We start from the raw sequence: 60598 nt of genomic DNA, 5'->3' as shown, positions 1-60598 counted from the left end.
ATTTACAGCAGGCAATACTCAAGGATATTTCATTAGATTTCTTTATTTTGAAAATGTAAAATAACAGGAGACAGATGAACAACGAGAAAAAAAAATATATGCAAAAACATAAATAGTTCAATTATAATGTGCTAGAAGGAGGAAATAATAAATCAATCAACCTTTATTTCTATAGCACCAAATCTCAACAAATGTTCTCCTCAGACTCTTTCCAAACAGAGCAGGTCTAGACCTGCAGACAGGACTCAGTCTGATCTCATCTTAATCCACCATTAACAGAGCACTTTGCAGCATTTAGCAAGTTACAGTGGCAAGGACGAACTTCCTTTAACAGGCAGAAACCTCCAGCAGGACCAGACTCATGTTAAACACAACATCTGCTGAGACCTACCTACTGTGTTGGAGAGAGGGATAGAGGGAGATGAAGAGAGAGAGAGAGATGATAGTGGTGAGATGGATAGTAGTAGTTGTAGCAGCTGGAGTCTGGCACGTCCACAGCAGCAGAGATCCAGAGGAACCTACGAGACAAGGGAGCTCAGGGACTCCACAAAGGTCTATGGTTAGTAACTTTAATGGGACAGGAAGAGTTAAAGGAAGAGACAGACAGAGAGAGGAGAGAGAGAGGGAAAGACAGGATCCCAGTGTGTCAGTCTAAGCCTATAGCAGCATAACTAAGAGTTGGTCCAAGCCTGATCCAGCTCTAACTATAAGCTTTATCAAACTTGACTAACTTCCTTTAACAGGCAGAAACCTCCAGCAGGACCAGACTCATGTTAGACACACGTCTGCTGAGACCTACCGTGTTGGAGAGAGGGATAGAGGGAGATGAAGAGAGAGAGAGAGAGATAGAGAGAGAGAGAGAGAGAGATGGTAGTGGTGAGACAGATAGTAGTAGTTGTAGCAGCTGGAGTCTGGCACGTCCACAGCAGCAGAGATCCAGAGGAACCTACGAGACAAGGGAGCTCAGGGACTCCACAGAGGTCTATGGTTAGTAACTTTAATGGGACAGGAAGAGTTAAAGTAAGAGATAGGCAGAGAGAGGAGAGGAAAGAAAGGATCCCACTGTGTCAGTCTAAGCCTATAGCAGCATAACTAAGAGCTGGTCCAAGCTTGATCCAGTTCTAACTATAAGCTTTATCACAAAGGAAAGTTTGAAGTCTACTCCTAAAAAAGAGAGAGAGGGTGTCTGCCTCCCGGACCCTGACTGGTAGATGATTCCAAAGGAGAGGGGCCTGATAATTAAAGGCTCTACCTCCCATATACGAAGGTGTCTGACCATTAAGATTTCTGACCATTTGTAGGTCAGAAGAAGCTTTAAAAATTATATTTTTGATAGAATAATAATATACCAAAGCACAAGGCATAAACCAGTTGGCCTTAAAACTGAATGGCATGGTTGGATGTACAGTGCGTAGCTGTGCCCATGACTGACTGAGAACACGGTATGTGTTCCCTGCCAATCTGACAACCTGATGAGAACAAGTGAACAGGCTGATGCAGTCAGTATAGGTGAAAGGTGAGGAGCACTGGGGAGACCGATCAGGAAGAAACAAGGATACAGAGGAAACGAGGGAGCGGTGAGCGAGGATACACGAGAGCAGCCTTTACAGAAGTCTTTCACTGACAGACTCGCCCCCCTTATTGGATATCAGTCATTGATTGGACACTGCAGGAGATCCGACTTCAATGAAAGCACGCAACATCACCAGAGAGAATAAAGAGACCTTCAAACAAACGCAAAGGGGAGCCTTGAAACAGATACTACACATGAAGACGGTTTCTTAAGAGCAGGTTTGTGATGAGCTGAGATTCTAAGAAAGTATTCTGTATAAAACCTAATAAATCATTTCAAGAGTTCTGAGACATCATAGTAGTGTTTAGAAAATGTACATTTCATGATCAGATTATTAGTAAATGTGAATGATTGGTACATAATTTAATAATAAAGCAGGCTGCAAGGGGGAAAGGGGAAAAGGTTGGTACGCAGTTTGTTGTCCGGCTACAGATGTTGCACGGCTAATTTCAGTTTTTACATACGAAAGCTGTGAAGCTGCTGCAGTGCTGCATGTTAAACAACATGTTTATCACCTTCTGGTGTCACTTGAGTTCAGCCGCATGCGGAGAGCAGGTTGTCTGACCCCCGGCTTGTTAACCAGCACTCGGTATGTTCCCTCTGACCCCTGTGTCCCTGCCCGAGCTGTCAATCAAACACAGACATGCCCTTCACGCCAGCTGAGTAGATATCAAGCGTTACAGATATTTCCCAGAGGACCTTTCTTATAAAAAAGATATTGATTACGACCATGCACCCTGCCGTCTGATAGTAACAACCATGAGGTGGGAATTGATAAGATTTTATCAATGTCAATGCCATTGTAGATTCTGCTTATCAATCCAATTCCTTATCAAATCTCCTAACGATTCCTTAAGTAGTCTTAATCAGTCTTCCACACAAAAAGGAACTATTATATTTTTTCCAAAATTATGTCTGAACATGATCATATTCAACTTATGAATAGCCACACAGTTTGACTTGGGTGGCCAAACTGGTGCACTGACTGTTGAAGGGTTGGCCAGGCGTGGAAAACATTAGGGGCTTACCTCAAACCTAGGAGGGTTACTTCCAATTAGGGGTGAGCCCGACTAAGGATTTGCTTAGTCGAATCTGATTCATCAGATTTTGCCCATAGACGACGAATAGTGGAATGTTTGTTGTTTTTCCTTATTGACCCAAAGTCTGCATGATGGTGACCGCATGACAATATTACACATAACCCTTTACAATTAAGAGACTCATAGCTTAAAGTAAAAGGGACAACAGAATATTCTAAATATAAAACTTAGATTTTTTAAATCTATATTGCAAAAACAACGAGGTGATGAAGGAGAGAAAACTCAAATAAGGCCGCCATCAGTTAAACATGGAACAACGCTCCACTTTAGAGTAAGGAATCAGGAGATATTTGAACTGTTCGCACAGCGGAGAGCAGCACTGCAGAGGGTAGTTTGTCCAACTTAAGGCTAAACATTTGTTTAATGTTCAAAATCAAACCTGAACCAGCTAAAGGGTTTTTAAATCTCTTAACAGAACCTTTTAAAGGTGACATATCATGCAAAATTGACTTTTTAATGGTTCTTTACCTGAAATATGTGTCCCTGGCATGTCTACAAACCCCCCAAGAATGAAAAAAATCCATTCTGCCCCTGTTCTGATTTCTACACCTTTCTGTAAATGTGTGTGAAACGAGCCGTTTCAGACTTCCGTGTTTTTGTTACGTAACAACAATATCCGGTCTGTCACGGAGTCAGAGCTCGGAGCTTGTTCAGCCCATAGACTGTATAAAATAATACTGAATCCCTCCTCTGTTTTTCATTACCTGCACAAATGTGTGCTAACAAGGAGCTTAGGAGGGAGGCATGCTAGTTGTAGGCTGTCTTAATAAACACAAAGGTCGGTTTTACTCCCCACGTCTGCAGATTTGAAGATATAGTGGATGATTTTTATTTGTCATGGATAAGTGCTAGCGCTAATTAGCATAGCCACATAGCTACATGTTCATAGCTGTAGCTGTAGCTGTGTACCAAGACACACGTCTACATACTGACAAATAAAACAACAAGAAACACTAAATCTGTGACCAATCCTTCATAAAAGGTCCTGCTGCCTTTCTGGCAGAGGTCGGTTTTACTCCCCACGTCTGCAGATTTGAAGATCTAGTGGATGATTTTTATTTATCATGGATAAGTGCTAGCGCTAGTTAGCATAGCCACATAGCTACATGTTCGTAGCTGTGTACCAAGACACACGTCGACATACTGATAAATAAAACAACAAGAAACACTAAATCTATGACCAATCCTTCAGAAAGGTCCTGCTACAGGCGCCTCTCCGTCAGGATCAGATTCAGAGGGTTGAAGTAACGTGATCTCTGAGCAGCCGTGTATATTCAGCCAACATGTAAACATTAGATCAACGTGCTGGAGAGCCGAGGCACATCCACTTCCGGAGGGGGCGTGGTCAGAGGGAAAACAGAGTGTTTTGATGAGGAATGAAGAAGAGGGTTTTTCAGGCATGCCAAAATCTGATTTCAAAGTGTTTTTTTGAGCATAAACTTTAAATACATGTTTTTGGGACCTCTTAGACCAATATATATTGATGAAAAAAGCGTGATATGTCCCCTTTAAAACAGTCTTTCATCGCGTCTTTGTCCGCGTGAGTCTTTTCAAATTGTACGTGAGGAAAACCATCGTGTGTACGGGCAGAAGTGCGCTCCTTGCTTTGTTGACTGTAAATCCTGTCTTTGAGAATATCCTCTCTGATGATGTGGAGGTGGATGGGATGCTGTGGATTGTTTTTGAGGCTTTGCGCAGCTTTGGGTATTCCTGCTTTTTTTGAGTGTCGGCAACCAGCGCCCTGATCGTTTTTCTTTTACATAAACACACTTCATGAGAGACTATGAAAGAATAATATTTACATTAATGTGTACCTGTAGAGGTATATATGTATCATTATATCATATGTTTTATTCAAAGGTTTTGGAACACAATAATTAATGTAATAATCTGTTTTGTTGAAAAGGGACAATAATGATAGTTTTTAACGATCGTTCGCCTGCATGAATCAGTCATTTTGAACCGGCAATGGATCAAGCTGCCTTTCTTTTCTTTTAAAAGAATACAATTTGTTTTCACTGTAAAAATGACCCAGTGACTCAGGACTTAGGACTCAGGAAACCTAACCTGAGGTGTGCTCTTTGTAAGGGGACATCATTTCCTGAAAACTGTATTCTTCAGGAATAGGATACAAACCATCCTCTGATTGATGGAAAAACAACTCAAAGCAATGTTACTAAAGGTGTAGAAAGAGAAGACAGAAGAGTGATGGAGGTGCAGTTTGCTCCTTTCTGACAGCAGTGAAGAGAATTCAGGGGAAGTGAAAGCAGGATTAAACATTTATAAAAAAGAGAAAAGCTGGAGGAGAAGAAGAAGGCAGAGAGAGAGCGAGGTGAAAGTTTAAGTGAGAGAGGTTAAGACTGAGCGCTGGAGCGAGGACGAGAGAGTGAGTTAGAGCGAGGTGGGTGTCAAAGGTAGAGGAAGAGGAAAGGAGAAAGTGAGAAGAAAGACAGGAGAAGAGAGAGAAAGAGGAGAGCGGTGAGAACATGACACACAAGAAGAGAGAGGGGGAGAGATCCCAAGCTGTTGTCAGTGTCATGCTCCTGATGGCCTCCTCCTGCCTCTCCTCCTCTGTTATAACTTGTCAGATCGATGGCTCCCCAGACAGCCGGGCTTTTTACTGCCACACAAATTAAGTGTGTGACATTTCTGCCACTTTCTCAGGTCACAGGCACACACACTCCTACACGTGCACGTTTGTAAAGCCAACAACACGAGGGTGGAGACGTGCATCTCGTCTGATGGTGCGTGAGGTCCTGAAGGAGACACCGGGGAGCTGTAGGGGCAGAGGCACGGCTTCAGAAGATGCATAATGAAGAAGACCTGTGTTTTTATGAACTCAGGTCTTTCTACTGAGAGCTGTCCTCAACTCAGACACACATTTATCAGTCTTCTGTAAATGTCTGCTGAATCTATCACCATCATTTTCAGAATCATGACTTTAGCAGATCAATTAACAGATTTAAAAACATTTAAAAACTGCTTTTTGGAATGTTTCATCTCCTGGCCCTTATGGTTTAGAGGAGGAGGAAGTTCAAAATCCAGAGGGGCAAAATTTTAATCCAAATTTGAATTTGGGAATCTACTGATTTGAAGTCAGGATAAGAGAATCTAGCGCATTTATTTTATTTTTTTTAAAAGAAAAATGCTATGGATCATCTCAGGATATTCCAAAATAAGTGATTTCTCAGAAATTGAAATTCTGGCTGACTGACTTGTCTCAAGTTAAAAAAAAAAAAAAACATGAACCAGTCAAATAACAGTAAAAAGCATCATTTATCGATAAACAAATTGGATTTAATTTATTTAAATTTTTCTTAATTCATGCAAAGCATATTTTAGTACCCTGAAACTCTCTATATAACTCATATTTATCATTATTTGCATTATTACTTTGTTTTTTATTTTTATTTTCATTTATTATTATTATTAAACCAGTATCACTGAGTCTTCTTTTTTTTTAAATTATTATTATTTTAGCCACAGGTGTACAAAAAAAAACAAGAAAACAAAAAAACAAAACAAACAAAACAACATATACACACATACATACATACATACATACATACATACATACATACATACATACATACATACATACATACATACATACATACATACATACATACACATGTATGCACACAAGCATATACATGATAATAACAAAGAAAATAAGTAAATTAAAAATAAAATAATAATAATACTTAAGTGCCGAGTGTCAAATATGTTGGGTGATGTTGACATACATTTAACGTTTTATAGTACAGTGAGGGAGTTTGAGTGCGGGTGGGGGACATAAAGGGAGAGGGGTGTGTGCATGTGTGTGTGCCTGTGTGTGCGTGTGCGCATGTGGTGTGTCTAAATAAAAGAAGTTGGTCTATGTGTTTGGGTTAATACTGTGGATTGGGAATCAGGCAGTTATAGACTGACTGACTTGTCTCAAGTTAAAAAAAAAAAAAAAAAAAAAAAACATGAACCAGTCAAATAACAGTAAAAAGCATCATATATCGATTAACAAATTAGATTTAATTTATTTAAATTTTTCTTAATTCATGCAAAGCATAATTGAGTACCCTGAAACTCTCTATATAACTCATATTTATCATTATTTGTATTATTACTTTGTTTTTTATTTTTATTTTCATTTATTATTATTATTAAACCAGTATCACTGAGTCTTCAAGTGAACAGTGTAACTTTGGTTTGCAGAGTGTGGCTAACAATAGCAGAGCTAGCACCACCTCCTTGCAGGTTAACGTCCTCATGACTGTGCTGGTACCTCATTGCTCTGGTGAAGTGGTGATATGTCAGTTTAACACAGCCTACATACAACTTTATCTCCATTTTCTGGATCAAAACACTGCCAAACGTGCTTGTTTAAATCTGGGTAGGAGCTACAGGCCCAGCTAGCTAGCCACAAGTCAGACACAATATATGACCTGCAATTTAGGCATACAATAATAAAATATTCATGATCCGTGAAACTGATTGGTAATTCTGTAGGTTAGAGGTGAGGGCGTCAATGTTTAATTGTATAGTCAACTAAATGCACATCCTTTATATCAACCTGATCCAGGTACAGACTTTTAAGGCAATCCAAGTCTACAAGACTACATGCTACATACTTTGTCCAAGAGGGGGCGCCAAAAACCACACAAACTGAAATATTTTATGCTTGACATGAACTAATAATTTCTAATATATACAAGTGGTTAGAAACAGTAGGGAAGTTTTACTCGATGGAAAAAGTAACTTATAGAATAAATGAAAATGAAAAGCTGTTTGAAAAAAGATGGGTTTCTTTCAAAGCAAGGACAGGATATGTATAAACGTAATGTTATGTACCTGCATAAGTTAATGAAAATATAGAAGCCTATGTTTTTTTTTCTTTGGTTATTTATATTTATTTAAATATTTTTTAATCTTAGTTTTGATTAATATTATATACCCTTTTTTTTTCTTTTTTTTTTCAATTTCTTTCTGTCATTTTATATATAATTTCCTTTCTGATTTTTATGGGTGGAGGGTCAAAAAATTCAAACAAAATGTTTTAAAAAGGTTTGAACCTGTAAGAACTGTATCTCATGTATGCATAATATTGACACACAAAATATTAAAAAATATATATAATTTCAGAACTGTTTAATCTGCCTGCAAGCTTTTATCATTGTCCCACCTCTAATGTTTCTCTGATATTTTATGTGACTGAAGCAACACAGCAAGGAAATAGTGAAACATATGAAGTATACACTTTTCAAGCGTATCTAAATACTTCCATTAGTAGCTATAGACTTTTTTTTTTAATGTAAATTTTAATACAAAAAAATCGTTTTTAAAGCATGCATATAGTTTTGATCATGACATAATAAATTATTGTGAAAACTGACACTTTACCTCTTAAGATGGGCTTTATGTGTCACCAGCTCTTTAAAACAAACACTGAAATGTCCAAAGAGGACTTTCATTACCATTAGTCTGTAAACCTGATGGTCATGAATTAACAGATCACTTCAGGAGCCACATTTGAAGGGGACCTTCCCCCCTCTGTCCCCTCTCCAGCATGCCCACCGTGTACCAGCGATGGGGCTGCTGGCTCTGAAGATGGTGCTTGTGTTAAAGAGCTGAAGGGAGAGGGAGGGTAAGCAGGTTAAGGTGGTGAGTGAAGCCGTACAGTGGGTACAAGAGGAACAAGGTTGGGGGAAAGCACGGCTGCAGGGGCGTTTTGCAGCATCTCTGTGCAGCAACTGTCAAAGACGATTTTCCTGGCCTCCCACTTTACTACTGAGATGGAGGAAGCAGCAGTGTGATCCATGGACCTGCATGAAAATCAATGTGGGCAGCCCAAACATGAAATCGATGCGGCCGGCTGGCTGGGAGTGGAAGCTGGGGAGGGAGGGAGGGAGGGAAGGAGGGAGAGTTGGAGGGAAGGAGGTGGGGCGGAAGAGTTCACTGGAATCCACTGGATTGGGTTGGTTTCCTCCTGAGCAGGGCCACATCGGGGGGGGTCGGGTCGGGGCATTGTGGGAGGGGAAACAGAGGGGTGAACCAAGTTGATGCGGTCACGGCAAGAAGCTGCAAAAGTTGGAGCAACAGGGGGTCTGGAGACTTTTTCAGACAGAGTTCTGGATCGTCTCTGCAGATCTCAAACTTAAAACTGCAAAAGTTCAGCAGCTTCCACTCAGACAGTCCTTTTTTTAGTTAGAACTCTGAAACATCCGAGACTAAAGGGCCATAACCTTCAACAAATTACCAAAACAAATTAGAATAAATGTAAGGAGGCTCATGTATGCAAAGGTTTAACCAGATCAAGGCTACAAATACATCAAATCTAACTTGTGTCTGTTATTCATTGGATTATCTTAATTCTGCCATTCATACTCTATAGTATTATTATTATTATTATTATTATTATTATTATTATTATTATTATTATTATTATTATTATTATCATCAACCTTTGTGAAGGACTATTGTGATTTAATCCCTTACTTTTTTCTTGTTAATATTCTCTACCCTTTCAGTTTTCACTATCTTCTGTAAGACTTACCAATAAAGAATCATCAGCAGTTGTTTATATGATTCTTTGGTAACACTTTATATTAAGGTACACATATTAACCATTAACTAGGTGCTTACTAATATGCATATAAGTAGCATACTAGCCCTTTATTAGTAGTAATTAAGCACATATTAACCCCTTATTCTACATAGCCTTATTCTACCTCTATTACGCCATGAATTAAGATTTTTCCTGTTATTAACTCCTTATTAATACTTATTGACTGTAAATTAATGCATTGTTGTTTCTGAATAAAGATGTGAATAACCAGTGGGTTATTGAGGCCTTGTAAAGGGGTAGTTCCACAAGAACAGTAATTCTTCCTTTATTACTCTGAATTAGTATAGTCTATTCTTGTGGAATGCAATGCAAAACTACAAGTGGTAATATTACCCTAATAACTATAAATTAATTATTTATTAACTCAAAACATGTTCCCTATTCTAAAGTGGAGTCTTGTTCATTTTTAATTCACAAGTAGTTTGATCCTTATTAACACTAATGTGTTCCCTATTCTAAAGTGGAGTCTTGTTCATTTTTAATTCACAAGTAGTTTGATCCTTATTAACACTAATTTGTTCCCTATTCTAAAGTTGCAGACTCTTCACATTTAGTTACATTATTATAGCATACAACTAGCAGTTAGAAGACAGACAGTTAGTACAAGTACAAGAACATTTATTGTAAACTGTAAACAGTCAAGCCATACATTCAGCTCAACAAAAATAAATACAAAGACTCAGGTCAATGCAAATGACTCTTTCATGTTCAAGGACAACATAATTATGTCCGCATGAGCACATGAGTCCAAATTGAAGCCAGTGGCCAGCCCAGTCAAACAACCAAACAACTGACAGGTCTAGTTTGACATTTCAAAACAATATTCAAAATGGCATTTACAATAGCTCAGTGTTTACTATATTTGTACAACCACAACTACTAAATGCAAAGACTCAGGTCAATGCAAAACATACAGTAATCAGCAGACAACAGTTCAAAAAGACAGTAAGGCTACTGTAAATGTAATCACATGTAAACAGATGCCTGAGTCCAAATTGAAGACCAGTTAAACAACAAACAACTGGCAGAATTAACTTTACATTTCCTAAACGTTTTTAAACCAAACCTTTTCTTTAACTGCTTTTAAACAACTCGTTTTAAAAGTGTTAAAACTGGTAAACTGGTAAAGCATGTCCAATCCTTTTAATACTTGATTAGCAAAGGGAGGAGTGTTCCCTTGGATTTCATATCCTCGATTATGATTTGCTTTTCTGGGGTGATGTTACGTGCGCATTTCCTGGCAAAGGCCAGGAGTGTCTCCGTAGTAGGGTCAAATTTCAAGGATGCAAATTTTTCTGGGTGCACATATTTTAATTCTGCAATCGGCGCTGTCATCTTGATGGTGCCTCTATCCACACCATTGATGCGGAAAGCTTCAGTCATCGTTCGGACCCGTGAAAAAGTTTTCAGAACTTTATTGTACCGCTGGAGGACCTCTGCTGGCCCCTTGACTGATCCAAAAGAAAATAAAACAAAAAACAGCATGAGGGATTAAGACAGTCCATGGCTAATGCAGCTAAAGTTGCATTGATGACATTAGTCTATCTATCAAGCATACTGTTTTTTTTTTTCATGGCAGCTAATCGGTCACTGGGCAGGAGATTCAAGTTAACACAATCTCACCTCTATGAGATCGCCCAGGGTGAGCCCGAGTTGCAGATGTGGGTGTGAGTGACCTAGTGCGATGACGCTTGGAATGTTTTGGCTGTCTTGAAGTGACATCACTGTCGGACGACATACTAATATTTGGGGAAGATGGGGGGTGGTCATCTTCCATGTCACTGGGGTTCATGTCATCTTCCAAAGTAAAGGCTTTTTGTTGAGCTTTCATAAAGAATAGGACAGAAGAAACATTATTCAGCTTATGTTGAGACATGAGGTGACAATATTCCTCATATAACTCAATTGTGTAACAAAATTGTAAAGTTCTCCAAAATTACTCACTTGTTTTCTTCTCCCCCCCCTGGATTTGGGCACGCAAAAAATCTCGCTCTTCTTCAAGGTCCTTGATCATCCTTTCCTGCCAGAGAATCTTTTCTTCCAGAAACTCCACTTTGGAGACTGATCCTTGATAAACATTAGAAGTACAATACAGGCATCACTTCAGTGAAATGTTTTTTCTGAATATAACCAATAAAACACCAGAAAATATGACGCCATTACCTGATCCGAGGCTGCTACAGCTGGGTGCCTGACTTTCATTACCTTCAGAACCTACAGTAGAAGCACAACATATTATTGTAGGTTCACAATGTTTATATTACATTAAGATAGCTTGTCAAGTAGGTTCTACACAGAACAAACAGAGCATGACCTACCTGACTTATGCAGCTCATCGCTAGTCCTCTCTTTTGAGTTAGTCATCAACTCATCTTTGGGGAGAGCTGTCTTCTTCTTTGCCTTGGGCTACATTAAAAAGACAGTTTGAGAAATTTAGGCTAACGTACAAAGTTTAAATTAGATTCATTTACCTAAATACTAATAATTAAGATACCAAATGTATTTCCTTTAGCTCAGGGTAGTTTCAATGTCCTGTTTGATGTAAATGATTATAAACTTCATTTATTCATATGTGGCAGATTTCATTGATTTTACAGTATGCCTCACATAAGGGCTTTGCTAACATCAATAATATAACGTACTGTGTAAGACATTTTAATGTCACTAGAGTTCTATTTGCAAGATAATACTGTCCACACTGGATAGCCAGTGTGGACTACCAGTCCCCCCCCCCCTACTCTAGCATATTTGTAATAATGTGTCTAGTATAACATTTATTGAAAGAAGCATCAATATAAGAACAAACATTTCACTTTTCTTTCAATAATTTGCTGTGCAAATAACATTTTTTCTTTAGCAACACAACCTCAGTATGGCTTCCTGGGAAAGCACTTTTCAAATAAAAATAGTAAATGTGAAATTATCTTGTTAATCTTTATACAAATAGCTTTGAGATATTCAACATTCATATCTTTATCCATTTTCAGTTCCTGTATATTAATTCAGTCAGATTTCCTTAACTGGCTGAATATATTATGACTGTCTCAATAGTCTATATTTAATCAGTTTTTTAAATTACAACTATGATGGCTAATTACACTTTGAAAATAACATGAACTAAAGTTGGAGATGACCTAATCTTACTTTCACGTCCCTAAATCCACGTTTGTAATCTGTCAGTCAACCTGTCCTCCTGCTGACTGGTCTCTGTCTCTGTCTCTGTCTCTGTCTCTCTCACACACACACGCGCGCGCGCACACACACACACACACACACACACACATACATACATACAAACATACACGCACGCACATGTAACCCCCTGTCCCCTAGTTGTCGCGCTGAATCGGGGATTGTACTGTGGTCATATTTATCCGTGGCCGTGACAACGACCCCCCCCCCCCGGGGTCCCGCCACAACCTGCTAAAGTATGCTGGAAACACTGAACTTTATCTCCGACTACTTCAGCAAATAAAATACCTTAGCAGGGATTGGTACAGCATTTTTTGCTAGCTAACACATTTGTAGAGGATTTTGAACATAACGCAGAAAGCTTAACAGATAACTTACCATTTTCAAAGCACAAGAAATATCCAAACTTGATCCAAACGTGATCCAAACTCTTCTTCAACCGCGAAAAACAGGGGAAGGGAATATACGTATCAGCTCCGTAGTTTGTAATGATTGGAAGCCTTAAGAGGAAGTAGGCGGATGATAAACACTGACTGGTGGATATTCATGTCAATCACTGAAGTGCCGTTGGAATTCTGCGTCTGCTTATTCTGCATCCTCCTACCGAGAAAGAGAAATATGGCGGTGTTGCAGCGCGAGATCTTAGGACGAATTTATTTTAGACAGTGCCCCAAAGAAGTCGACAAGTTTATCAGGTGGTTGATGAAACAAGGCCTTCTCCGAAAATCGATGAGATGCCCTTCTTGCACTGATGTCATGAAATGGAAGAAGTCCTACAGCAGAAAGGAGCCAGCATGGTGAGTAGTCGCTTCATGTTTAGATGTTACCTATGCGCAGTGTTGGGCAATTTAATGTGGAGTAATTTAAATAATCAAATACCTGATTATTCATTTAAAAAGTAATGACGTTACGACTCAAATTACGTTTTGTCAAAAGTAATTTGTTACTTAACTGAAAGAAAAGAAAAAAAGTTTAGCAGTACAGTCTGGGAAGGACCGCGGAGGTCAGGTGGGCCTCGTGACATGTGTCTCCCCAGAAGGGAGCTTAAAGTGTGGGGGAGAGGCACCAGAAAGAGTGGGCCAGAGCATAATGTTACATTGTTGCACCAGGACTGTTACTAAATGATGCGTTACTGACCAACACTGTCTTTGCTTGACATTTTACCATGAAATAAACAAGACTACAGTTTATGGTGTAAGGTCCATTAACCTTCATTTTGATCACAGGGTATGCCGTGATTCATGCCATAAGGGATCGGTCTCCAGGACAGTCCGAAGTGGCTCCGTGTTCGAGAATTCTCATGTACCCTTGCAAACATGGATGCATTTCATCTACAGGTAAGTTGGCTTAAACTATAAATTAATGCAGCCATCAATATTAAAACAAATGGCTACTTTTAAATTATCCTACAGTACATTGACTGTGGCTTTGTTTGACCAGCCCTTATCTATTATTGGTTTAACTTAAATCAAGGAGAAGTGAGGTCTGAAGTCTATTGGTTGGTTTTTCTAAATGTATTCTACATGTATGTCCATTCTTCAGTGAGGAGTCTGAAGATACAATATAGTTAAATCATTTTTTGACTTTTATGTATTACATAACAGTTCCTGCTAGTTGCATTGAGATCAAGTTACATTGAGATCACATTTTGTAGCCAAGGCTATTGACCCAAATGCCATATTGGCATGTATGCAAATAAGAAATTGTAGTTACAAATCAAGAAACTTAGACAATATCAGAAACTGACTTCAGTACACAATGGTAAGTTAAAGACTGTAGTGACTGTCCTTAGCCTTTCCTCTTCAGTCACTTTGGAAGGTGATGTGGTGTTCCTGACACACAGTTGAATATATAGTGTGATTAAATTGATGTCCAAAACCAAATTTTCCTTTGGGTGATGTTCCCATTTATTGCGGTAAAAAGAATATGACTAACATTGTCCAGTTTGTTCATTTCAGCTGTCTTGCATGCATTTATGGTAAGAACCATGCGCTCTCTTCACCTCCCAACTAAAAACTAGGCTACCTGCCCTAATTTATATCACCTGGTGACAATCCGCAGACATTCAACATATATCACTTTCAGGGAAAACACCACCATCTAGTGGTCAACAAAAATCCCTAAACAAATGGCTCCAACAAAGACATTTCTGTGGTTTATCTATTACAGATTTGCTCAGGGTCTTCGCCTACGACAAGTGGACATGATGCAAGAGGGGATTACTCAGAGCTCTGCAACGCTGACAAAACTTGCTGATAAGCTGCGGAGGGTTTGCAAAGCTGCAATGAACAGAATGAGAAGAAGAGGCAAACAGACCATTGGAAGAAGAGGGGAACTTGTTCTCATAGATGAGAGCAAATTTGGTCATAAAAGGAAGGTAGGCTATGCAGACCACACAGACCACTCAGATATTGCTACACTCTGTCTAACAAGTATCGACCTGTATGATGTCATTACATGGCAACAATGATGATCCATTATGCATTTGAATTTCAGTACAACAGAGGAAGGGCAAGCAACAGGAGTTCCTGGGTTTTTGGAATGCTCGGCATTAAGGAGGCCAGGAGAAGACCCGTGCTCAAGATAGTCCCTTACCGTTCAGCCGATCATCTCCTCCCCCTAATAAAAAGGCACGTTCGACAGGGAAGCGCCATCATTTCAGATGGATGGAGATCATATCACCGTCTTCAGGATGAAGGTTACAATCATCTGACTGTTAACCACCAAGAATGTTTTGTTGACCCTATGACAGGTGCACATACACAAAATCTCGAGCGACTTTGGGGCATTTGCAAATCAACTATATGGAGATTAAGAGGAAACCGAACACAAAATTTATTGAAAGATCACTTGGATGTAATTGAGTGGACTTACTGGCGTGGAAACCAACACAGACATGGACCACTGGGCATGCTTTTACATGACATCCGAAAAAAATATCCTGTATGAAATAAAGTTGCAAATTTGGGTCTGATGATCCAGTGTTTGAAATCAAACCAGACACGGTGAAGCAGCATCAAGTTTTTATGCTGCACACAACTTGAACAAACTACCAGCAGCACTGATATCAGAAAGTCCTCTTAATTGTTTTAATGCAAATCAATCTTTCATGCTGCAAACTCGTATTATATGCTTTATTTTAGTCTAGTTTTTATTGTGTTGTGTATATGTATATATATGTATATATATTTTTTTGGTACTACTTTAATGTAGTACAAGAAAAAACATTGTAAAAAACATTGTATGTTTTTATGCTGTTCTTTTTCTGATTTCATTTCTTACTGATAAGGTTTTGTCTTTATGTAAAGCACATTCAGTTGCTCCTTGGTGTTAAATTGTGCTGTATAGATAAAGATGCCTTACCTAGTATTGTTCAGTAATGAATGTGTAATGGAGTCCTACGTATCTTATGTGTATGTGTGACACTGCCTCTCTAAAATGCCCTTGCATTATTTTACTAGTTGGCTAATCAGCTGTGGAATGTACTTCTGTTGTCTTTAGCATAACTCAAATTTACAGCTGTTTATTGATTTGTCCATACTCAGTACCAAGATATATATATATATTTTCGTAGTTGTGGTTGTACAAATATAGTAAACACTGTTCTATTGTAAATGCCATTTTGAATATTGTTTTGAAATGTCAAACTAGACCTGTCAGTTGTTTGGTTGTTTGACTGGGCTGGCCACTGGCTTCAATTTGGACTCATGCGGACATAATTATGTTGTCCTTGAACATGAAAGAGTCATTTGCATTGACCTGAGTCTTTGTATTTATTTTTGTTGAGCTGAATGTATGGCTTGACTGTTTACAGTTTAAAATAAATGTTCTTGTACTTGTACTAACTGTCTGTCTTATAACTGCTAGTTGTATGCTATAATAATGTAACTAAATGTGAAGAGTCTGCAACTTTAGAATAGGGAACAAATTAGTGTTAATAAGGATCAAACTACTTGTGAATTAAAAATGAACAAGACTCCACTTTAGAATAGGGAACACATTAGTGTTAATAAGGATCAAACTACTTGTGAATTAAAAATGAACAAGACTCCACTTTAGAATAGGGAAAATGTTTTGAGTTAATAAATAATTAATTTATAGTTATTAGGGTAATATTACCACTTGTAGTTTTGCATTGCATTCCACAAGAATAGACTATACTAATTCAGAGTAATAAAGGAAGAATTACTGTTCTTGTGGAACTGCTCCTTTACAAGGCCTCAATAACCCACTGGTTATTCACATCTTTATTCAGAAACAACAATGCATTAATTTACAGTCAATAAGTATTAATAAGGAGCTAATAACAGGAAAAATCTTAATTCATGGCGTAATAGAGGTAGAATAAGGCTATGTAGAATAAGGGGTTAATATGTGCTTAATTACTACTAATAAAGGGCTAGTATGCTACTTATATGCATATTAGTAAGCACCTAGTTAATGGTTAATATGTGTACCTTAATATAAAGTGTTACCAAAATTTGTCATATTTTCCCCCATCCTCTTTAGGAGGGGCCTCTCTGAACTGAGCAATGGGAGGCCATGTAGAAGAAGAATCAGATCCACAGTCAATAAGCAAATATTAACAGTAAGATTTATACTTGTCCTTTTGAAAGATTAATTATGTCAATTAAAGATGATGATGCTAAGATTTCAATTTACAAGAGTATATCCCAACAACTAGCATCCTAAATTATCCACACTGAAGGTGTTTCAGGCACTCCTATATCAGAGCCAGTTTCCACTGAACACAATGTTGTCGTGGAAGGAACAGATGTGTAGTATTCTTTTCTGATTATTTGAAAACTGTTTTAAATTTGATGGGAAAATATTTTTGTGTGGATTACCTGCTTTGATTAATTGTAGTGGGCTTTATTTAAGAATGACTGTGAGAGAGCCTTTCAAGCAGTTCAATGTTTGCAGTTTGTTAAAAGTTGTGTTTATTACTGGACCTTCCCAAGTTAATGTTGACACATTTGAGATGGCACACGTGCAAAAGTCGCTGAATCATCATCTTTAGTGTGTTTCATTGATGTCTGTATGAGGCCTGTACTGTATTGCTGTTGCATAGTTGCCATTAATCAAACAGAGGAGTGTAAATAACTTGCTGATGCATTCATCAGCTGACATGTGAGCAATCAGTATTTGTGTCTGTAAGGGTGTGCTTTAACAGTCACACTGTATAAAATTAAATAAAAAGTTTTAGGAACACTGAGGCTCCTCTAAATATCACTCCGGCTGTTACAGCTGGTCTGAACCAAAACATGTGAATGAAATGGTTAAACAATGCTTTCTGTGAGACAGGCTTTATCAGCTGATCAGACTTAAACCATAACAACCTCGGGGATGAAATGTTTATTTTACAATTGACAGAGCCTCTGATTTTACATATTAATTATTTTGTTACAGCAGTCACCCTCTACAATAATTTGGACACCTATCTAAGTGTTTTGAAATCCCTATAGCAAAACAAGAAAAGTTAAAAAGATAAAAAATCTATGATTTGTGACATTTGGTTCGCCTCATATTGTGAAATTCAAGCTAATGCTAAACCAAAAAAGGTAATGATAATATTGCATATAATAATATATGATTAAGAAATTCTGATCCATATAAAACCTATTATCAGAGTTGAAGGGGTTATTCACTCCCTCTTTAAGCAAAGTGTGTTGGTCCAAACTTCTAGACTGTATATCACCTTTATTTAGCCTTCTGTAAAGAACGGGTTACTAATGGTTATAACCCCCCCACAAACTATATAATAGTGTAGATAATGTTATTGTACTTTGGTCTTTGATTGTGCCTGATGTAAATTCCATCTTGGCTTCACTGCCCAATATTACCAGTACTACACAGTCATTGAGGCATGTTTAGTTTTTCCTATTTCCTTGGCATCCAGATAGCCAGTGTCTGTTTGCTGTCATATTCAAAGGCCGTCTGCTGACCTGGACACGTTAGTCAAGGCTTGTCAATAAAACTCATCAGTTGGACTGGATTTACAAGACGTACACTTGACGGGTGTGAACTCTCTGTTGCAGTATGCTCTGGATTTATTTGTGCTTTGCCTTCTAAGGAAGTCTTGCTCATGATACGTGGACGAGTGTGGTCACAGAGCCTCTTTGGTTAAGGTACTGTGAGCCTGAGGCTACCAACCTGGGTCATGTGCTGTGCTTTGAGAGACTGACACTTCTGGTGAACATGACCCCCCTGAAAAGTAAGAACTTTCTGATTTTGGAATGTGTGTACGGTTGGCACTGGATTTTGAATACCCTGAAGTGGACTGTGTTGTATGGAGGGCTTCTACGGAGTAGGCTGTATCACCTGTCTTGTTCTGGACTAAAGGCCTCCTACAGCTTTGAAGGACTCAGTGACTGCCCGCATTTCACATTGCATGACGTCGACACGCAGCTGTCCCGGCTCCCTGTATTCACATGTTTTTAAAGGAACAGTTTTTCTTCTGAAGAAAAAAAGGATCCTTGATATGTCTGGTTTTCCGAGGTCAGTGGCCATGGTTGTTATGCTACGTAAGAAATCAGCCTTGTTGTACTGGCCAATGACTGTGTTGTACTAGTCTCACATTTTGTTAAATATTTTGAAAATATTTGAATAATAGAACACAGAGTAGGGTCTAGACCTGCTCTGTTTTAAAATGTCTGGAGAACATTTGTTGTGATTTGGCACTATATAAATAAATATTGAGTGATTGAAAGCATTAGTCACCTAACAAACAACATAGCAGCGGGAAGATCAGGATATGACGTGACCATTTTGTCTAGCCTACATGTAACATTAAAATGCTCACTTCTGCCTTTTAATTCTACAGCACTCCTCCACATAGAGTTTATCAACGATCATGATTTTAATTTGTATTTGAAACCAGCACATCCCCCAGGCCAGAGCTCATACAGACACATTCTCCAAATTCTGATTTCATCTTTATACTGATGGCTCATCCTCATGACCATCTGAGAAAATACATCTGGCTGGCAATGATACAGTGAATGACCGAGGAAGTGATTGAGACCTGAGCTCTGCCTACTGGCACCTCAGATCAAGCAGCAGAGTTGTAGGATCTTATCAGGCCTGTACTCAAGCCAAGGACAAAGCAACCACAATATTTACAGACTCATGTTATGCCTTTGGTGCTGCTCATGATTTCATGTTGAACTTTGGGGACAGAGAGGATTTCTCTCATCCTCAGATTAACCAATTAAAAATGATTGTATAATCACAATTTGCTTGATGCTATATATGTTACAAGCACAGCTTGCTATTTAAATGTGGGGTTCAAACCTCTGGATCTGATACTGTTTCACATGGAAATGCAAAACAACTGATATGCAGGTAGACAAGCCACAACTTCCTCCAGCTCCATGATACATTAATGTAGGTGCATGTAACTTAAAGAGGCCATACCTGTGCCTTCTGTTAGTGATATTCCAGTACAGGAAACCAAGATGTTACAGTTAGAGCATAATTTATGAGTGTGTTAGGGTTGTCCTAGAGGTCTAGCTTGTAGACCTCCCTAATGGTATTTTATCTGTCCTCATCCCTCCTCCATGTTCTGGTCATTTTGTACACTGCCCTTCACATGCAGGACAGGGGGAATGAATGAATGAATTATAAATAAGATTGGCATCTGGCACTGGCATCTATTCAGGGATTATTCATAATCGAGGTGCTGCTAGTAGCTAGCATTGGCAGCTTCCGTCTCAACGTTTATTTCCAGCGACTGTTGCCAATGTTTTCTTCTTCTTTTGCTATTTCATGCAGTTCGGATTCTTCCCCTCCTGTTACTTAATGCGGTTAGCTAACAGCTTCAAGACGCTCTATAGCCACCATCTGGCAGAGTTCTGTATTACAATCAGGCACCGGTTAAGATGATGACATTTTTTTAAATGAGAATATTCGCATTAAGTCTTACATTTTTGACAAGTAAACGATTATTCGAGCATTCGAAAATCAGATTCAATCCTTAGTATCACAAATATTTCAACATTTACATATTAATATAACATTATTGTCATTATGGCCTAGAAAAATATTTTTTGGGGGGAGGTAGGGTAGTGTACTATAGGCCCCTGTGGCGCAGCCTAAGCTTTTTTCCTTAATGGCATTTTTCCCCCTTACATTACTTTTACTTTTATACTTTAAGTAGTTTTGAAACCAGTACTTTTACACTTTTACTTGAGTAAAAAGCTTGAGTTGATACTTCAACTTCTACAGAATTCTTTTTAAACCCTAGTATCTATAGTTCTACTGGAGTAATGAATGTGAATACTTTTGACACTACTGGTATTGACACACCTCTTCTTAACTAAAACACACTTTTAACTTAGTGGTAAGGCAGCAAAGGTCCCTGAGGTGGGTACAGTCCACAGCAGATCAGACTCTTGTGTGGGTTTGAAGCTGACACTCACGGTTATAGAAGGTTCAACGACTCTTGTGTTTGTGTTTGTTACGCTTCATCCCACTTACCCTCCTTCACTCTGCTAATTGGGTTTAGAATGCTGCAGGAGCCTCATTTGTCAACAGATCTGACGTCACAATCTGCTTTGAAACATAGTTAAAACTAAACTTCACAGCAGTCGCTGATTCGATTCTTTGCTGTATGTCAACCCCTCTCTCTACTTCCCACATGTCCTGTCTCTCTTCAGCTGCCCCATTCAATAAAAGGGAAATGTCCCAAAAAAAGAATAACTTTAAAAATCTGTCTGTGTGGAAACTGAAATAACAGAAAACATGGTCAAAGCTTCTTCTTGAAGACTCAAATATCACGCAGCAGACCAAAGTTGTCCCAAAACCAACTCTGTTTCTGTGTCGTCTAAACTCTGCTGAGACTTCTGTCACTTTGCAGAAAGAGAGGAAACTAAATGCATTGAATAAATGTTCTGAAATAATACTTAAAATGTCAACGAAATGATTTATTTAAACACTCCCAGTACACGCCAGTACAAATCCTTCGTTTTTCTGTGATCAAAGCAGCAGCATTGGTGTATAAGCCTGCATTAATCCATAAGTTAAGGTTGAGTTATTTTAAGATTCTGTTTGAAAAGTTTCCTCCTCAGTTCGTTAGATTTCTGCACCCGTCAACGGACATGTTGACACATCTGCAGCCTCTGACGTCCAGCATGTTTATCTTGATTAAATCACAGTCTAATGACACCAGGCCGCCATAATAAAACCACAGCAGACTGTCCATTGTTGGTGTTTGTTTATGTTGGAGGCATCAGATTACTGGAGCTCATTAAACCCAGTGCCACAGTCGCATTCAAAGCTTTAGAAGTAAAAAAGCTGTAATTTATTTTTTAGTTATGCAATCCACTTAGAGAAAACATAACTAAAGAAGTGTCTGAGTAATATCTTATGAAACCAACACTTTAGAAATATCTTATTTGTAATAATTATCTGCAAATAAAACCAGCATTCTCAGAAGATTTGTGTGATAATCATGCCGCTCTGGCCTCCAGACATCAACATGATTTCCTGCAGGAGTTTTATCAGTTTGATGAAACATTGTTGTCATGATCCGCTCTGATTGGCTCAGCACCTTCAGGAATATGAGAACATTTTATTTATTAATCTCTACATCTTTCAATGTATGTCATTCTTCATCTAGGTCTCAGTATTGTGTGCTGTTGCACAAAAACAGCCAATACAGTCAATAAAAAAAGGACCTGTGTGTCATTTCAGCTCACATTATAGAGAAAAACTCAACTTGCAAACATAAAATAAATCAAATAGGTTACAAAAGAAGAAAGCTGATAAGAGAACTCATGATTCATCTTCAAGTGCAGCAGCATTTTGTAAGAGAGTTGACTCTTCGACTCTGAGAGGAGGCAAAACAGTTTCTTTCATAATGTTGGCTCCATAACTATCAGATTCTACCTCTTTATAAAGCTAGCTGTGACAGCCAATCAGGAGCCTGCTTTAGGCCAAGAAGATAGTACACCTGTTGGATCAAAGACTTTTGATATAATCGCCTCATTATGTGGCAGATACTTCTTATTTTAGTCCACCTGTGAAGTGCAGGCCAGATGATGTTCAAAGCTGAAGTAGAATGAGACAGAAAGTGTGTGTGTGTGTGTGTGTGTGTGTGTGTGTGTGTGTGTGTGTGTGTGTGTGTGTGTCTCTTACGTCTGTAGTTGATTCTGGTGATGGTGTCTCTATTGAGCATGCGGTTGAGGAAGGAGTTGGAGTTTTCAGAGAGCTGAGGATCAAGAAAAAAGAAAGAGAGAGAGAGGGAGGTTTAAAATCTAAAATATTCATCACAAACCACGGTTCAACACACACACAAACACGCATGGTAGTATATGAAGTAACACACAAAAGTGAAAGTAACTATCTCAGCAAATACAGCACCAGAGAAATGAATACACAGAAACCCTAAATCCAAAGAGAGAAATATATACATCCAGAAATTCAACTCAACAGTGATAACTAACAGGGAGAGAGATCAACAAACACTTTGTTTTTCCTGGACTATTTTTTATATAGCCTGTATTACTGAAAGTTATTCACTATGCTTTGTAGATATCATCCTACAACAAAGATTCAAAAGTCACTAAAGCTGTATTTTTGTACTTATACAATGTAAAATTAAGCACATGTACTTAAAGGTGACATATCACGCTTTTTTTCATCAATATATATTGGTCTAAGAGGTCCCCAAAACATGTCTTTAAAGTTTATGCTCAAAAAAACACTTTGAAATCAGATTTTGGTATGCCTGAAAAGTCCTCTTCTTCAGTCCTCATCAGAACACTCTGTTTTCCCTCTGACCACGCCCCCTCCGGAAGTGGATGTGCCTCGGCTCTCCGGTATGTTGATCTAATGTTTACATGTTGGCTGAATATACACGGCTGCTCAGAGATCGCGTTACTTCAACCTTCTGAATCTGATCCAGAACCTGATCCTGACGGAGAGGCGCCTGCAGCAGGACCTTTCTGAACGATTGGTCATAGATTTAGTGTTTCTTGTTGTTTTATTTATCAGTATGTAGACGTGTGTCTTGGTACACAGCTACGAACATGTAGCTATGTGGCTATGCTAACTAGCGCTAGCACTTATCCATGATAAATAAAAATCATCCACTAGATCTTCAAATCTGCAGACGTGGGGAGTAAAACCGACCTCTGCCAGAAAGGCAGCAGGACCTTTTATGAAGGATTGGTCACAGATTTAGTGTTTCTTGTTGTTTTATTTGTCAGTATGTCGACGTGTGTGTTGGTACACAGCTACAGCTACAGCTACAGCTATGAACATGTAGCTATGTGGCTATGCTAATTAGCGCTAGCACTTATCCATGACAAATAAAAATCATCCACTAGATCTTCAAATCTGCAGACGTGGGGAGTAAAACCGACCTTTGTGTTTATTAAGACAGCCTACAACTAGCATGCCTCCCTCCTAAGCTCCTTGTTACCACACATTTGTGCAGGTAATGAAAAACGGGGGAGGGATTCAGTATTATATTATACAGTCTATGGGCTGAACAAGCTCCGAGCTCTGACTCCGTGACAGACCGGATATTGTTGTTACATAACAAAAACACGGAAGTCTGAAACGGCTCGTTTCACACACATTTACAGAAAGGTGTAGAAATCAAAACAGGGGCAGAATGGATTTTTTTCATTCTTGGGGGGTTTGTAGACATGCCAGGGACACATATTTCAGGTAAAGAACCATTAAAAAGTCAATTTTGCATGATATGTCACCTTTAACAGTCAAGGCAGATGGCTGTCTAACATGAGTCTGGTTCTGCTTGTGGTTTCTGCCTGTCCTACCATGTAGTGCCATCATGTGTGCTGACATGATGTGCTGCACTTGGACATACACAATAAATAAATAAATGTTAGCCCCAATTCTTTTGTTGACTGCTCAAGAATGAACAACGGAGAATTCGTTCAGGTCTCATAAAGCATTTATCCTGGCCACATGTAAAGAGTACAGCACTGGTTTCAAATTGACAGAGCTCCCAAAGGAATTCGGGCAAAATGAGCCCAGAGTCCAGGATATGATAATCTTTTATAGATATATCTTGAAAGGCGTAAAGGAAGTACGCAGCCAACTACTATTGGCCTGGAAGTTGGGTGTCGTACGCAGCCATCTCCGTATTGGCTCTAGTCTCCAACATGCGTACCTCAATCGATACATGTGTCTTCAGACAGTCTTACTATTGTGCATTGTAACCAAGAAATGTATGTGTATGTTGCTTCTCGGCCTGCAGCTATCCTTGAAGCAGAACTGATAGCCAAAAGTTTGTTTCCTGCGTTATCAGCTGACGGTAACACAGTGCTCTCAGCTGACCTACTTACAGTACATCTTGAGTTGACATAATACAATGAGACCTTTACTGGCCAAAGTATCTCTATAAAGTATATAACTATTTCTATAGGCTATAAGATATTAACATATTGGTCAAATTAAGTCAAATTATCACATCTGTTCAATGTGCGAGAGCATGTTTGTTTTTATTTCACTCTGTAAGACACAGGAGTTTCTGATCTCTCTTTTCATCTCCTCTATCCCTCTTCCTAACCCCAACTCGGTCAATGCAGATGTCTGTCTAACATGAGTCTGGTTCTGCTCAAGGTTTCTACTTGTTAAAAGGAAGTTTGTCCTTGCCGCTGTAAATTTCTAAATGCTGAAAAGTGCTTTACTCGTGGTGGATTAAGATGGGATAAGTGTTATCCTGTCTTGATGTTGGGTCTTTGTTAATAATTTAACATAGAGTACGGTCTAGACCTGCTATGTTTGTAAAACATCTTCAGATTACATTGGTTTTGATTTGGTGCTATGTAAATAAAGATTGATAAATTGATTAATTCATGTTGTTACCTGGATTTTTACCCTATAATGTTAATATTGAAATTGTTTTTGAAATCACATTTCTTAGAGGTGTGACTGATTTTAAGTTAACATGGAAACAACAAATTGACTAAAGAACCAAGGACCAAAGGAAAGCCTGTATACATCTAGACATATATTAAATTATAAGGCCTTACATATGATATAATGCTCACTGATTGTTCCTTACACGTCTTACTGTGTAGAGGTGAAGGGATTTACTAATACAACAATTATGAATTCAACAGTGGTGCTGCAAAAATTAGCCATATACGTATCATCAACAAGATTGTTTATGACGCTCACTCTGACCAACTATTTCTAAACTCCCATATGATGGAATTCAATGACTCATTATATTACAAAATTATGCAAACAATGTTAAGTGCAGAGTCAAAATCACTTCAAAACTGTGTACAAAAGTTATTTTCAATTTGGGAGAGTTAATATGATTTGAGAGGTGTTTGGGAATTTACTGTTCAAAGAGATAAAAAAAAAAGGTATTTAAAGAAGATGTGTATCATGTTTGGTCTGTTCTAAATTTAGTGATTTTTGGTTATTCTTGTTTTCAGTTTAGGTTAGTTATTTCCTGAGCGTGTTTTTATATCTGCCTTCCTTTTTTGTACACCCTCATGTCTGTGTAAAATCTAGTGTTTCTTGTTTTTATTTTGTAGAGAAATCACCAAGCGTGTTAAGTTTAGTTTTACTTTCTGTGTTTACCCTCCTTCTTGATTGTCTACACCTGTGCCTCGTTACTCATTACCCAGTGTGTGTATAAAGTCTCTGGCTGTTTTCAAAACTGTCTACTCTACTAGCAGTACGTACTGATTTGGCCAAAATTCAGTATGTAGTAAGCAGAAAGTGAACAAGAGCAAAATCTGCAGTATGCCAAAAGTCCCCGGATGTCTACTGATTCAGGAAAATTTCACAGTATGCATCGGACCAGTCTGCCTAGCGTACCGTTTCCCACAATACACAGCGTTAAAGTTACGCTTTTTATTTTTTCTTCTTTTTTGACTGGGTGAACTCAGTTTTTAGGTGCTTTGAAAATTATTAAATCACATATAATCCACTTCTAAACTTTTTAAATCATAAGTGGATGCTAGAGAAACAGTTTCTCCATCAGCTTGGCCATTGTTTAGCATACTGTAACACAGATCGAACAGAACAGTCATACTACATACTAAATTCAAACGCAGTATGTAGAAGGCATACCCTACTGCCTACAACAGTTGTAGGTACTAGGTAGTATGTAGCAGGCCGTTTCGAAAACAGCCATTGTCCTCCCTTCTGTGTCATTGTTATGTCAAGTTGTACCATGTCATCTCATGGTCCTGTGTATGTGTTTCCACTAGCTTTGTTTAAGTACGTTTTTGTTTATTAAAACCTTTTATTTTAATCTGCACACGTTTCCTCCCTCCTCGTTTTTCTAGTCGTGACAACGTGTTTCTGTTGTTGGGGTTAAATTGTGGAATGATGCCAGTATAAATTCAAAAACTTGTGATTCACGTTTTTTTCTTCACACTTTGCAAGCTGGTGGCTTAATTAGATACAAAAATGTAGGCTTGGCTTGCCTTTCAGTCATCACTTAATACATGACTTTGTTGAAAGTGTCTGTACTGTGAAAATGATTGTATTATGTGTGACGACTGAATAAATACTTCTACAGTCAATATTATAAACTCCACACCACTCTGTTATCATCTAAAGACTATCACACACGCCACAAGAATCCATCTCTGCATTGAATCACTCTAAAAGAATAAACTGGTGTTCAGTCAGACAACTCACGTCTTATTGGTTTGATATGTTTGTTGCAGCAGAGCATTGTTTGTGTTTGGAGTCTAGGGTCCAACTTCATCACTCCTCGCTGTTTGATTTTTGCACGAGAGAGATTGAGGAGTGATGAGATAATATCTTAAACCCTACAGCTGGATGCTGGGGACTGAAAGTTTGAGTGCAGCACTGGTGCAGGGTAGAACAGAGGCAGATAGCAGAAATCTTGCTGCTTAAATACACAACCAAAATCATAAGGATATGTATGTTGTGATTGTGAGAATGACGCATGTTAAGTGTGACATAAGTGCAGCTCCAGTTTCCTGCCTGCACCAACACGAAGGACCAATTATTCTAGTCAGATCTAAATTGTGGTAATGATGCTGAAGAAACATTGTGAGCCTTTATTTGCATATTCACAACTAGGTAATGTCCTTTTCTGCCAGTTCTTCCTTTGTTTTGAAAATGCAGCAAAGTCAAATTCAATCTGGAGCCTGTTTAATGTCATATATTTCTTTTATCATAGTTTGCTCTGAGTCTGTTTGAAATGACAAAAGCTGACGGTAGACTTGTTCATGTTTGGGATTCGTTATGTGTTGCTAACTTTGCCCCTGTAGTCAACATGCTCATAGAAACCCTGGTTTGATTTTCCATGCTGACAACCAGCGTCGAGACCACTTAAAGCGCTGTCCCCTGCCAGGTTGAGTCAAGCCAGATCACCGAATGACACCCTGAGTACCTTGAACTGGCTTCACAGCACAAACCCCCGTGCTCTTACAGGTGTTTTTATCCCCTTTGTTGTGTTGCTGGCCTGACATGCTGACCTTTATGAAGATGGAGACCACAGCGATGCCGTGAGGACTCTTGGCTGCCTCAGTGTAGTTGGCGTACAGGTCATGGTTGTAATGGATCAACTGGACCTGGAAGCGAGACACAGTTAGAAAGATGAGAGCACTTACGGTTAGATGAAGTAGCTCTAACTTTCCACTGAACTGACAGTATGTTTTACAGTCAGTAAAGTGTTTCAATTATTTCCCATGCGGCACTAATTCAAACACATTTAACAGGGATCATCTCAAGTGCATTAATCTCCTGTGATGGCTCAATCAATGCCAGACGTATTGATAACAGTAGATCAATCAGTTTATAAATAATAAACATGTTGGTGCGTCTGCGTCCTGATAACTGTCTCGTTAAAGACAACATCTTCAGGATTCTTCACATGCACTCAAACGCCACCAGATTAGACAACAAAGAAAAAAACGTCCTATTCTAAAATCCAGGATTAAAACAATCTTTGAGAAAACCCCCCGCTCAGATATGACACATTTTTGCATTAACAAGAGGCGACTGTTTCCAGAATAACTCACTCTGTGTGGGTGGTGTGTGTACATTTTTCTGTGTGTGTGTGTTGTGTGTCTGTTTATCAGAGAAAGCATAATCCTGCAGTCATTAATCATAATAAGCCCGCTAATGTCAGCAATTATCTTATCAGCCTGTTAGTATTCTCTGCTGTCTACAAAGACATGTGTGTCTTTCTGTTTGTGCGTGTGTGTGTCCTGCAAATATTGTGTTTTAAATCCACAGCATGCTATTTCCGTCTCGTCTCTCACCTCTCCAGGAAAGCCCTGTCCGTTGAGGAGGTGCTCTGAGCCCGAGGCGTCCTCGCTACCAAAATGGAGGCGGACCTCCTCGAGCCTGTAGCTGTAACCCAGCGGCCCCCCTGAGATGTTCACCAGGTGGGCTTTGTCTGGCCGCAGGGACACGTGCTTCCCTGTGTTGTACATGGTGCCTCCCATCTAAACAGAAACAAACAGAGAGGACGACAATGATAAATTGATGTTTACTCCAACTGTAACAAGAAAGATCTGTCTTATATTCCGTTTTTTTCTCGACTGTGAATCAGGATTTTCATCGAGTTTCTTATCTTGCAAACTGTTGAAAAATGCTTTGTTTGAGGCATGAACTGTATGAAATGATGGAAAACATGACAGGTCATCAATAGTATAGCCAAAACATCTAGAGCCCCCCCTACAACTTAATGCAGCATAGGTTATGATGCCTGGCATCTCCATGTCAACAGATGGGACATGGTCAAACTTTACAATCAACATTCTCAATCCAATTACATTTTCTCTAACGTGTTTTTTGTCATTTTAGTTAGAATTCATCATGCTGATTAATGTCCAAGTGTTAATTTTTCTAATGAGTTAAGTTTGAATTTTTTATTTGATCCTAAAAAGACAGGAAGTGACTTCATGATTGACGGATCTGCTGACAAATGAGGCTCCTGTAGCGTTGTGTGCACCAGATTATAAGAGTAGAGAAGAAACAGTAAGGAAACACAAGAGTCATTGAACATAGCACTGACACAAGACTGTTCCGCTTTGGTCTGTACCCACCTAAAGGCTGGTTTATACTTCTGCGTCGCCCCTACGCAGCAGGGGCTTACACGGACATGAGTCCCACATACTTGTGCGTCGATGTGTCTGTGTCGTGCAGCAATTCTCTGCCGAAATGCTTGAGGGCAGGGTGGTCTCTCTGATAGCTGGTCGCCTGTTTCTGGCCCCGCTGCGATCTCTGTTTACTTTCCTCACAGCGATTCAGAGCGTGTTATGTTAATCTACAGCTGATACATGTTGCTGTTTATCATACAGACATGATTACATGAAGAATAGAGAGGAGGAGATGAAATACACAGCCGATGTGCGGCCGATGAGCACTTCCGGGATCCCAAGCGGACCATTCACAGAGCTTGCGGTCCGCGTTGATTCTACGCGTAGTTATATTTTGGAGGAGGTGCACGTCAGCTACGTGCGTAGGCCTCTGCATAGGTACAGGAGCTATGCAGACCCCCGGCGTAGGCTCTGGTGTTGATTTGACGCAGAAGCATAAATCAGCCTTAGTAGATCTCTGACATTTTAGCTAACGTTAAAAGTGTGTTTTAGTTAGCATAAGCGAGATGTCAGTACCACAACTTCACCAGATAATTTATTGCCCTGACTCTGACTCCAAATGCTCAAGATGTCCGTGCCACACCCTGGAGTTATTTTGGCTTCACTTATGTACAACAGGAGGAGGTGGAGACAAGTCATCCATCTTTGTGAAAGCCAGTGGTTTGGAAGCCCGTGTGTTCTTGCACTTTTGACGTGTCCTAAGTTTAAATGTACTTTCATTTATGAACAACAACAGAGATAAGACAGAGAATGTTGTGGAGAAGAGAGTGGGGGATGACGTGCAGTGAGGGGCAAAAGCCGGGACTCGAGCCAGCGGGCGCTGAATCAAGGACTGGAGCCTCTGGAGGGGAGGGGTGCAAGTTTTCCACTGAGATAAATCAGCACCCTCCTAAGAAAACCTTAATACAGGAATGAAGCTAACATATCAAAAACCATCTTAATCAACATTAACATACTAGTATGTTAACATGCTAATTCTAGAACAGCTCCAATCAAGTAATCAGACATTTTTTTCTACAGGCTTGCAGTTTTATGCAGCTGCATGTTACTCGCAATGCTTCAACAAATACCACCCCTCATCTCTCACGGCCCGGAGCAAAGCGATAAATGGCTTTGTGATTAAATAGAAATGTAATTAAAGAGCATTTAGAAACAATGAAAGAAAGGAACAGTGGAACCGCTTTCTTAAATTTACAGCAAGGCAACACCAGACACAAATCGCTTCATCATAAAAAAGTTTAATGCCTGCAGATAAATCAACAGGAAAACGCAGAAATAAGGAGAAAGACGAATAAATCAAGCTCAGTTACAGTTTGGGCGTAAAAGAAGGCTGGGCTTGTATTTGCTGTGGTATAATCTCATAAAACTGCTCACTTGACTGAAGACTCTCAGCCTTGTTTTCTTATTTATGTGCCTTGATGCAGTCTTTAAAATAATAATTTAAAATTAATATTAAAGTATGACTACTGTAAAACACCAAAATGAAGCAAGCCACCATGCAGTGAAAGTGTGATAAAGATGAGTTGTTGTCGTGACTTAAAGAGGAGCTCTTGTTTTTCTCGTAACAGCTGGAGATAAACTGTACCAAGCTTTTGGTCTATTGCTATGTGGGGGTTGCTTTAATCATTATCATCATTTATTCCTGAGTGTAACATATGCTACATGACACTTGTACCCACAGTGCTGTAATGAGCCTTGTTTTATTTTTAACACAGGCATCCCCCGTTGCCTCCAGCAGCAGTAGCAGCAGCAGCAGCAGCAGCAGCGGCAGAGTGGCCCACTTCTAAAAACTCCAGCAGCTTTGTCTTCTGACAGGATGGAGAAAGTGTAAAGTGCTGCCATGTGTGACCGAGCTGCTGCAGCCTCTGTTTTAATATCCTGTATGGAGGCTGTAATGAGATGACTGAGTCGGTCCAATTACAGAACACGTAGACAGTTCTGCTTCACTTCTTCACTGTGATATTAATGGTCTGTTATGTTAAGTTGTATAATGTTAACCAGAGCAAGGGAAGCAGCTAAAGGGTGCTTCTTGGGCGGATGGCGGTACTTCTGTATGTTGTAATCTGTGAGAGAGGTTTCAATAGAACATCCAATGAATATGTATGGGCCTATTAACCTGATTTAGATTATTCTTATTAGATTAATATTTTCTGGCACACTATCCTGCTTCACACTATGTTCTATACCTCTTTCTAACCCCAACATGGTCAAGGCAGATTGCTGCCTTTTATGAGTCTGGTTCTGCAATAAACCATAAAATCAATAAAAAGCAGGTCTAAAATAGTGAGTTGACAGTGTGTTAGCTTCCCTGATATCCTCTGGCAGGTGATTCCACAGCTTAGGGGCCCTGACAGAAAATGCCCGATCACCTTTTGTTTTTCTGTTTGAGCGTGGAATAGTTAGTAAAGATCTACTGGAGGATCTGAGGTTACATGATGGCTCATAGGTAGTCAAGAGGTCAGAAATGTAGTCTGGAGCTGACCCCCTACGGGCTTTAAAAGTCAACATCATCATTTTAAAATCAATTCTAAAATGGACTGGGAGCCAGTGAAGCGATTTTAAAATGGGTGTGATGTGTTCTCTCCATCCGGAGAAAAATTGGTTGCCATCCAGTTATTAATATCTGCAGTGCACATGTGAAGGTTGCTCAATTAAATTGTATCTTTACTGTTAAATGAGAAATACAACTGTGTTATAGATGGGATAAGACTGGGTTTAACCTGGATGTTGGGTCTTTGTTAATAATTGAACATAGAGTACAGTCTAGACCTGCTATGGTTCTAAAGGTGTCTTGAGATAACATTTGTTGTGATTTGGCTTTATATAAATAAAGATTGATTGATTGATTGATTGATTGATTGATTGATTGATTGATTGATTGATTGATCGTTCGTTTGATTGATCGATCGTTTGATTGATCGATCGTTTGATTGATGAGTTACATTGTATTTCCTGTTGAAATTAATTAACTTATTTATTTTATATCAAGAGAAATCTAGTTGGGAAAATTAGAAAGTTGAAAAATATGTCTTCACCACAGCTGCCATCATCTAAGGAGTGGTAGGAAACACCAGAAAAGGAGGGGATGAATTAGAAAACAGTGCTAAAAAGAATCACTTTGTCCACAGGGGGCGCCGAAATCAACACAGAGTTCCTTACTGGAGCTTCAACCTGAGCATATCCACTGATGGTGAAGTAAAACAAGGTGACCATGACTCAGCGCTTCACCTAACTGAGTTTTTCTGCCTTGTCACTGTCAATCTGTGTTCACATATCCTTTACTGTGTTCTTTTTATTGTTTTCTTAGAGTGACATTTTTAATTCCCTAACATGAACATACTTTCACGTTCCAACTTTTACCGGTAATCCTGGGTGACCGGTCTAAGCGAATTGGGCTTCAAAAACCCACTTAGTTACAGGTCTGAATCCAGGTCAGAGTCACTGAGCCATTTCTCGGTGAGGGCAAGGAGGCAGGTGACTTTTATTTCCCAATTATATTTGGGGTAAGCCTCCAATTCTTCTACTTTCTGTTTGACAGCAGGACTGTTGGTAGAGGCGGAAGGCTGCGGCGACTGTCAAGCCGAGGATTCCTCAGTCTCCGGTGAAGGCAACCTCTCCTTGTTCTTTTCTGGGTTCTAGACATCTTAACCGGCCTACGCAGCTCAGGCGGGATGTTTGCTAGAATATAGCTGGTTGATGTAGTTTGTAGGGACAGAAGCAGCTCACGGCTGTGAGTGACTCTGCCGGTAGCGCTGTGATTTTCCATAGCATGACAAGGAAAGTCCAGAAGAAACGCTGTCATGCAGAAAACTGCGAGAAACTGGACAAGTATCCCCATGATTTCCATTCCTCACGCACTGACAAGCTCTTTCACACACAAACGAAAGAGAAGACCAAAAAATTACGGACTTTAAAGTGTAAAAAAACAACGTAAACTAAACAAGCCTGCTCTACTCTGGGAATCTGTGTTCAGCTCTGGAGTGAACCAGCACTTGGTACTTTGGTCATGGAAGGTCTTGGTTTGGTAGCTTCATTATAGATGTTCCTTATTTTATTATTAAAAAAAAACAAAAAAACAAAAAAACCTTACTTACTTTTGTGCATTGCCTTATTGCCTTTACACTGCTTGGCAGTACCTACACCCAAATGGACTTGAAGCACTTTGTTACTCTCACTGATCTTGTTTCCTCTTGTCTAGATATTTGCTTGTGTTGTTCTTGTTCTCCTATGTACGTCGCTTTGGATAAAAGCGTCTGCTCAATGACATTGTAACATTGTAACATTGTAACAAGCCGGTAGACTGCTTAGTCGCACACTGTGAAGCGCCCCTTTCATCAGAGTGATGTGATAACAGTATGTCATTTAGAGTTGCGCAATGAATAACAGACTGTTGCCATGCATTATTGACCAATGATAATCAAGTATTTCACACTGCTGTGTAAAAAACATAGACTGTATAATGCATAGATGTAGCCTTAATAATGTACTGTGGTTTTAGAAGCAGAGTTTGGGAGTCTATCGTTGCTGTCAACCTAACTACAGACACAGAGGTGGAGCTGAGGCGGGCCTTTAGCCTCCTTGCTAACGGCTGGCCTGCTTGTCAATTAAGTTAGCAGTGACTTTCAGAGAAATAACCCCTGTACAGTGTGTGCGGTTAGAGAAATTAGCTAGTTAGACCAAAATCAATTTTTGTACCAGGCTGTAAACCAGTTTGTTTACTTTGGTGTGAAGTTGGGCTTTTTTGAATGGGTATGTGTGTGGTTTCCAGTGGTTCTGCAGCCGGCCCCCAGTGGACATTCGAGGAACTGCAGTTTTTAGTACTTCTGCATCGGCTTCATTTCTCGCGGCCGGAGGTTCCTGCTTGTCAATAGACGATGTTTAATGCATTCATCCTAATTTTTTTCTCGTTTTGAAGTTGAACAGAAGTGAATAATAATAATTCTGAACTGCTTTGATTATTGTCCTGTCTCTGTTAACCCTCCTGTATGTTCAGGGTCAGATTGACCCTTTTCAAAGTAAAAAAAATGTTAAAAGTGTTTTGTCGGTATGAAGCTTCTTCTATTTGCCTTAATTAGCGTAATCAACATATAGAATAACAATGGTTCCTTTCACATATTTAGAACCCCCCCCTGCATGTTTCTATTGCATAGATACTGTTCGTGGGTCAATTTGACCGGGCAGTTAAGGTGGAGGCTAAAAGGAGTCAGAAGTGTCAAATACTAATTGTTTCTTTGCAACTGTGTGACATATTTCACCACAATCACACACACGCACACACACACATGCACACACATACACACGCACACACGTACACCCTCTCCCTATCTCTTGACCTCATCTGTAAAGTGCGAGAATGCAGGTGTTGGCATGACTTTTGACGGGAACCTTCTCTGTTCCCACGGGCAAACTCCACCCACATTGAGGGAAATCTCAGCGGGGTAGTGATGTGTCATGATCAAAAGCTGCGGCTCTGAGAGTCGATGCTTTATAGTGAATCAGAAGAGCCGGCTTGTATAGAGAGAGAGCCGGCTCCCAGTTTTTTCCTTTTGCTGCTTATCACTCAGCCAGCCCTAGCTCTGCTCAAAGCAGAACTATGTTTTGATTGGTCAGCATGGCGGCCATGCGGCCAATCACATGTGAGGACATAGGATATAGATGATGGAGGGGAAGCTTTGTATCGTGGCTACATCTGTTCCTTCCAAGAGAGACTTATCGAAGACAGGGCAAATACTCACTGAGAGGAGAAATCGGATCAGCCCACCCAAGCTGAGGCATCTGATATTTCTCGATGCCAACCTGAGGACATTAATAATGTTTGCTCGAGTTTGGTTCTGGTTCTGTTTGCTCGAATTTGGTTCTGGTTCTGTTTGCTTGAGTTTAGTTCTTGTTTCTGTTTACTTGAGTTGGTTCTGGTTCTGTTTACTTGAGTTTGGTTCTGGTTCTGTTTGCTTGAGTTTGGTTCTGTTTCTGTTTGCTTGAATTGGTTCTGGTTCTGGTTCTGTTTACTTGAGTTTGGTTCAGGTTCTGTTTGCTCCAGTTTGGTTCTGGTTCTGTTTGCTTGAGTTTGGTTCTGTTTCTGTTTGCTTAAATTGGTTCTGGTTCTGTTTGCTTGAGTTTGGTTCTGGTTCTGTTTGCTTGAGTTTGGTTCTGGTTCTGTTTGCTTGAGTTTGGTTCTGGTTCTGTTTGCTTGAGTTTGGTTCTGGTTCTGTTCTGTGGATATGTTTGCAGTTTTTTGTTAATTTGCACAATACAAAAGTTTGTTAAAAAAACTAAACAAAAGTAAGAATGGTTTTGTAATAGAATAAATGCACAAAAATTGGCAATTATAAGGCTTCTCATAAAAACAGTGTACATAAAAGGGTTTTCAACAAACAAACCATTAGTTTTTGCAAAGTTAAGGTAAAACATACGTCTTCAAAAGATCCTAAATGTAATAATAAAAAAGCCATTAGGCAAATGGACTTGTACTCATATATCTCTTTTCCAGTCTTCTGACCACTCAAAGCTCTTTTACATTACTCGCTCACCCAATGATGGTAGAGGCTGCTATAGTAAGGGACCATCAGTATTAGCGAATCTTATTCTAGATATTCATACACAGCTGAACAACTGAGGGAGCAGTTTGGGGTTCAGTGTCTTGCCCAAGGACACTTCGCCATTTGACTGCAGGAGCTGAGATCGAATGGAGACAAGCTGTCAGCCATTAGAACTGTGAGGGACAAGTGGGTAGAGCAACTTCCACTACTCTATAACCCAGGCCCTAATGTCACAGGGGATGAAAGGCTCGAGGCATTCAGAGGTTCCTTCCATTTTAGGCAATATATGCCTATCAAGCCAGCTAAATACAGCATCAAAATCTGGGCAGCATGTGACAGAAGAGGTGTCTCCTGTTAATTTAACAACATCACTTCATAAAAAAATAAATAAATAAATAAAATAAATGAAATAATCAAAAATCTATGTCATGTAAAACTATTGTATTTATATTTAGGTCTTTCATATGTATATTAAAAAAAAGCTTTAATGTGAATTTTCATAAAAAAACAAGTGAGTTATCCTCATTGAACCATGATCTTTGAGGATTAAAGAACACCATTGCACTAAATATTGATTTAAATGGTTAGTAATGGAGTTAATGAGTATAATTTTTTTGAGTTCTGACACTTCTGGACGAATTAAACAAGTTGACCCACGAACATTATTGCTGTCCCTAAGGAACAAACATAACAGGAGGGTTAATAATGTTCTCTGACATTACTGCAACTCAGTTTCCAGATTCATGAGCTTAGTTCTTCAAAAACCCACCAAGGATCTGACGAAAAGCAGAGACAGATCATCAGGGACAAACTAAGAAACATAAGTAACATTAAAAATGAAACATTACCTTCGCCTTCTACAAGATAAACACCTTACTTATCCTGTTAAGTTAAACACAGGTTATATGTTTTGTTCCTGTTGACTCCTGTTTAATGCTCCAGGTGTTGAACCAAATCCGGCCTTCAGAACAGTCCTTCAGGAAACTGAGGATGAAACAACTGATGTAAAGCCCATAATTGTGTGAGCAGGATGAATATATCTGCAGACTGTTGCTGTTTGCTGAGTCTTCTCCGGTTGCCCTTTCCATTCAGCACAGAGCTGTTGTCCTTGTGCCTCTCTCTCAGATCTCTCTGTATTTTCAGTGCGTGACAAACAAAGTGATTCTGTTTGTGTGGATTAAAACAGCTTTTCCTGTTGCTCATGTGGCCTCGTGTTGTCAGCTCCTCAAAACGCCACAGGCAGCACATAAACCATTAATGCTCTGTACCCGCACGCCAACCATATTCATCATACATATTAAATAACACTGCCGTATTCACATATTCATTACTGCTGTTTGTATATAATAAATGAAGAGAAAGCACTCAGCCTGAGTTTAATTGTGGCATATCACTGCCGGGGTAGTATGAAATTAAACCATTACTCAAGAGCCAGAAATCTATTCATAACATAATCCTTAAAGAAAAGCAACACAGCATTTTAAAAGAGGCCGAGGATTTAAGGTCTAAAAATGACTGAATGATTGTCAATTCTTCTGCGTCACTCAACTACAACATACTCTCTACTTTTATACTTTCTATACACAGAGATTACAAGATATATCCACTATGGATGCATCAAACTCCTTGAACTACACATTCTGAGTCTACATAAAAATGTAGAATCTGTACTCAGGGGTCTGGAGTTTAGCATGGGAAGTGCTCTGGTGTCTCTTTGTACTCTCTTTGTAGTCTGAGTTGTATTGACCAATCTCGTAACAGCAGGTTGTAGCGTCTGAAGCATAGACTGTATGAAATATGGATGTAGTATCCGTGAAGACACCCATCTGTTTCTGAAGCGCTGTTTTGAGGCCAGTCTTCGCCGGAAGCCATAGTGCTGCTGTACAGCGATTGTGACGTGAAGAGGCGGGCTTTGAGCCTCCTAGCCAACAGCTACAGTGTTCCCGCCTGTCAATCAAGTCAGCTGTACCTCTCATTGGAAGACTCGAAATCTCAATATCTTCAAAATTGCTGCGTTACAAAAAAAATCCCCCCCCCCGTACAGTTTGTGCCGATCAAGAAATGAGCTATCCAGACTACACTCGTTTTATGTACCAGGCTGTAAACGTGTTTATTTCTGATGTAAAGATTGTCTTTTTTGAATCGGTGTGTATGTGGTTTCCGGTATTTCCGGAGACCACCTTAAGGGGATCCTCGATGAACTGCAGTTTTTAACACTTCTGCATTGGACACATATTTTTTAGACCGGAGATATCCGCTTGGTCTGAAGGAAAAACAAGTCAATGTGGAGAGCAAAAGCAGGCAGGATGCAGTCGACTGTGATAACATCCCAGGACTCATCAGCAGTAATCTATAAATTTGTTTAACTCTATAGACAGATATCTGAATGCAAGAGTGGATGGCAATCTGCTCTAGATCCAAAATGACTCCAGACCATAGACTGTATGAGAAAATGGACGTAGTATCTGTGACGTCACCCATCTGTCCCTCAACCTGTTTTGAAGCCAATCGTCGGCGGGTGCCATATTGGAAATGCTGAACATAACCAACTTAGTCGGAGCTAGTATGAGGTAAAGAGGCGGGCCTTTAGCCTTTTGGCCTACCTGTCATCAAATCAGCCATGTCCTTGTTTGGACAAAACTCGTAAGCTTAATTTCTTCGAAAATACCGAGTTATAAAAAAATTCACCCCTGTACAGTGTGTTCCAAAATGAGCCATTCAGACCTAAATCATTTTTTAAACCAGGCTGTAAACATGTTTATTATTGCTGCAAAGATTTTATTTTTTGAATGGGTGTGTATGTGGTTCTCTATGTTTCTGTAGCCAGCCTCAAGCAGACGCTCTATGAATTGCAGTATTTAGCACTTCTGCATGGGCTTCGTATTTTACGACCAGAGGCTGCCGCTTGGTCTAGACACAAACCTATTTGATGCTGTGTCACTAAAGAAAATCAGTGTTTAGATTTCCTGACTCCCTGGAATACACCAGAAAAGATTAAACCGACCTCCATTCAACGATAAACATATACAATTTGCTTTCTTCTCCTCTTGGGGACAGATCTGACTAGGTTTATAGTTTTACTTTTACAAATCTGCATCATGATGTTATTTCTGCAAACTTCAGACCCTTATATTGTGAATAAATCACAAGAAGACTGGTTTCTTTTCCACTATACATACCGGGGAAATTGTTTCAGCCCTGTGAGAAAATAAAAGTCGAGCAAACTGAGGATAAAATAAGTTATTTCAGTGCAAAATACTTGCTAGAGTGTGTGGTGTGAGCGTAAATGCATTAGTTTGCAGAGTTATTGGATTAAAAACAGGGCAACATATGAATAATTCAATAATATTAATAGAGAGCAGGCTTAGCAGTAAAGGAAAGGCTAATCAAATCTGTGTTTGAAGCATTGTTAGCACTGGGAAGCTAAATAAAGACACCGCTGTGTTTTGATTTACATTAATAGCTGAAGTATAATACGATCTGAAGTATCAGCGTACAAAGCGGCTGTTCCTGCAGCTGAGCAGCAGAATCGTATAGCTCTCCGAGGATTTCAGCGTCTTTTAGTGAAACTGTGTTAGGTGACGAGGTCGGTGCACAGCGGGGGGGGTTTGGCAGCTACATGTTGGAGCTCCCTGCTCTGGATTGAAGGAAACAAATCAAACACTCTCCAAGTACAAACAGGTTAAATCTGTTTGATGTGTGGTCTAAGAAAACCAACACAGCTGGAGACAAATCTTCAAAGTCTGAGGCTGTTTTCTGCCAAGAATGTGGTGGAATTGAATGTATGGAGAGAGGAAAGAAATGGAGAAATCTGAGGGGGTCAAAAGAGAGGAATATGAAGAGCTAATGAACAAAATTAGATAAATCGATGGGAAAAATGGGACTGCAGGGATGGATAGAATAAAGGGTATAACAGAGGACGGAGCTGGCGTTAATAACAGCAGAGATGAAACTGAGGAGAATGCGAGCTGTGATGGCTGAGTGGTTCAGGCTCTGGACATGAATCTAATGAGGACCTCTGAGCACGCTCAGACCCTGCTGACAAGAGAGCCGAACATTAAATGTTTGTCTTTCTTTATCTGAAAACGCTCCGACTGAAGTGTTATTCATGTGAACACGTTCAGGCGTTTTTTCCTGAGCTGCTCACTGAGCTGTCACAGCATTCACTGGATTAAATTATCCACCCAAAATGTTCTTGTTTCTTCAATTTATCTCTGAGTGGGAACATGAGAACAATGGAAGTATTAAAAGCTGTTCCAGTGCTTTAGTTTCACTTTCACAAAGTAGAGGGAAATGAGAGAGATATCTGAAATAGAATAATCCGAATCAAAGCACTTCATTTAAAAAAAGGAAAAAAAAAAAACGTTGATAAGTCCATCTTAAGAGAAATCAACATGTTAACAACCTGCTACTAAAAGCAGCTTTGGTCTCTTTAGCTTCTTTCTCTATTCAACTGTATGATGCAGAATATTTATATAACTCATCTTAAATTATAGTTATTTATAAATGAGGGTGTGGCCTCTTTGAGTGCCAGGTGGGAGCTGCTAGCTGTTTGAGGTGTAACCTCAGCTAATTCAGTCGCTGGACTCAGACTCTGGGCCGTGTTTGTGGTGTTGGAACCTTTGGCAGGTCTGCCATGTAAATATTAGACAAATCTGAGCAGTTTATTGGACAAACAGATAGAAACAAACTTTTTGTGTTGTGTTGATTCTGGTGCCCTCTTTGGATAAATTGGTAATGTTTTCCCAGGATGAGGACTGCATTTCCCATGAGCACCATCCCCACTACTGTGGTAAAGAAGTGGCTCTTACCAAAACGTGCATTTGTTGTGGAAGCAACACAGAGTTCCTATTTAATACTACTTGTCTTTGTTCTGAACAACTTTAGCAGGATACAGAGCGATGAGGTCATGTATTCAATGAACGACTAAACTTAAAATAAAAAGGGTGACGTAACAATTTAAACTATCATGTGTGCTCCGGTGTCCCAATAACTGCTTTGCTATCATAAACACGCCCACAGTTTCACTCTTACATCCTCAATCTTTACCAAGCAAACCTCTGGTTGCAGTTTCTCCATCTAAAACAATACCTCAACAGTAAAAATGTACTTTTTTTTTTGCTAATCCTGCTCCAGTATCAGCCAAGAGGATAAAACATGATGTTGAAATAAAAATATCTAAAGGAAAAAAAAACCCTTCCTGCTTCCTAACTTAACTTCTCACTGCCAGACTTTCCAGCCCAGAACACTGACACTAAAACTCACTATGAAGAATTTACCATTTATCTGATTATCTTATTTTACCATGAGAAATCATGAAAAAATACAAAATTTTGCTTTCAACACAAAATTATATTTGATGTGGTAATCATAAAAAACGGAGAAAAGGTACTTAATGTGAACATTTATTTTTAAGTAAAAAAATGTGTGTTTGGCCAATAAACTTGAAAAAATTCAAATGTTTGCTTCCGACGAGAAAATTGTATTTGATGTGAAAATCATGAAAAAAAAGGCAAAATTTCATATTTACCTGGTAAATGTATTTAAAAAGTCAAACATATGCATTTGTCACAGAAATCACGAAAAAAGTACAAATTTTGCTTCTGATGCGAAAATTATTGGTGTCGAAATTTTGCATTTGACCTGAAAATTGTTTTGCTTTCGATGTTAAAATCACGAAAAATTTAAAAAATGTTGAGTTTGACGTGAAAATCCTGAAAAAGGTAAGAGGTATTATGAAGATGTATCAGTATCAGTGACACTATTTCAAAATCAAGTAAAAACTCCTTACAGTGCCTTTAATTAGCAGGTATATGTGTCTGTGGTCACAGGAATCTGGTATCTTAGATTCAGCGTTGGTCATACAGTGATGTATTTCTCAATTTGAAAATTAAATCACTGTTACATTGCAATTGATGGAAGTGTAAAGGCAGATTAACACTTAGCTGTAAGATATGGCTAATATTATATATAAAATAAGGACACTATATAACAAATAAACAGAATTCTACTAGAGCCCAACACAAGCTAACTGTTGCAAAAGATTGGACCACAGTGGCCTATGCTCAACTCTTCTCATTTTGGTCCAGGCATCCAAAAAGAGGCATGAAAAAAAGGAACTAAAATCAAGGTAATCCTGAATGCCACTGGGTCTCATTTGTTCAAAGCTGGTGTGTTTGGTCCGAAACAGGAGTGAAGACTGGCTCTCTCTCTCTCTCTCTGAGCCACCTGTTGCCTCTGAGCCGGGTTGCATCATTATGAATGAAACATGATGAAAAATCTCTTTCACTCCCCTCGGACTTCAGGATGAAAGGCCGACTCGCTCATCCCAGTCTTTCAATTGTTCCTGTGGTGATTTAAAGGACCTGTGCACTTTCTGTTTGTCATACTAAGACTCGGTCTACTGCTGTCCGGGCTGAAATGTGAGACTTCTGGGCTGAGCTTTCGGAAACACCAAAACCACTGATTCATAAAAATGATTCCTGTGTTTTTTTCCTGCTGTCATGTCAGCTCCACATCTTTAACAAGCACCAATGAGACACACTGTTCAGCCTTCTTCATTGATTTTCCACCAGATGGCTTCATGGCTGTCAAAACACTGATGCTTTATTTGATATGAAGTCTTAAATCCACAAGCGTCATTCCTCTTCTCTGCAGCTTGAGAGACTCTTTCATGACAGCCAATTCTTTCACAGTTGGTAAGCTGCTCGTGAAGCTTTTGTGTTTTTGTCTCTCAACATCAGTGTGCGATGTGTTGTTACTGGATGTTTCAAACTGAAGAGAATGAGTCGAAAGAGCTCTTCAAGTATTACAGATACTAGAAACCTGTCCAATGGTGAGAACTGTCTCGCAGACAGAACTGGCAGAGCATGAATTCAGACTTGTACAAATTGATGCATTTATGTCGTCATCCTTTGTACCTGTTTCTACATCATGTCAAAATCAGCTACTGAGGTTCATGGTGCTGCAGTAAACCAGATTAAAGCTGATGTGTGACTAGCTAGATACAGTGAAACTGAGACTCAGCAGGGACAGGTGGACAGGTGCCCCACAGGTGTCCATTGTAGAAATATTAGTACTGACTTTTAAATGTAAACTAACAATGTATTAATTCATTCAGGCTTTTATATAGGGTTTCATAATTCTCTTATTTTAATGTTTTATATTGATTATAATGTTCTTTCTTTCTTTCTTTCTTTCTTTCTTTCTTTCTTTCTTTCTTTCTTTCTTTCTTTCTTTCTTTGGTCTCATTATTTTCAGAGCCTTTTTATTTATTTATTTATTTACTCTCATTATTTTAGGTGCCTTTATTTATCTTAAACTTTTATACTTACCCTTTTATTTATTGATTAATTAATTTAGTCTCACTATTTTCTGTGTCTTTATTTATCCTCAACTTTCATCCTTATTCTTCTAATTTAATTATTAAATTATTTAGTCTCATTATTTTCAGTCTTTATTTATCCTCAACTTTTATCCTTACCATTTTTATTTTATTATTTATTTATTTGTTAATTTAGTCTCATTATTTTCTGTGTCTTTATTTATATGAAACTTTGATTCTCATCATTTTTTATTTATTTATTTATTTTTATATTCATTCATTTTGTCTCATTATTTTCAGTGATTTTATTTATCTTCAACTTTTATCCCTACCCTTTTTATTTATTTATTTCAAAAATCATAGTCTCATTTTTATTTTTATGCTTTAACTTATTTTTAATCACATATATTTTATTTATTGTTGCTCCATTATTGTACTTATGCTTTTTTCTTGTTTTCAGTTAGTGTAAAGCACTTTGAATCTCATTTTACTTAAAAGGTGCTATATAAATAAAGCTTGATTGACTGATTTATTGAAAATGGGCATTGGTCAGCCTCAAGTGGCTCATAGCAGCAGAAAAGTTCACCAAGACCACAGACTGTGTAAAACATCAAGGTCAAAGTAAACTTCATCACCCAGGAGTTTGTTTTACAACCCGCAATGAATAAAACAAGAAAAACAGTCACTCTCATACACGTAATGATCTCTGCCATACACACACAACACTGCAATACACACGTCAAGGGAACCAAGAGTCACATGATGCTGTCCAGGCGGCCATCGGTACCAGGAACAAATGAGTTCTTCAATCTGTTTGTCCTCCACCTTGGCAGAGTATATCTGCGCCCAGATGGCAGCAGCTTGTTCTCTGCATATAGAGGGTGAGAGCAGTCGGCCAGAATAGCCTGCGCTTTCTTTTGCAGCTCTGACCCTGTGTAAAAAAAAAAGCAAGCTCCTCAAGCATGGAAGTAGTCTCTGTGACGTCCCTCCAGGTTTCTGAAGAGACTGTTTTAAAGCCTGACGTTGGCGGTCACCATATTGGAAAGGCTGACTCTATGCTACTTTCAGTCCACCTATACAAACATGTAGAGAGGTGGAGCTGTGGATGGTTTTTAGCATCCAGCGTCAAAGCAACCTTCCTGTCTGTCAACTCAGCCGTATTTGTTATTATGCAAATGTATGTGTAACCTTTATTTTACTGTATGTGTTATAAAAAGATAGGACCAAACTAATGTTTTAAACCAGGCTGTAAACATGTTTATTTCTGCTGTAAAAACCTTAATGTGACACCTAATAATTTCATTGGCCTTTGCAGGCAGCCTCAAATGAAGACCCGATGAACTGCAGAATTTATCCAGCCTCCTTTTTTAACACCAGAGGTTGTTGCTTGATCCAGACACACATCCTGTGTCTAATTTAATCCCAATTTATTTACCTTTTAATTACCCCTTTAATCTACTTTGCATTTGATCCTCTTATTTTAGCTCAGTAATATCTCTTTTTCCTTTTTTTCTTCGTCTTATTTTTCATGATTGACACATTTCAATTGTAACTGGTGGAGTGTTGAGGTGTAGAGACTGTGGGCGGATTTTGCCAATATTGCTCCCCTGTGTGAGGTTTTTGTCAAGCTGTGCCTGACACAGACGGAGCAAACTGTGAGCCTTAATCCTGGGGAAGATGTTCTGGGGTTGGATTGTTATACAGAATCCATTTTGATTAAGGCAAGACCAATCTGTGAGTCTGTGTCTGTCTGGAAGGTAAGACTGTGTAGTCGGTGACTTCAGAGAGCTGTAACAGGAGGGGCAGAGCGGATTACTTATGAGTCATTTCTGAAATTGAATCTACTTTGTATTTTAATGTCTAATTTTGCTTAATGACATATTTTTTATGCTCTATTAATGTTCTGTTTTTACTTGCCTGCAGAGGAAGAGGAAATGAACCCAGCTGTGTGTCTACAGATGATCCCCTGCAAGCTAGAAACAATCGTGTTTAGTTTTCTGACTTAACTGGAAGGAGAATAGTTGCGGGTCGTGTTTAACCAACTGGAGAAAAGCACTAATGATCCCTCGGTGGAACTCTTGCAAGAAAAGCGAGGTAAAAATTCACCTTGCTTTTGGTCTTCTTCATCAGACGTCAGCACTGAAGGGGGGAGGGGATCAAGGTTGACTTGTGCTCCCCAGAAAAGTCATTATTCAAAAGGAAAAACACAATTTTCTTGGTTCACACCTCTCTGCCTCTTTAAGGGCCTGAATTTGCAATTAGTGAAGATGTATGACTCTGGAAGTTGGCGTGAAATGAGCCAGCAACAAGAATAGAAAAATAGTCCTCCTCCCCAGAGCTACACATTCTATTCAGTTATTATTGTGGCGTTACGTAATAATGCATACAGCAATCATCTTATTACATTAAGTACAGTACAGAGAAGTTACAGGACAGAGTGGGACTGCTATCTTAACTTCTCTGAATGTCATGGATTATTATTTTAATTAGAAATCCCAAAGATAAGGAGCACACTGCACACAATTAGCCCAACGCAGCAGAACATCTCACCAGGAATTAATTGAAAGAGAGACTAATACTGACAGAGTAAGAGAATCAGGAATCACTCAGTCAAACAATTATACATCCTGCAGAATAGAGAGACAGGGAAACAGAATTAGAAGAACTGGCAGAGAGAAAGGCAGAATAATGATGAGGGGAAAGAATGAAGCAGTTGGACCAGATTGGGCCCAAATTAGACAAAGTTGCATGATTGTCAGAGAATGGGTAGGAGGGAGAGTTTATGGTACTTTTGAACAGATGTAGAAATGGGTTACTGCTTCAGCTCTTCAGAGAAACAGAGAGGGGAATGAAATGCTAATATTTAAAAGAGGGGAAGTGATCGGTCCCACCTGGCCTGGGCTCTAATAGGCCAATGCATAATGCATGTAACCCAATGAGCTCACAGATTTTAATTTAAGTCCTCCGCTCTGTCACTATCTATTAGAGCCGAGCTCTGTGGCTGTCCCTCTGTCCACACTGGAGGGTTTCATTATCACGCTGGGGGAAGGAGAGCAGAAAACTCTGCCTTGCTCATTGCTTGCAGCTTTACTCTGCTGGAGGACAAAGATTTTCCAGCACTCTGCTCCTCAGGGGTGTCGGCTATACATGATAAAGAGAGAGAAATCAGCAGGACTGGACACCTCTAACAGGGCTAATCGCCACTTAAAAAAAAGATGGCGATTTCTTCTTTTACAGCAGTATGGTGTGTTATGTCTGTGATGTGAGGTTCCAAAATCTGATCCGGACCAATTAACCTTTTAACCCTCCATTTACACACCATGATCCCAGCTTTGGAAGTTCAAGGAAGAATCATTTGAACCTATAAAAGTGGGCCTCCAGTGGGTGGTTGGGTAAGATCTTTGTGACAGTAAACCTATTTCAACTGACCGAAAAATTTAAGTTTAACAGCCAGAAGATGTTTCTTTTAGCAACAGAACTCAAACCCTTTAACATTGTGTCATTATGTTGCATGTTCATGACATCATCATTTAGTTAGGGTTGAACTTTGCATGTGAAATGGTTCATGTTTTATAATGACATGATTGTGCCAATTATAGCCTGATTTATACTTCTGCATTGAATCTATGACACTGCGTATGCCTGAAGTTTGTGTCGCCCTCTACCTACGTAGCCTGATGTGCATCATCGCAATAATAGAACTGACGCATTAACAACATTTCTGATATCAGCATTCATCGGCTGTACATTCCATCCCCTATGCCTTCTCTCTTTTCTTCTTTTTTTTCTTCAGTCGCCATGGTTTTCTGTCATGAGTTCATGCTTAGTTTAGTTGTTTCCAGGTGTTTCATGCCTTGGTTCCTCCCTGTGTTTGTTCTGTATTAGTTATCCTGCTGACTGCTTTCCTGGACCCACTGCAGTTCGCATGTCGGCCGCACATTTGTGTGGAGGATGCCATCATCTTCCTGACCCACAAGTCTCTCTCCCACCTAGAGAAGCAGGGAAGCACTGTGAGAGTCATGTTTTTTGACTTTTCCAGTACTTTCAACACCATCCAGCCCTGCCTTCTGAGAGACAAACTGCTGGCCATGCAGCTTCACCCGGACACCACAGACTGGATCGTGAACTACCTCACTGGACGGCAGCAGTACGTGAGAGTGGATGGCTGTACCTCTGAGGTGGTCACGTGCAGCACCGGCGCCCCCCAGGGGATTGTTCTGGCGCCATTCCTCTTCACCCTCTACACCTCCGACTGCCGCTTCGACTCCTGTTCCTGCCACCTCCAGAAGTTTTCCGACGACTCCTCCATCGTTGGACGCATTAGTGAAGATGACAAGGAGGAGTACAGAGGACTGATAGAGACCTTCATCACGTGGTGCGACAGCAATCACCTGAAGCTCAACATCAGCAAGACTAAGGAGCTGGTGGTGAACTACCGGGGGAACAGGAGGCCCCCAGCCCCAGTCCTCATCCAGGGGGAGGAAGTGGAGAGGTTGGACTCATACAAGTACCTTGGGGTCCAAATAAACAATAAACTCGACTGGTCCACCAACACTGATGCCATCTACAGGAAGGGAAAGAGCAGACTGTTCTTCCTGAGGAGACTCAAGTCCTTCAGTGTCTGCAGCAGGCTTCTGAAGACCTTCTACCCCCCCATGAACCGATCTATACCATCCCTGCTCTGTCTGTCACACTCCATCATCTCATCCCAAACTCTCTCTCTCTTGACTGCTGCTGGCATTATAATGTATAATATACTGTATTATATAGTTATCTTGCTATATTATATTATGTTATGTAACATTATTATTCTAACTACAACTCATGGTCATATTACATACCCACATTATTTTTTATTTATTGCTTAATTTGTCATTACCAACCATAATCACACCATGTCAACCTGTCTACTGAAATTTTTTGAATACTGCCTGTAATTACTTCTATTTAATTTAAAATCCATTTGTAACATTGTATATATATCTAAATTGTATTCTAGCTTTATTTATCTATCTTATTTTTTTTAACTTAATTTAATTTAATTTAATTTTTACTTATTTTTACTTTTTGAAACTTCTTTCTTGATTGTACTTATGTCTGGGTTGCTGTAACAACTGAATTTCCACCCCCCGGGGGTAATATAAAGTAATATCTTATCTTATCTCTTATCTCTTATCTTATCTTTGTCTCCCTTGTGTTTAGTGATACATCTCTCTACTTTCTTGTGTTTTCTCAAACTATAAAGCCCATGGAGAAGTGTTATGAACTGCAATTCATCGAGAATCCGCTTGAGGCTGGCTGCAGAAACACCGGAAATTCACATTGACACCAATTCAAAAAAGACGATCTTTGCAGCATTAATAAACATGTTTACAGCCTGGTTCAAAAAACAGCTTGGCTCTACGTAGCTAATTTCTCTATCGGCACAGGGGGTGACATTTTTTCTAACGCAACAGAACAGATTTTGCTTTAGACGTGAAAATCATGGTTATAAAAATTTGCGTTTTACTTAAAAATCCTGAAAAAATACAAAATGTTGTGTTGGACGACAAAATCATTAAAAGAGGTAAGAGGGATTATGAAGATGTATCAGTATAAGAGTGACACTATTTCAAAATCAAGTAAAAACTCCTTACAGGGCCTTTAATTAGCAGGTATATGTGTCTGTGTTCACAGGAATCTGATGTCTTATACTCAGCGTTGGTCATACAGTGATGTATTTCTCAATTTGAAAATTAAATCACTGTTACATTGCAATTGATGGAAGTGTAAAGGCAGATTAACACTTAACTGTAAGATATGGGTAATATTACATACAAAAGGACACAATACAATGAATAAACAGAATTCTACTAGAGCCCGACACAAGCTAACTGTTGCAAAAGTTATATAAGGACATGACTGACTTGACTCCCGGAAGGGAACACATAGTTGTTGGCCAGGAGGCTCAAACCCAGCTTCTTTACGTCACACTATGCCTGGTTGAGTTCCGCATTTCCAATATGGCTGCCACCGTCGATTGGCTTCAAAACAGTGCTCAGGAACAGATGGGTGACGTCACGGATACTACGTCCATTATTTATACAGACTATGGTCTAGTCTTGTGTTTCCTGTTTTATTTTGTAGTTATTTCACCTGTGTTTCCAGTTTAGTTTTACTCCCTGCCCTTGTATGTTTCCCTCCTTTTTTGATTAACCTAATTAGTGTCACCTGTGTCCTGTGTTCCATACCTGTGTTGATTACTCTGTGTACTTAGTCCATCTGTTTCCCCTGTCTGGTGAATGAAAAAACTGTAGAATTTGGTGTTGCCGTTAAGAAATGTAATCTGGCCAAGGATTAACACTTTGAATAATCCCATTTAAAGGTGACATATCACGCTTTTTTCATCAATATATATTGGTCTAAGAGGTCCCCAAAACATGTCTTTAAAGTTTATGCTCAAAAAAACACTTTGAAATCAGATTTTGGCATGCCTGAAAAGCCCTCTTCTTCAGTCCTCCTCAGAACACTCTGTTTTCTCTCTGACCACGCCCCCTCAGGAAGTGGATGTGCCTCGGCTGTCCAGGACGTTGATCTAATGTTTGGCTGAATATACACGGCTGCTCACAGATCACGTTACTTCAACCCTCTGAATCTGATCCAGAATCTGATCCTGACGGAGAGGCGCCTGTAGCAGGACCTTTCTGAAGGATAGGTCACAGATTTAGTGTTTCTTGTTGTTTTATTTATCAGTATGTCGACGTGTGTCTTGGTACACAGCTACAAACATGTAGCTATGTGGCTATGCTAACTAGCGCTAGCACTTATCCATGATAAATAAAAATCATCCACTAGATCTTCAAATCTGCAGGCCTGGGGAGTAAAACCGACCTCTGCCAGAAAGGCAGCAGGACCTTTCTGAAGGATTGGTCACAGATTTAGTGTTTCTTGTTGTTTTATTTGTCAGTATGTCGACGTGTGTCTTGGTACACAGCTACAGCTACAGCTATGAACATGTAGCTATGTGGCTATGCTAATTAGAGCTAGCACTTATCCATGACAAATAAAAATCATCCACTAGATCTTCAAATCTGCAGACGTGGGGAGTAAAACCGACCTTTGTGTTTATTAAGACAGCCTACAACTAGCATGCCTCCCTCCTAAGCTCCTTGTTAGCACACATTTGTGCAGGTAATGAAAAACGGAGGGGGGATTCAGTATTATTTTATACAGTCTATGGGCTGAACAAGCTCCGAGCTCTGACTCCGTGACAGACCGGATATTGTTGTGACGTAACAAAAACACGGAAGTCTGAAACGGCTCGTTTCACACACATTTACAGAAAGGTGGAGAAATCAAAACAGGGGCAGAATGGATTTTTTTCATTCTAGGGGGGTTTGTAGACATGCCAGGGACACATATTTCAGGTAGAGAACCATTAAAAAGTCCATTTTGCATGATATGTCACCTTTAAAATGATGTAACATCAACTAAATATTATATCTGGATCCTTAACTCTTCATGCAACAAGAGGCAAATGCTTGCATCTTTATAATGCCTGTTTGCTGATGACATGATCCTGTTATTTGCTGAAAACGTAATCTGGACTATAGCCATCTTTTCTTTGCAGAGGAAATCAAAAGCGTCCGTCTTGTAGGTCATCACGCTTCTTGTTCGTTGATGCTGTCATCATATAGCATCTGGTGTTAAAGTTGGTGAAAACTGTTCGATCTGGCCACAGATAAACATTGCTTGAGTATTCTATTTAAGATGCTGTGAATGAAAACAATATTAGCTAAAGCCTTCACTTCTTTGAAACAGTGAGCTTTCATGCAACTTTAGCTTTAAAATGTTGCATGATGGTTGATGATGTTATTGCATGCAAAAAACAGGGAATTGGACTAAAAACCAGCTCTGGATTCTGACTCAGCCCAAAATAATTGATGTCTGGAAACCCAAGAGTCCCCTGCCAGCTGTGTCACGAAGCCTCAATCTGAACTTCTCATATGATGATCCAGGATATCATATCCCTGGTGTTGAAGTGATGCTGTGTTTACAGCAGAGGAGGATCAGATCAGACTTGTAGAGGGGCTCAGCCCTTAAAGAGATAATGACATGTCATGTTCCTTGCACATATTCAATCCTCTCCCTAAGCCACTCATTTCACTGAACAACAGGGCATATTTTCCAACATGAGATTTTCAGTGACAACAATAATACTATAAAATGAGCTGTAATCATCCTTTCAAAAGCAATCACATGATATGGAGGATCTATTGTACAGTATAGTGATCAAAATGAACCATTAGACTGAACTATAGCGACAGGCACACACAAAAATGTGGCTTTCTACCAAAAAATGATGTAGAGTCTGATAAATAAAGCCAGGATGTGAGATATTTAAGACTAGGGAAGAAAGCATGTTTGATAACAGTATGGCATCACACTGTTTAGTTCTGTTACATCATTGTGGATTCCAATTCACTGACTGTGGACAAAACAGAGTGTTTGCATGATCTCGCTGCAGGTAAAATCGCTTGCATAACCTTGATTCATTTATATAGGTGAGATGAATAGACTATACTTTGCAAATAAAATGTCTAATGGAAAGAACATAACACTTGTAAGTAACGTTGGTAAAGTTGGCTGCTTAATTCACCCAATGCACTTTTTTTTCTAAACATAACCAATTAGTTTCTGTAGTTAAATATAACTCGATATCCTCACTATGCAAAAGCAAATCATCAATCATCACTGACAAACAGGGATCCTATCTCTCCCCTCTCTCTGCCTATCATTTACTCTCCCTGTCTCAATAAAGTTACTAACCATAGATCTTTCTGGAGTCAAGCTCCCTTGTCCCGTAGGTTCCTCTGAGTTACTGCTGTGGACGTGCAAGACACCAGCTGCTACAACTACTACTATCCGTCTCACCACTATCATCTCTCTCTCTCTCTTCATATCTCTCTATCCCTCTGTCCAACCCCTACTCGGTCAAGGCAGATGGCTGTCTAACATAACATGAGTCTGGTTCTGCTCAAGGTTTTTGCCTGTTAAAGGAAATTTGTCCTTTCCACTGTAACTTGCTAAATGCTGCAAAGTGCTCTGCTCATGGAGGATTATGATGAGATCAGACTGAGTCCTGTCTGTAAAATGGGACCAGATCTTATCCTGCCTTGATTTTGGGTCTTTGTTGATAATATAACAGAGTCTGTTCTAGACCTGCTCTGTTTGTAAAGCATCTTGAGACAATGTTTGTTGTGGTTTGGTGCTATATAAATAAAGCATGATAAGTGTTTAACATCATTTGCATCTGTTTCAAACAAACACTTGCGATAATGGATAGCTCAGTGACTCTTATGTTCATGTTTGTTATGTTTCTTCTCGCTGATCCTCCTTGACTTTTGACAGAGCTGTCAATCATGGTATTACACCTTTAATTATAGCATCAAATACCAAGACAACTTCCCAGAAACATGAACAGACACAGATAAGCATGATACGAACTAACTTCAATGACAGAAACATTTTGGAGTTTGTTTCTCTACCTGTATTTGTTTTTATAGTTCGACCCATGTCCCATCTGTTTATATGGAGGAGGCAGAGTTTATGACAGATACTGTTGGAAGTCAGAAGAAGGAGCTCCAAATGTTTTTATGTCCTCTTTCTTTTAACACAGTCTCTGGTACCCTACTACCTTATTTTACAAAACATGTCATTTGTGATCCTAACTTTACCTTCTGGCAAAGTGTAGAAAAACTCTGTCGACCCACTTTAACTCTCTACGCGGCTCATTTTTCTTTTTAAACTTTGAGTTTGTAGGCTGCTAACAGTTTCAGAGTTAACATAGTTTCAAAACTGGATGCTCATTAATTGCTGATCAGCAGCAGTATCACCCCCAGTCATTATGTGGCACCTTGTTATCATCCTGCTATGAAAAGGTCATCAACCTATTTACCGCCTGGCACAAACACACATGCACATGCGCGTGCACACACACACACACACACACACACACACACACACACACACACACACACACACACACACACACACATACACAGACACACACACACACACACACAAACACACACACACACAACCAGAGACCTTCACATCAGCTGCTCAGAGGAGACAAAAAGGTGTGATGAGATCTGCAAATATGACGAATGACTGTGACCGCTCCGCAGCGTGCTGACATTTTAGTAATACATCTGACACTGCATGTGCATGTGCATGTGTGTGTGTGTGTGTGTGTGTGATATGAAAGTGACACTTCATTACTCATTTCCTATCCCACAGACTAACTCCACACACACGCGCTCAGACTCAGGCGTGCACACACCCACACACTGGCCCATTAATTGATCCGTGACGACGTCTCTCATTAGCGAACACAGAAACGATTTGCTCGTCTTTATTAATTCCACTTTAATTTTGATGCAACATTGAATAATATCATCCAAAGATCTGTGGAAGTTTGATCTTCAAGGCCGAGAGACAAATTAAACTTCTCTGTTTGTAATTAGTGATTGTGTTTCATTTGCATCATCCATTTGATCTCTGAGCCACACTGAACTTCTTCGGCTTTTTGAAACATCATTTTACTTCGAGTGGATTTATAAAAAGTTGTGATTTTTTTTAAGTTAGTCAATCTTGCTCCTCGTACCATTCATCTTTAGAGAAGTCTGTGAAAATGAGCGCGGTCTTTCAGGCAGATTTTGCATCATTCCTGTCATTCATGTCCTCCCTGCTTTGGTGTATTAACTCATTGTTGTAATTCATGTGACGGCCTGTCCTTGAAGCACATCAGTGCTGAGATTCCCCTGACGTCCTTGGACTGCATTAGAAATGATCACAATCTCATTCCTGGTTTTAAAAACAAGATTTCACCTTTAGTAGAAATAACAGAGCCAATGGAGTCCTGCAAAGGTGATCATTTGTATCTTGTGTGCAAAACTTCTTGTGCATGCATTCCTTACGGACAAATTCCACCTGATCTGTGTCCGGTCCATCTCCGATCCATAATGGCACCCGAGTTGATAGGTTTCTGTTCTAATCAATTTGTTAACTTCCACTGGATCCGCTCCGTTGCGTTCAAACGGCGTCTCTGATCCAGCACGCCATAGCCCTCCGGATCAGATATGCAAGACTTCTATTTTTGCCGGATGCTGGAGCACGACGCATCAATCTCAACAAAGCAGATGGAGCGGGGCAGGAAGTCAGGCATCAAAACATAATTAAACCATCTGCCCGATTTTCAGAGTAAAACACTAGTTTTGGTGGTTAAATATAACCCAATGTCCTCTCTATGCAAAAGCAAAACAACAATCACATCAACATAAGTTGATATAGCTCTTAGTTATGCTGCTATAGGCTAAGACTGCTGGGAGAACTGACAAACTGGGATCCTATCTCTCCCCTCTCTCTGCCTTTCACTTACTTTAACTCTTCCTGTCCCATTAAAGTTACTAACCATAGACCTTTTTGGAGTCCCTGAGCTCCCTTGGCCCGTAGGTTCCTCTGAGTCGTATTTCACTTAACTACAACAACAAACCGTCATGATGAGCGAGCCAGGCTTTGAGTTATCAGGTCAGAGGTTTTCAGAGGAGGATAAAGACAACATGGATGAGGAGAAGAGTTGGATATTCGTTAATGCAGTAATCACTGAAGGTAATCCTTGGTCACATGACTCCGGGTTTCCAGGTGTTGACGGATGGGAGAGCACAGAACCAGACCGTAGCTGATTGGAGATGGACCGGACACGGGTCTGGTGGAAGTCTGATATTACTTGCTGCTGGTAAGCTGTATCTGAGTGGCCTTTGAAACCTGCACACACCACAGACTTAACACTAAGATATTACAATGCAGAATTAGAACATAATTTAAGTTGATTGGGCAGAGGGATTTGTTTGCATTCAGATTTGCAGATTTTAGCAAGATCTAATATTTTGAAGAAGAATCTGAATGTAATTTCAAATTTTAGGGATGATGCAATTTAACATTGTCTTTAATCTGTAACATCTGTCCCTTTAAGAGGGCGGCCTGATGGGTACGCAGTGTGTGATTTTTGATGTTCCTGAGGAGCCTAATTAACCTGGACTGCTACTTAACAGCGAACAAACCAAGCAGCTTCCTCATACCATGATATGATGGAGGTCACAGCAGCAACCTGCTGTCAGGTGAAGATGAGCTGGAGCGCCACTGGATGGAAACCTGCATTCCACTTAATCAAAATCCACTCATGTTGTGGAGCTAGAAGATGCAGGGCTTTCTAAAACTGTGCAGGGTTGCAAGTCGCTTGATTTTGCTGAATGAATTGCCTTTGTCGCTACAGTAACACTGTTTATCACTGTACCATACTGTCTTACATTAACATATTGACTCTGATTCCGCCTCACTGTATCATACGTGTTTAACACATCCATGTGCTCCCCTTCCTCGGCTGAGCATGACAGGTCCTGATAAAGTAATTCAACAAAGTGCTTGCTTCATCCTGTGTGGTTTTCTGATTTGCTGCTCCAGTTGTCAGGACAACAGAGCCTCTAAAATTGTTACAAAACTAATACTAATTGATTGTTTAGGCACTAAATCTACTGACCTTATTTTCTACATTACATGCACATTGAGCTTCCACAAATCCCGAGTTGTGCTGTGACAATGTTTCTGATTGGAATGAGTGGATCTCCAGGGACATTGGAGGTGAATCCAAACAGCTGATTATTACAGCACGCAATGTTAAAATGAGTTAAAGCAAGAAACTGTGCTCATGTTTCTTCTTCATGGAGCTCATCAGGTAAACTGTTTAAATTATTTAATATTTATGATCTATGAGCTTGAAAGGTTTTTATAAAATGTGGTTAGTTTCAGCCTCAATATGGAGAAATGTCTGTTGTCAGTTTATTTAAGCGACAGTAGATTCTGATATTGATCATGTCCTGTGCTGGAAAACATTCAGATTCTTCTCACTCAGCTCCTCAAGGATTCCGAAGGCCTTTCTGTTATTATTGTGGCTTAAAATGCTTTGTTATGCAGCATCATTTTTTAAAAAGTTGCACCGTTTGAGGCTTTTATTCAATGTAACACATTGCACATGCAGCATGAGCAAGTGGGACTAACACAGGAACAAAAGACATCTACGAGCAGAGCAAGCTGTTTGTCTCTTGACATCACTGCAGGTCTTACTCTGTGTCAAAATGCCAAATAAAAAGTAAAAAAATGCATGGCCCCAAATGAAACAGCCTTGACATGACTGTTTCTTACTTTACATGTATACATTACAATACACTCCCTATGCAATCCATGTATACACATATTCTACTCTATGTGATACTTCTGTTAGGTTCAAAGAAAACACTGATAACAGTCTGTGGTTGGTGAAAAGTTACAGAGACTCTGGCTGGTCAACAGAACAGACATGTGGCATTTGGAATTGGCTGCAAGGAGAGCTCACAGTTTAAAACACAGAAAGAAGAATTTATAAAAAAACACAAGGAAAGAAAATAACCTCAGAAATGCATTAAGCATTGATTTATTGTTAAAGATGTGGTGAATCATTTTTTTATAAGAAAGAGGGAAAGAAAAAAGAAAGAGAGAAAAAGGAAGAAAGTAAGAGAAAGGAGAAAGGAGAAAGAAGGTAAGAAAGAAAGAAAGAAAGAAAGAAAGAAAGAAAGAAAGAAAGAAAGAAAAATGGAAAGAGGGACTGAATATTGAAAGAGAATAAAAAGGGGGTGTAAGAAAGAAAAGAATAAAAGACAAAGAAATAAGACAGAAAGAATGTAAGAGAAAGAAAGATGGAAAAAAGGACAGTAGAAAGAAAGAAAAACGAAACAGGAAAGCAAGAAAGAAAGACAAAATAAAGTAAGAGAAAAAAGAAAAAGAAAGAAAGAAAGAAAGAAAGACAAAAGATGGAAAGGACAGAAGAAATAAAAAAAATAAAATAGGAAAGAAGAAAAGACAAAACAAAGAAAGTAAGATAAAGAAAGATGAATATGAGAGATAGAAATAAAAAATTGAAAAAAAAGTAAGAGTAAGAAATAAAGAAAGAAAGAAAGAAAGAAAGAAAGATGGAAAGAAAGAAAGAAAGAAAGAAAGAGAGATGGAAAGAAGGACTGAAGATTGAAAGAGAGTAAAAAGGAGAAGTAAGAAAGAAAAAATAAAAGAAAGAAAGACAAAAGAAAGAAAGAAAGAAAGAAAGAAAGAAAGATGGAAAGAAGGACAGTAGAAAGAAAGAAAAACGAATAGGAAAGCAAGAAAGAAAGAAAAAATAAAGTAATAGAAAAAAGAAAAAGAAAAAAGAAAGAAAGAAAGGAAGAAAGAAAGAAGGAAAGAAAGAATGAAAGAAGGAAAGAAAGAAAATAGGAAAGAATAAAAGACAAAACAAAGAAAGTAAGACAAAAAAAGACTTAAGTGAGAGATAAAAATAAAAAATGGAAAAAAGTAAGAGTAAGAGTAAGAGTAAGAAAGAAAGAAAGAGAACAAAAGGAAAAAAGAAAGAAACGAAGAGGAAAGAAAGAGAAGAAAGGAAGAAAAAAGAAAGAAAGAAAGATAGAAAGAAAGACAAAGAAAAAAAGAGGAAAGAAATAGAAGAAAGGAAGAAAGGAAGAAAAAAGAAAGATAGAAAGAAAGACAAAGAAAGAAAGAAAGAAAGAAAAAAGAAAGAAAAAAGAAAGAAAGAAAGAAAGAAAGAACATCACTGTAGTTTGAGGGTGGATTAAGACGCTCCCAGGAGAGATAAGATTATGTGAATCCCTCTTCAGAATGGTGCAGGTGTTTTTCTTTACAGAAATATAGAATGAAGCAGTGACACAGAGAGATTTAAAACATGTCAACAATACCTTCAAGTGTTCTTACACAACATCCCCAACCTTAAGGGATCAATATCTTGAAGAGAAGAGTTCATAACGCCCAGGTGATTCAGGGTGATTGGACAAAACTGCAAAGCGAGGCAGAATGCTGGAGCACTGGTTGAATTTGCATGAACTGTCTTTACGCAGGGCGTATCCAGTAACTCCACAGAATTCACAGCTCTATTTTGAAGCAGCTGCTCTACGATTTCGAGATGGCTCTTGATTATCAAGTATCTGGATATTTGTTTAAAAACAGTCCATGTGACTTTTATCTCATCTTTGAAATATATGTATTACATTTTTTTAGCCACTGTCTGGTTTGAGTGCGGTACAACCACTAAGCCATGGCTGCGGCACATCTAAAAGCTGTCTCCTATCTGCCATGAAATAACAAAATCTTAAAAAAGCAAAAGAACCAGTTGCTGGTAAGAAGTGTGCAGCACTGTGAGATAAAGAACTGAAGGGAATTGCAGAGACTTCTGCTGCCGTCACAGAGTTATGTGTGGAAGTTTGAAAAATAAATGAAATTCAAGTGCAAACTTTTACAGGTAAAACACATCTAGACCATATCAGAACATATATCTAAATATCATATTGACAGTATATGAACGGCGTTTTACTGCCTATAGGAAACAGCTGGAAAATGAACGCATTGTCTGTGCCAGGGGTTCCCAAAGTGTGGGTCAGGATCCTCTGTGGGGTCGCCAGACACAAATGGGGGGTTGTGAGATGTCTTCCAGAATGTTTTTTTTTTTAAAGTTATCTAAAAATAGTACATTTTATCCATTACAGTAAAAAATATCAACAAAAACAGTAGCTAAGCTTGAAATAAAACCTTGAAAATCTGACCTTTAATTACCAGGTAAAAATGCTTGAGAACCAGTTCTCATTTAAAAACATGACCTGGCCGAGAGGCGCCAACAGGAACGCATACACATGTAAACTACAGTTGACATATAAACATCAAATAGAACAAAAGTGAACAAGTATGAAGCAATATGCATGAGGTGTCAAAAAGTATGTGTGTATATAAGTATGCATGTAAGTAAAGTCCAAAGTGATCAGCAGGAGCAACAGTCAACTACAATCTGTTGAAGTTTTAGCTCGAAGGTTGTGAGGGGAGTCAAAGTTGAGTTTGAGGGTGTTTTGTAAGTTATTCCAGTCATTAGCTGCTGCTGCTGCATAACGAAAATAATTACAGCCCAAAACAGTAGAAGTACCAGGGATGATGAGCTTGATGTATTCACTGGACCTAGTGCGATATGAGGCTTGGGTGACGTGAAGAAGAGAGGATAGGTAGGGAGGTGTCTTGCCCAGGAAAATAGAAAATAGATAATGGAATGAGTTTCCTGCCTTTCTTTTTGTCAGATGACTCCTTGGTTTAGGGTTAGTGAACAGTTAATCATCTAAAGCATTAGTAGCAGTAGCAGTAGGTTAATTCATAACAGCACAGGAAACACAGGCCCATGCTCATATAGGTTGGCTAATTTTCTGCAGAGCAGCTAAATGAAGCTACATTAAGTCACTTTTAGGGACAGTGGGGGTCTCGAGTCTTTGGCACCTATACTTTGGGGGTCACGGGCTGAAAAGTTTGGGAATCCCTGGTCTGTGCCACTGATGTTAAGTGAGCAGTACCATTGTCTGTAAATTGATGCCAACATATCAAACTGTATTATCACAAGAGAGTAAAATAGTTCTTAATACATTACAGCTAACATCTGTTTGAAAACGAATCTCACATCCTCTATTCAAGCCCGACAGGCTTTAGAGAGTACAGAGAGTATTTTGAAGACTGAAGTCTGGTTATAAATAATCAGTACTGATAAGATCTTCAGGAGAAACAAATAGCAGCTGGGCGTATCCCCACTTTCTGCTTGTAAGCTGTTTGAGAGCGCACAGGCCGGCAGCTAAAGATCAGTTTGACTTGAGTGACAAGAGAAATGTCAGGAGAGGAGCGACTGAAGAAGATGAGAAGAAGAAAGAAAAAGAAAAATAGGCTGACAGGAGGTGGTGATTAGGGAGTGGAGAGGAGGTAAGTGGAGAGCAGGGCCAGAGAAAACAAGTCAGGGTGGAAAAAAAAGAGAAGAATAAAAGAGGAGGTAAGAGGATGAGAGGAGATGAAGGAGGAGAGTAGATGGAAGGAGACAGAGGCAAGCAACGGGTCACTCAAACAGGGAATGAATCATTTTGAGAGCGTATCTGTCTTACTTACACACACACACACACACGCGCACACACGCGCACACACACACACACACACACACACACACACACACACACACACACACACACACACACACACACACACACACACACACACACACACACACAGCCACTTAAGCACT

The 60598-nt window shown here is 39.3% G+C and overlaps 3 protein-coding genes across 4 annotated transcripts; 1 reads left to right on the top strand and 2 right to left on the bottom strand.

Moving 5' to 3' along the window:
• Nucleotides 1-9888: 9888 nt before the first annotated feature.
• On the bottom strand, nucleotides 9889-13504 carry LOC117809036 (coiled-coil domain-containing protein 106-like). Of its 2 annotated transcripts, none has more exons than XM_034678711.1 (6): nucleotides 12863-13504; nucleotides 11611-11698; nucleotides 11456-11506; nucleotides 11237-11359; nucleotides 10916-11116; nucleotides 9889-10743 (listed from the first exon to the last, which is right to left on the bottom strand). In XM_034678711.1, the coding sequence occupies exons 1-6, from the start codon at nucleotides 12863-12865 to the stop codon at nucleotides 10436-10438; spliced, it is 774 nt and encodes a 257-aa protein (XP_034534602.1). In that variant the 5' UTR covers nucleotides 12866-13504; the 3' UTR covers nucleotides 9889-10435. The 2 variants fall into 2 exon arrangements, with proteins under 2 accessions (XP_034534602.1, XP_034534603.1); XM_034678712.1 differs by lacking the exon at nucleotides 12863-13504 and adding an exon at nucleotides 12437-12560.
• Nucleotides 12762-16329, top strand: LOC117809035. Its single transcript, XM_034678708.1, has 4 exons — nucleotides 12762-13281; nucleotides 13711-13821; nucleotides 14654-14861; nucleotides 14981-16329. Exons 1-4 carry the CDS (start codon nucleotides 13004-13006, stop codon nucleotides 15431-15433), a joined length of 1050 nt encoding a protein of 349 aa, XP_034534599.1. The 5' UTR covers nucleotides 12762-13003; the 3' UTR covers nucleotides 15434-16329.
• Nucleotides 16330-21889: 5560 nt separating this feature from the next.
• LOC117809037 (carbonic anhydrase-related protein 10-like) lies at nucleotides 21890-32778 on the bottom strand. The gene is made up of 5 exons (XM_034678713.1): nucleotides 32725-32778; nucleotides 28723-28908; nucleotides 27934-28029; nucleotides 22622-22694; nucleotides 21890-22034 (listed from the first exon to the last, which is right to left on the bottom strand). Exons 1-5 carry the CDS (start codon nucleotides 32776-32778, stop codon nucleotides 21985-21987), a joined length of 459 nt encoding a protein of 152 aa, XP_034534604.1. The 3' UTR covers nucleotides 21890-21984.
• Nucleotides 32779-60598: the final 27820 nt, after the last annotated feature.

This window comes from Notolabrus celidotus, unplaced genomic scaffold (assembly GCF_009762535.1).
Source record: "Notolabrus celidotus isolate fNotCel1 unplaced genomic scaffold, fNotCel1.pri scaffold_209_arrow_ctg1, whole genome shotgun sequence".
Taxonomy (NCBI): domain Eukaryota; kingdom Metazoa; phylum Chordata; class Actinopteri; order Labriformes; family Labridae; genus Notolabrus; species Notolabrus celidotus.
This window is presented reverse-complemented; position numbering and strand designations above follow the sequence as displayed.

Bases quoted from the DNA above. Each gene is read 5' to 3' on its own strand.
- LOC117809036 (XM_034678711.1), bottom strand. The intron at 11,117-11,236 runs GTGAGTAATTTT...TCTTTATGAAAG, and splicing joins GGGGGGGGAGAAGAAAACAA to CTCAACAAAAAGCCTTTACT. The intron at 10,744-10,915 runs GTGAGATTGTGT...CTTTTGGATCAG, and splicing joins CCCTGGGCGATCTCATAGAG to TCAAGGGGCCAGCAGAGGTC.
- LOC117809035 (XM_034678708.1), top strand. From the start codon at position 13,004: ATGATAAACACTGACTGGTGGATATTCATGTCAATCACTGAAGTGCCG. The intron at 13,282-13,710 runs GTGAGTAGTCGC...TTTTGATCACAG, and splicing joins AGCAGAAAGGAGCCAGCATG to GGTATGCCGTGATTCATGCC. The intron at 13,822-14,653 runs GTAAGTTGGCTT...TATCTATTACAG, and splicing joins TGGATGCATTTCATCTACAG to ATTTGCTCAGGGTCTTCGCC.
- LOC117809037 (XM_034678713.1), bottom strand. From the start codon at position 32,778: ATGGTCACCTTGTTTTACTTCACCATCAGTGGATATGCTCAGGTTGAA. The intron at 28,030-28,722 runs GTGAGAGACGAG...TCTCGCTTCCAG, and splicing joins GACAGGGCTTTCCTGGAGAG to GTCCAGTTGATCCATTACAA. The intron at 22,035-22,621 runs GTAAGAGACACA...ATATTCCTGAAG, and splicing joins CACCAGAATCAACTACAGAC to GTGCTGAGCCAATCAGAGCG.